The following is a 59618-nucleotide window of genomic DNA, read 5'->3' as shown; positions in this document are numbered from 1 at the left end:
ACGGGAAATTTTTGTTATAAAATGCCTAAAGTTGACTTCTTTGGCACCAACACCTGTAGAATTAATAATATCTCTACTTGTGCAGGGTGCTGCTACGAAGCAAAATTGGGGTGAAGGGGATGCAAAATAAAATAGGGAACATAAAATAAAGCATGGTATTATTATGACATTTCATATTATCCAGAGTATCAAACAGTTCAAACTGATCCTATCAAATATCTAATAATTTAGTAATGAGTGTGGTACTTTTTTAAGTGCTTACTATGTGTCAAGCACTGTTCCAAGTGCTGGGGAAGATACAAGATAATCAGGTCTTGATAATAATGAGAAGCAGCGTGGCTCAGTGGAAAGAGCACGGGCTTTGGAGTCAGGGCTCATGAGTTCGAATCCCAGCTCTGCCACTTGTCGGCTGTGTGACTGTGGGCAAGTCACTTAACTTCTCTGTGCCTCAGTTCCCTCATCTGTAAAATGGGGCTTAAGACTGTGAGCCCCACGTGGGACAACCTATGTCTACCCCAGCGCTTAGAACAGTGCTCGGCACATAGTAAGCGCTTAACAAATACCAACATTATTAGGTCACATAAAGTCCTTGTCCCACACAGCGCTCACAGTCGAGGTAGGAAGGAAAGCAGGTATTGAATCCCCATTTTACAGATGAGGTGACTCTGAGGCACAGAGAAGTGACTTGCCCAAGGTCACGCAGCAGACAAATGGCAGAGCCGGGATTGGTCCCCACTCTTCTGACTCCCAGGTCCTTTTTCTACTAGGCCACACTGCACCTCATATCTGTTCATGATACCTCTCCATGTGTGATATGACCTCCTCCTGAGCATATTATGGACAACTGTAGCAACTGTCAACATTTTTTTGGTTTCAAAGCCTCAGTAGCATATTTTGTCGATTAACCACAATAGGCTAGACTTTACTACCTTTTGGAGTTAGACTTTCCTCACTCCTCTATTACAAAATGCACTATGTAAACCATTTCCTAAAAAGGGAAAGATGCCGTCTAATCTTTAGAGTTATAAACTAACTTGGAGCTAGATAACCTGGCGGTGGCTTCTTCAACTGTTGATAAGCACACATTTGGCCCTGCGCTGCCCCCAACGGACCCTCCGTGTTAAGATCCTTTGTGCATACTTTGCAGTGTGATCTACCCCTGCCTGCCTACTTGCTCCTTGCCCTCCATGCTCCAGCAGCAATGTGACTGGCAAGGTGGAGAGTGTGCGAGTGGCACTGGGCAATCCACGAACACTATAATCACCTCCTCTGTGCAGGTTCTCTCAGTCCCGAAGTCTCATCCATCGGTCCTGATGGGAAACTCCATCAATCACCTGTTCACTTTATCCCTCCGTCATTCTTTACTACAATAAATCTATCTTCTCCTAGCCTGACGATTCTTCTCAGTTGCTTCACTTGGTTTTATTTTCCTTGTTTTCTCATTTGACTAGGCACTTTTTTGTAATGGTGTTTAAGCGCTTACTATTTACCAAAGCACTGTCCTAAGGGCTAGGATAGAGACAAGATCATCAGATTGGACATAGTCCCTGTCCCACATGGGGTTTACAGTCTAAGACGGAAGGAGGATTCAATCCCCATTTTACAGATGAGATGACTGAGGCACACAGAAGTTAAGGGACTTCACCAAGGTCACACAGCAGACAGGTGCTGGCACGGGAATATTCATTCATTCAATAGTATTTATTGAGCGCTTACTATGTGCAGAGCACTGTACTAAGCGCTTGGAATGAACAAGTCGGCAACAGATAGAGACAGTCCCTGCCGTTTGACGGGCTTACAGTCTAATCGGGGGAGGCAGACAGACAAGAACAGTGGCAATAAATAGAGTTGAGGGGAAGAACATCTCGTAAAAACAATGGCAACTAAATAGAATCGAGGCGATGTACATTTCATTAACAAAATAGGGTAATGAAAATTTATACAGTTGAGCAGACGAGTACAGTGCTGAGGGGATGGGAAGGGAGAGGGGGAGGAGCAGAGGGAAATGGGAAAAGAGAGTTAAGCTGCGGAGAGGTGAAGGGGGGGTGGTAGAGGGAGTAGAGGGAGAAGGGGAGCTCAGTCTGGGAAGGCCTCTTGGAGGAGGTGAGTTTTAAGTAGGGTTTTGAAGAGGGGAAAAGAATCAGTTTGGCGGAGGTGATGAGGGAGGGCGTTCCAGGACCGCGGGAGGACATGGCCCAGGGGTCGACGGCGGGATAGGCGAGACCGAGGGTCGGTGAGGAGGTGGGCGGCGGAGGAGCAGAGCGTGCGGCTCCGGGTGGAGAGGAAAGGGCGGATCTTGGTGATATTGTAAAGGTGAAACCGGCAGGTCTCGGTAACGGATAGGATGTGTGGGGTGAACGAGAGAGACGAGTCAAGGATGACACCGAGATTGCGGGCCCGAGAGACGTGAAGGATGGTCGTGCCATACACGGTGATAAGGAAGTCTGGGAGAGGACCGGGTTTGGGAGGGAAGATGAGGAGCTCAGTCTCGCTCATGTTGAGTTTTAAGTGGCGGGCCGACATCCAGGTGGAGACATCCTGGAGGCAGGAGGAGATGCGAGCCTGAAGGGAGGGGGAGAGGACGGGGCGGAGATGTAGATCTGCGTGTCATCTGCGTAGAGATGGTAGTCCCCAACCGCCCCCCCACTCCGCCTGAGGCGGCCATTTTGGGAAGCCCTCACTCCCTCTTCCCCCTTGAGGTGATTCATCTCCACCGCCCCCGCACCAGCGGTCGGTGGCCCAAAAGCAGCTAAAGTAGGCAAGGATCGAGTCTATTGTACTCACCTTGGCTTCACAGACTCCGTCCTCTCCTGGTTCTCCTCTTACCTCTCTGGCCGGTCATTCTCAGTCTCCTTCGCTGGCGCCTCCTCCCCTTCCCATCCTTTAACTGTTGGAGTTCCTCAAGGGTCAGTTCTTGGCCCTCTTCTGTTGAGTGCCTACGAGGAGCATTCATTACATTATTTTGTCTAGATTGTATGCTCCTTGGTGGCAGGGAAGGCGGTTATATTGTGCTCTTCCAATTGCTTAATACAGTGCTCTGCACACAGTAAGCATGCAATAAATACCACCGATTGATATTTTCTTGCCCTCTACTTGCTTTGCCTACCCTTCAGCAAAATTAGTCAGTTCCTCGCAGAACATTTATCTACTTCATTTTCTGATTTTCCAAATGAGATGGAATGGGCACTATTGTTTTTTTTTTTTTTAAAAAAGCTCATCTTTTTTCCTCGACTTACTTATTTCTACATTCTCTTCCCCTTTGTAACTTCACCTTCCCCTTTTCTCCTACCCCCTTCCCTCGGTCCCTCCCCCTTCCTTCAGTCCCTCCCTCAATCTTCTGTGAACATTTCCCTGTGTCTATGTAACAGTGCGGGCTTTGCTTCAATTGTGCCTCCAGAGCCAGACAGTGAAAAGGTTGAACAGACATGTGAGACTAGTCCTTATCAGTCTTAGCCCCCCAAGGTTAGCCACTGACTTGTCTGGCCAAGAATAATAGGTTGGGAGAAAGCTATCCAGGGCTCAGACCAAGAAGTAGACAGAGGGGGGCTATCATCTCTGGCTGAGAGATCTAGGGAAGGGATGGGCAGTTACTTTGGTCTGTGGGCCACTTACTCATTTAGGTCCAACAGAGAAGAGTTGGGATGGGGGCTGAGACCCCAGACATGTAGCTGCTTCCACCCACTGTGGATCCTTTTGGCTTGGAGCTGGCTGTGAATGCATTCATTAACCTCCCCACCATCCAACCTGCCACTGTTCTTGAAGTTACTGTATGCTGGAAAGTTCCTGAATGTATCCCGGGCTACTGATTAAGAGCCATCACAGGAGGAAATGTCTACCTTGGAGCCAAGTCAGATCTAGCCTGTAGGCTATTTTAAATTGCTGAATGTTGCCCACTTTGGCCTAGGGGCCTGAGAGATTTGAGAGCCAGTACCACAAAGTCCACCCCACCTAAGGGGAGGAGAAACCTTCATTGGAAGAAAGAAGGGATGAGACGCTTATCTGCGGTTTTCTGGAAGTTAATGATAGAGTCAAGAAATAGATTCTCCGCACACCCCCCACCCCGGGGCCTGGGAAAAGCTAAAAATAGAAGTAGTGTGGATTAGTGGAAAGAGCACAGGCCTGGGCTCTAATCTGTCTCTGCCGCTTGTCTGCTGTGTGATCTTGGGCAAGTCGCTTAACCTCTCTGTGCCTCAGTTCTCTCATCTACAAAATTCAATCCCTGTTTTCCCTCCTACTTAGACTCTGAGCTCCATGTGGATATGATTATCTTGTATCTATCTCAATGGTAGTACAGTGCTTGACACATAGTAAGTGCTTAACAAATACCACAATTATTAAAAAAAGATCAACTCATTTGAGTTCTGCGAATAGTTCTATGGGTGTATTACATGTTTGTTCTGAACTGTTGTTGCGGTCTGGAGAACTGCTCTCACTGGCTGATGCTGTTGAGGTCCATTAACCCACTCAGATCAGATTCAGCTAATCTCACAATAGGGAAGAGAAAAAGCAAGAGGTCCTGGTGATAGTAGTAATAACAATAGTATTTAATGCTTACTCTATGCAAAGCACTGTCCTGAGTGTTGGAAAAGGGTACACAGGTGGGAATTAGACACGGCCCCGGCCCTCAGGGAGCTCACAATATAAAAAGGGGGGGGGGGGAAGGTAATGGCAAAAGACACATAAGGAAAGATGAAACCACTAAAAAATAAGACAAGGAAACATACACACAAAATAAACAGAACAAACAAAAGCTGTACCTGACTGCTTTCGGTGGTACTGTGACTAGAGGAGCAAAGAATCGGGCTCTTTTTACAGCTCTAAGTCCACCAGTTACAACAGCCACCACACAATGATCACAATTTTGTGGGACTTCTTGCTGCTGCTGCTGCTGCTGCCTCAGGATTGGAGGGCAGGATGTGATTGGAGCCCTGGGATCATCTGAAGGGTCTAAGGCAGGATGGGATCTCAAGCAGGATGGGATGACAGAAAGGGCCTGGGCAGAAAGGCATCCTGACTGCCCAGTGATTTCTTCAAATGCCGTCGAATCATTTCTGATCCACAACGACTCCGTGGACACACCCTCTCCAGAACGTCCCATCTTCTGCTATAAAGTCATTCCGGTATGTGTATCGATTGAGTTTTCTTGGTAAAGATACGGAAATGGTTTACCAGCGCCTTCTTCCACACGGTAAAACACTTGAGTCTCTGCTGTTGTCTTTGATCAACGTTTTGATCACTTGATCATCCGCCTTTGACTCTTTCCCATGGCGCTGCTGACCCGCACAGGTGAATCGACTCAGATGCTTCAATTTAGACCTCCCTATGGGCTACCCTATATGGCATAGCTCTAGGCTTCATCAGCTTACGCAAACTCTCCTGCCATGATAAAGTGTCAATTCATAGGAGAGGTCCAGTGATTTACAAACTGGAAAATCAGTTTTGAATGAACTATAATGTTTAGCCATTAAAATATCTAAACCACTTTGTAAATAGATTAATGGAAAAAACATGGGTCTAGAAGTCAGTAGACCTGGCTTCTAACCCCAGCTCTGTCACTTTGCTGTGAGGCTTTGGGCAAGTCATTTGACTTCTCTGTGCCTTGTTTCCTCATCCTTAAAATGGGGATTGAAACTGTGAGCCCCATGTGGGACAGGGACTGTGCCCAACCTGATTATCTGTTGCCGAATTGTACTTTCCAAGCACTTAGTACTCAGTAAGCGCTCAATAAATACAATTGAATGAATGAATGAATGAATGACCTTGTATCTACCCCAGCGCTTAGAACAGTGCTTGGCACATAGTAAGCACTTAACAAATGCCACAGTTATTGTTATTATTGTTATTATTATCACTAAGCACATGGGAGAGTACAATACAACAGGAATGGTAGCTGCGATCCCTGTCCACTAGGAGTTTACAGACCGCGGAGGGAGACAGGCATTAAAATAAATTATGGAAATGTATGTAAGTGCTGTGGGGCTGAGGGTGGGGTAAATATGAAAGAGCACAGGCCCGGGAGTCAGAGGACCTGGCCTCTAATCCCAGCTCCACCCCTTATCTGCTGTGTGACCTTGGGAAAGTAAGTCACTTAACTTCTATGTGCCTCAGTTCCCTCATTTGCAAAATGGAGACACAATATCTCTTTTCCCTCCTTCTTTAGACTCTGTACCCCTTGTTGTATCTACCATAGTGCTTAGTACAGTGCTTGGCACAGAGCACTCAATAAATACTATTGCTTGATTTTATTACATGATTCGGATATAACACGATGGAAGTATTAGGGAGTGCTCTTTTCACAACCACTCTCTGCAGACCCTTGATTCGCTGAGTTTCACTATCGGCCTTGGAGGGATGTATATTTGGGTTTATGGTGAGGGAGAAAGGATAAGAAATCATTCCTGCTCTAGGGCTTGGGGACAAAGCCTTCAAAGTGTCTTACAAAGTATCTTAAAGCCTTCAAAGTGTCAAAGCATAGACAACCGCATGAGGTTAGAGGTTCCAGAAGACAAACAGTTGAGTGGCAGCCTAGGCATCCCTGCAAATTTCAGACTTTGGCTTGCTCTGTGTTTTTACCACCCTGCATGGATGCTAGCTTACCCTCTCCCATAATAATGATTGTGGTATTTGATAAGTGTGCCAAGCACTGTATTAAAGAGTCCTCTAGACCATAAGCTTATTGTGGGCAGGGAACATCTCTACCAACTCTACCGTCTCTACCAACTCTACTCTACTGTCATCTACCACCCTCCTGGTCCCACCTCCAACTTCTTCAACCACCTTGACCCCTTTCTCACCTTCCTTCTCTCCTTCTCTCTGCCCACTCTGATCCTTGGAGACTTCAACATCTACAAGGACGTACCCGGTGACTCCTCTGCCGCCCGCCTGCTATCCCTCCTCAACTCTGCCAACCTCCTGCTCCCCCACACCTCGCCCACTCACCAACTTGGTCACACCCTCAATCTCGTCATCTCCCACCGCTGCACTATCTCCTCCTTCACCAACTCTGAAATCCCTCTCTCGGACCATAACCTTCTCACCTGCCTCCTCTCTCAAACTCTCTCCCCCTGCATATCTGTATTACTTCCCCACAGAGACCGCCGTTCTCTTGATCCCATTCATCTCTCCAAAAGCATCTCTCCCCACCTTGCCTCCCTATCCTCTCTTCCCACTCTCGATGATCAAGTTACCGCTCTCAACTCCACCCTCTCTACTCATCTCCACTCACTTACCCGCCTTTCCCTCCACCGCTCTCACTCCACTAACCCGCAGCCCTGGGTCTCTGCTTCTGTCCGCCTCCTTCGCACTTATGCTCGAGCTGCTGAGCACTGCTGGCGAAGGTCCAGGCACCAAGCCAACCTTATCCATTTTAAATTTATCCTTTCCTGCCTTAACTCTGCCCTCTCCTCCGCCAGGCAAAACTACTTTTCTTCCCTCATTGACACCCATGCTCGTCATCCCCACCAATTGTTCCGGACTTTTAATTCTCTCCTCAGGCCCCCTGTTCCTCCCCCTCCCCCATCCCTCACCCCCAACGATCTGGCCACCTACTTCATCACAAAAATTAACACAATCAGGTCTGAGCTCCCCAAAGTCACCCCTCCCCCTTCTGCTTACCCCCCCCCCCCCCGCCAACCCTCTCCCCTACTTTCCCATCCTTCCCTGCAGTATCCTCAGAGGAGATCTCCTCCCTCCTCGCAAGTGCCACCCCCTCCACCTGTCCTTCGGACCCCATTCCCGCTCACCTTGTAAATACCATCGCCCATTCCCTCCTCCCCTCCTTAACTTCTATCTTCAACCGCTCACTCTCCAATGGCTTCTTCCCCTCTGCCTTCAAACATGCCCATATCTCCCCCATCCTAAAAAAACCCTCTCTCGACCCCACTTCCCCTTCCAGTTATCACCCCATCTCCCTCCTACCTTTCCTTTCCAAACTCCTAGAACGAGTCGTCTATACTCGCTGCCTTGAATTCCTCAACTCCAACTCTCTCCTGGACCTGCTCCAATCTGGCTTCCGTCCCCTCCACTCTACCGAGACTGCTCTCTCTAAGGTCACCCATGACCTCCTTCTTGCCAAATCCAATGGCTCCCACTCTATCCTAATCCTCCTCGACCTCTCAGCTGCCTTTGACACTTTCGACCATCCCCTTCTCCTCCACACCTTATCTCACCTTGGCTTTACAGACTCCATCCTCTCCCGGTTCTCCTCTTGTCTTTCTGGCCATTCGTGCTCGGTCTCCTTCACGGGCTCCTCCTCCCCCGCCCCCATCCTCTAACTGTAGGGGTTCCTCCAGGGTCAGTTCTCGGCCCTCTTCTGTTCTCCATCTACACTCACTCCCTTGGTGAACTCATTCGCTCCCAGGGCTTCAACTATCATCTCTATGCTGATGACACCCAAATCTACCTCTCCTTCCCTGTTTTCTCCCCATCCCTTCAGGCTCGAATCTCCTCCTGCCTCCAGGATGTCTCCACCTGGATGTCTGCCCGCCACCTAAAACTCAACATGTCCAAAACTGAGCTCCTTATCTTCCTTCCCAAACTCTGTCCTCTTCCTGACGTCCCTGTCACTGTGGATGGTACGACCATCCTTCCCGTCTCTCAAGCCCGCAACCTTGGTGTCATCCTTGACTCCGCTCTCTCATTCACCCCACACATCCAATCCGTCACCAATGCCTGCCGGTCTCACCTTTACAATATCGCCAAGATCCGCCCTTTCCTCTCCATCCTAATGGCTACCGTACTGGTACAAGCTCTCATAATATCCCGGCTGGATTATTGTGTCAGTCTTCTCTCTGACCTCCCTTCCTCCTTCTCTCCCCACTCCGGTCTATTCTTCATTCCACTGCCCGGATCATCTTCCGGATCATCTGTGTGACTTTGGGCAAGTCACTTCACTTCTCTGTGCCTCAGTTACCTCATCTGTAAAATGGGGATTTTACATTGTGAGCCCCATGTGAGACAACCTGATCACCTTGTATCCCCCACCAGCACTCAGAACAGTGCTTTGCACAAAGTAAGCACTTAACAAATACCAACCTTATTATTATTATTATCTTTCTGCAGAAATGCTCTGGGCATGTCACTCCCCTCCTTAAAAACCTCCAGTGGTTGCCCATCAACCTCCGCACGAACCAAAAACGTCTCACTCTGGGTTTCAAGGCTCTCCATCACCTTGCCCCCTCCTACCTCTCCTCCCTCCTCTCTTTCTACTGCCCACCCCGCATGCTCTGCTCCTCTGCCGCTCACCTCCTCATCGTCCCCCGTTCACGCCTATCCAGCTGTTGACCTCTGGCCCACTTCCTCCCGCTGTCCCGGAATGCCCTCCCTCCTCACCTCTGCCAAACTAACTCTCTTCCCCACTTCAAAGCCCTACTGAGAGCTCACCTCCTCCAAGAGGCCTTCCCAGACTGAGCTTCCCCTTTTTCCTCTGCTCCCTCCCCCTTCCCCCCTTCACCTCCCCTCAGCTAAGCCCCCTTTCCCTCTGCCCCTCCCCCCTCCTTTCCCCTCCCCTCAGCACTGTGCTCATTTGTATATATTTTTATTACCCTATTTATTTTAATGAGGTGTACACCCCCTTGATTCTATTTATCATCTTTATGTTGTCTTGTTTTTGTCCGTCTGTCTCCCCCGATTAGACTGTAAGCCCGTCATTGGGCAGGGATTGTCTCTATCTGTTGCCGAATTGTATATTCCAAGTGCTTAGTACAGTGCTCTGCACATAGTAAGCACTTAATAAATACTATTGAATGAATGAATGAACTCTGTTATATTGTAGTCTCCGGAGCCCTCAGTAGTGTCTGCATACAGTAAAGCAATCAATAGGTACAATTGATTGATTAAGCAATGGGGTAGTTATATCAGAAGCAGATTGGACACAGTCCCTGTCTCACATCATAATAATAGTGGAATTTTTTAAGCATATACTAGATGTCAAGCACCTCTCTAAAAGCTAGGATAGATACAGGATAATCATGTAGGACCCAATCTAAAGGAGGGAGAACAATCCATTGATTGTATTTATTGAGCGCTGTGTGCAGAGCACTGTACTAAGCATTTGGGAGAATACAACACAGCCCCCAAACACTTCTGTACATATCTGTAATTTTATTTATTTGTATTGATGTCTGTCTCCCTCACTCTAGACTGTGAGCTCGTTGTGGGCAGGGAATGTCATTGTTTATTGTTGTGTTGTACTTTCCCAAGCGTTTAGTTCAGTGCTCCGCACACAGTAAGCACTCAATAAATACATTCGAATGAATTTAAGAGACCCATTCCCTGCCCACAGTGAGCAAAGAGTCTAGGGAGTAGGTATTGAATGAATCCCCCCCCATTTTACAGCTGAGGAAACTGAGGTCCCACAGCAGGTGAGCAGCAGAGCTAAGGTTAGAACCCAGGTCTCCCAACTCCCAGCCCTGCGATCTTTCCATTAGTCCACGGTGCTTCATCGCGGACCGCGCTTTACTTTCTGCAGCAAGTCAGAGATGCCTCTAATAATGACAGTATTTATTAAGCAATTACAATAGGAGAAGCAGCATGGTGTAGTGGATAGCACCTGGGAGTCATAAGGTCATTGGTTCTAATCCCAGCTGAGTCACTTTTTTGCTAGGTGGCCTTGGGTAAGTCACTTCACTTCTCTGTGCCTCAGTTACCTCATCTGCAAAATGGGTCTTGAGATTGTGAGCCCTACTCTGCCACTTGTCTGCTCTGTGGCCTTGGGCAAATCACTTCACTTCTTTGTGCCTCAGTTACCTTATCTTTCATTCATTCATTTAATTGTATTTATTGAGCACTTGTGTGCAGAGCACTATACTAAGTGCTTGGAAAGTACAAAACCACAATCAAGAGAGGATCCCTGCCCACAACGGACTTGCAGTCTGCGGGGGTGCGGGGGGGGGGGGGGCACGGACAAACATCAAAACAAGTTAACAGGCATCGATATAAATAAATAGAATTATAGATATATACATATATATATATGTGCTGTGGGACAGGGAGAGGGTAAAATGGGTCTTGAGGCTGGGAGCCCTACTCCGCCACTTGTCTGCTGTGTGGCCTTGGGCAAGTCACTTCACTTCCCTGGGCCTCAGTTACCTCATCTGTAAAACGGTTCTTGAGCTGGTGAGCTCTACAAGGGCTGTGTCCAACCCGATTTGCCTGTAATATAAATAATAATGTTGGTATTTGTTAAGTGCTTACTATGTGCAGAGCACTGTTCTAAGAGCTGGGGTAGATACGGGGTCATCAGGTTGTCCCACGTGAGGCTCACAGTCTTCATCCCCATTTTACAGATGAGGTAACTGAGGCCCAGTGAAGTGACTTGCCCACAGTCACACAGTTGAGCAGTAACAGAGCCGAGATTGGAACCCATGACCATCGGTTGTATCGACCCCAGCGTTTAGTTCAGAGCCTGGCACCTAGCAAGCGCTCAACAAACATCATCATCATTATTAGAAGTTTCGATTTTCCCTCACCAGCATCTTTCGGTTTCCATTTCCTCAGCGGTGCCTCCGCCGCCCGTCGCTCGGCTTGGGGCGGTAGTCACGTGACTTAGGGGCGGAAGTGCGCCTGCGCAGTCTACTGTCTTCAAAGAAGGTCCCGACTGCCCCGTCCCTCCCTGCCTGCTTTGGACTTTTGCCGGGCCGAGGGTTGAACCGCCGCGGCGTCCAGCCAGGGGTAAGAATCGTAATAATCATAATCACAACACCTCGGAGCTGTAGAGGCGGAGAGAGATGACGGCCGAGGACAAGGAGAAGCTCAAGCTTTTCGGGGGTCATATACAGAAGATCCTCAACCCCAACTACGTCTTGAGCTACATGAACACCTGGTTTTCGGAAGGTTAGCGAGGGCTGCGGCTTTCGGACGGGACCACCCGTGGGAGGCGGTTGGTGCTTGTTCGAGAAGTCAGTTCCCAAAGAGCACCACGGATCGATCAGTCCGGGGGATGTGTGGAGCGCGTCCTGCGTGTGAGCACTGTACTGAGCACTTGGGAGAGTGCAGTACGACAGAATTAGTGGACACGTTCCCTGCCCTCAAGGAGCTTACGGTAAAATCAATTTTTAAAAAAAAGGTTGCCACTCTCGGGGGAAGAACCTCATCAGCAAAGGAGGGAATCCTTAATCTCCATTTTACAGATGAGGGAACTGAGGCACGGGGAAGTGAAGTGACTTACCCAAGGTCACACGGCAGACAAGTGGCGGAGCGGGATTAGAACTCAGGTCCTTCTGACTCCCAGGTCTGTGTTCCATCCACAAGGCCCTGCTGCTTCTCATCATTTGATATCTATCATTCTATATGGTAGCGTTTGATATTTTTGTCGGTGACATATAATAATAATGTTGGTATTTGTTAAGCGCATACTATGTGCCCAGCACTGTTCTAAGCACCGGGGTAGATAGAAGTTTAGCAGGTTGCCCCACGTGGGGCTCACAGTCTTAATCCCCATTTTACAGATGAGGTAACTGAGGCCCAGAGAAGTGAAGTGACTTGCCCAAAGTCCTCTGACTCCCAAGCCCGTGCTCTTCCCACTAAGCCATGCTGAGGCTATCTTCGTAGGGCAGAGTTTGTTTTCAAGCAGACAACAGAAAGTTGGAACGGGTGAAAGGCACCAGGAGGACAGATTTGGACTTCCAATTGCTTTGTTTGAGAGAGAGAAGTGAAAGGATGAAGTTCACTAGCAATAATAAATCAATCAGTGGGGGGGGGCGGGGAGGCAGACATATGAATAAATAAAATTACAGGTATGTACATAAGTGTAAGCTCATTGTGGGTGGGGAATGTGTTTGTTTATTGTTATAGTGTACTCTCCCGAGTGCTTAGTACAGTGCTTTGCACACAGTAAGCACTTAATAAATATGATCAATGAATGAATAAGTGTTTAGGGGCTGCACAGGGAGTGAATAAAGGGAGCAAGGCAGGATGGCAAAGAAGGGAGTGGGAGAAGAGGAAAGGAGAGCTTAATCAGGGAAAGCCTCTTGGCGGATGTGCCTTCAGTAAGGTTTGAAGTTGGGGAGAGTAATTGTTGGATATGAAGAGGGAGGGCATTCAATATCAGAGGCAGGATGTTGGGTGAGAGGTCGGAGGCAAGATAGAGGAACAGAGAGAAGGCTGGCGCCCTCTCGAGGTCGCACTTGGAGAGTTTCCAGTACTCTTCCATTCCTAGCTTAGGCAGTGGCTAGCCAGTGGAAGGCAATCTGCTACAAGTCAAGACTCCCCTGTACTGGGCAGCAGCGGCACGGGAGAGAGTCGAGGGCGGAGACTCAAGTTTACTGTGCGGAAGGAGGCAGTGGTCAACCACTTCTGTATTTTTACCAAGAAAACTCTGTGTATACAATATCAGAACAATTGCAGATGGAGGTGGGGCGTTGTGGCGGGATGTGTCCATGGTGTCGCTATGGGTCGGAGACGAAGCAACAGCATAAGACAAGAGGAAAGAAGGTTAGCATGAGAGGAGCGTAGTGTGCAGGCTGGGTTGTAGTGAGGTGAGGTAGAGGGCAAGGTGAATGAGTGCTGCCACTTGTCAGCTGTGTGACTGTGGGCAGGTCACTTAACTTCTCTGTGCCTCAGTTACCTCATCTGTAAAATGGGCATTTAGATTGTGAGCCCCACGTGGGACAACCTGATGACCCTGTATCTACCCCAGTACTTAGAACAGTGCTCTGCACATAGTAAGCACTTAACAAATACCAACATTATTGTTGCTTTAAAGCCGATGGTAAGGAGTTTCTGTTTGATATGGAGGTGGATGGGCAACCACTGGAGGATCTCGAGGAGTGGGGAAACGTGGCCTGAATGTTTTTGTAGAAAAATGATCCGAGTAGCAGAGTGAAATGCAAATTGGAGTGGGGTAGGGCAGGAGGCAGGGAGGTCAGCAAGGAGGCTGATAGAGTTATCAAGGCAAATAAGTCCTTGGACTATTGTGGTAGCAGTTTGGATGGAGAGATTTTAGCGGTGTTGTGAATATCAAGCCAACAGGATTTATAATGGATTGAATATGTGGGTTGAATAAGTGAGAGGAGTCAAGGATAATGCCAAGGTTATGGGCTTGTGAGACGGGAAGGATGGTGGTGTCATCTCCAGTGATAGGGACGTCAGGGGAAGGACAGGGTTTGGGTGGGAAGATAAGGAGTTCTATTTTAGACATGTTAAGTTTGAGGTGACGGTGGGACATCCAAGTAGACATGTCTTGATGGCAGGAGGAAATGTGAGACTGCAGAGAGGAAGAGAGAATAGGACTCGAGATGTAGATTTGTGCATCATCCACACGGAGGTGGCAGTTGAAGCCATGAGAGTGAATGAGTTCTCAAGGAAGTGGGTGTAGATGGAGAACAGAAGAGGACCCAGAACAGAATCTTGAAGTACACCCACAGTTATGGGTGGGAGGCAGAGGAGGAGCCCACAAAAGAGCCTGAGAATGAACAGAGAGGTAGGAGGAGAACCAGGAGAGGACAGTGTCAGTGAAGCCGAGGTTGGATCATGTTTCCAGGAGAAGGGGATGGTCGACAGTGTGGAAGGTAGCCGAGAGATCGAGGAGGATTAGGATGGAGTAGAGGCCATTGGATTTGGCAAGAAGGAGATCGTTAGTGACCTTTGAGAGGGCACTTTGTGAGTGAAGGGGATGGAAGCCAGATTGGAGGGGGTCAAAGATAGAATTAGAGAAGAGGAACTTGAGACAGTGGATGTAGACAACTTGCCCAAGGAGTTTGGAGAGGAGTGGTAGGAGGGAGATGGAACAATAACTGGAGGGAGCCATGGGTTCTAGGGAGGGTTTTTTTAGGATAGGGGAGGCACAGACATGTTTGAAAGCAATGGGGAAGAAGCCATCGGAGAGGGAACAGTTGAAGATGGCGATTAGGGAGGGGGCAAGTGTTTTGATAAGGTGCGAAGGGATGGGGTCAGATGTTCAGGAGGAGGGGGAGGATTTTGAGAGAAGGCAGGAGTCTTCTCTTGAGATGCTGTTGGGAGAGTTGAAGAAGGGGCAAGAAAGGGGAGGGCCAGGGGAGATTTTAGGGAGATCACACCTGATATTTTCATTTTCTCAGTAAAGTGGGTAGCCAGGTCATTAAGGGCAAGGGATGGGGGAGGCGGGGAGGTGGGGAGTTTGAGGAGGGAGTTAAACATCTGGAACAACTGGCAAAGGCAATGGGCATGGAGGTCCTAAGGATGGAGAACTAATTTGGCTTACTCTGCGCAGAGCACTACACTGAGTGCTTAGAAGAATATAACAGAGTTAGTAGACATGATCACTTCGTGAATTGCCTTCCAGGCCTTGGCTTTTTTTAAATGAGCCCAAGATACAGTCTTTCAAAAGCACCCACCTACACACACCCCCACATACCCCCCATTAGGGTTCTGGGTAACTTGGAGGTTTGGGACACTTTTTTGGTATCGTTCATTACTGTGACGTTTAACAATTCATGTTGTGTTTGACATCAACAGCGACGGTGGAGCATATTAAGGTCGAATTCACGAACAGGGGGGTGACCGCTTCTGCAAAATTGTTTCTCAAGTACCTACTGGAACTAACGGAGGACGGGTGGTTCCGAGGATTCCTGGATGCCCTTTATTATGCAGGTCAGTTTGTTTATTCTTCTAATTCATGGTTTCAAATGGCTTGGAATTTCCTGTGCCTCTTCTTCAGGGACAGTTCCAAATATCTGGCTGCCCAAGGCAGGGAAAACTTTTCCTGCCCCTGCTCCAGACTGCATCTTCACCCCATTAAAACTGACTTTCCCCCTCATTACTGTATTTAAAGTGCACAGATGACATTGCTTAAAAGCACTATATTCCAGGTACTTTGTGATTCTGCCATGGCATGTCTTTATGTGGAAGCTATATTGTAATAATAATGATGGTATTTCTTAAGCATTTACTGTGTGCCAGGCACTGAACTAAGCACTGGGGTGGATAGAAGCAAATCGAGTTGGACACAGTCCCTGTCCCATGTGGGACTCAGAGTTTCAATCCCCATTTTACAGATGAGGTAACTGAGGCACAGAGAAAGTCGAGGGACTTGACTGAGGTCACACAGCAGACAAGCAGTAAAGCCGGGATCAGAACCTCTGACTTTCTGACTACCAGGCCCTTTCTCTATCCACTTGGCCATGCTGCTTGTAAAAGACCAATCTGAGCTTTACTGCCTATGGCTAATGAGTAGTGAAGTTCCCAGTAGACCTCTGTCCAAGAGGAAAATGACCAGATTTTCAGGAATTCCAAGGAGGTCATTTTCTTGTAAATCACTGCAGCTGTGAACTCCTAGGAGAATCACAAAATGTGTCTGTAGAATTTTTTTTAACTCTTCCTCCCCCTTGCTTTGCTAATCTTTAGTGTTACAATGTTCAGTATCCTAGGCCCTTTGCCAGTATGTCTGACACTCGCTGTCTCCTGCTGTTTGCCTGATGAAATAGCTCCAGACAGATGTGCTTCTCACTCCTCAGTCAATCGGTCAGTGGATGAATATCATTTATTGAGCACTTAATATGTGCAGAGAACTACACTAAGCGCTTGTTAGAATGCAATAGAAATTAGTAGACATGATTTTTATCCTCACAGAGCTTCCAATCCAGCAGGGAGGCTGCCTTTTTTTTTAATGGTATTTAACTGCTCACTATGTGCCAAGCACTGTACTAAGTGCTGGGGTAGATACAAGATATCAGGATGGACACAGTCCCTGTCCCACATGGGGTTCACAGCTTGAATCCCCATTTTACAGATGAGGTAACTGAGGGACAGAGAAGTTAAACGACTTGCCCAAGGTCACCCAGCAGACAAATGGTGGAGCTGGAATTAGAACCCAGGTCCTCTAACTCCCAGGCCAGTGCTCTTTCCACTAGGCTGCACTGTTTCTCAATGTTTAATTGGGACTGCTTAGTTACTAATAATAGTATTAAGTACAAACTCTGTGCAAAGCACTGGGGAAAAAGTCTGTCCCCTCTACAGTCCACACTTCACTCTGCTGCCTGGATCATTTTTTTCTAAAAAATTGTTCAGTGCATGTCTCCTTCCCTCCTCAAAAACCTCCAATGGTTGCCCATCCATCTCCACATTAAACAGGCACTCCTTTTCATCACTTTAAAGACACTCAATCAGCTCTTTCCCCTCCTACCTTACCCTTCTGATCTCATTCAACAACCCGACCTGCACACTGCAGTCCATCAATTAATCATATTTAGCGCTTAGTGTGTGCAGAGCACCATACTAAGTGCTTGAAAGAGTACAGTATAGAGTTGGTAGACATGTTCCCTGCCCACAGTGAGCTCTTCCTTTAAGGTCACCCAAATCAGGGTACCTCAATCTTGTCCTTCTTTCCACCAATGTCCTCCATCTGGCCCAGAGCTCCCTCCCCTTCATATTCGACAGACCAGCATTCTCCCTTACCTGCAAAGCCCTTCTAAAATCACATCTCCTCCAAGAGCCCTTCTCTGATTAACCTCTCATTTCCCCTTTCCACCCTCCCCTATGCTGCACTTGACTGTGTACCCCTTGAGCACTTTAATACTCACCCCAGCCCCGCAGCGCATATCCCGATATTGTACCTTTTCCCCTATCTGTAATTTATTTTAATGTCTGTCTCCCCCTCTGCTCCTCATGGACAGGGATCATGTCCACCAACCCCACTGTATTGTACTCTTCTGAGTGCTTAGTGCAGTGGCTTGCTCACTCTAAGTGCTCAATAAATACCATTGATTGAATAGCTGGATGAAAATTAGATACTGCTCCCAAGCTCAAAGGGATATTGTGAAGGTGAGATAATATATGAAAATAATAAAAAAACCAAAATATAATTCTTGTTGTCTTCCTACCACATTTTAACAGTTGGTTGTCAAGTATTATTAGCATAATTTTACAGAACTGAAATCTAGAAAGTGCTGAACAAGAAATATTGGCCCATTAAAGAGTTACCACATTTTGGCATCCAAAATACACTGTGTACAAAACTTTCAGAATAATTTTTATTCTGGTTAAGTGATTTGCTCAAAGAATCGATGAGAGAGTCAGAAATAGACATTAACATTGAGGGATCTGTCAATACTTGAGTGTAATTATTAAGCAAATATGAATCCTTCAGATAAATGCCATTTACTAAAGTCCCTTCCAAAGTACTTCTGCAGTAGTTTGTTTTTATGGTCTTTGTTAAGCATTTACTATGTGCCAGGCACTGTACTAAGTGCTGGGGTAGATATAAACTAGTCAGGTTGGACACAGTCCATGTCCCACAAGGGGCTCACGGTCTTCAATCCCCATTTTACGGATGAGGTAACTGAGGCATGGGGAAATGAAGTGACTTGCCCAGGGTCACACAGCAGACAAGTGGCAGAGCTGGGATAAGAACCATGGTCCTTTGTCTCAGGCCTATGCTCTTTCCATTAGGCCATGTTGATTCCTAAGAGTTCCAACAAGGTTCCCATGTTTTTAATTGTTAACATGAGAAATGCAATCTCTTCTCTTTTAGAGTACAATGGACTTTATGAAGCAATTGAAAATTGGAATTTCCAAAAACTTGAGAGATTGGAGGAACACAGAGAATTGCTGAAACGCATACAGCCAGAGTTCAAAAACAGTGTCAAGCCAAATGACATCCTCCCTAATCTAAATGAGTGTTTAAAATCTCAAGAGATAGACGAGATTCGACAGGTACAATTAATTAATGCAGAGAATTGAATGTTTGTAAAATTTTGAAAACAAAGCTGTATATATGATCTGTTTCAATTAATTTAATGAAAGCATGAATAATGAAAATCCACAGATAATCCAGCTTTTTATTTAAGCCAATTTGTGCTAACTTTCCTTCTCCTCAAGCTTATTTCCAGAGCAGCTGCTCAATAACTGAACAGGCTGATAGTTTTGTCTCCTTTCTTCGTAACTTAATACTGGCTCTGTGGAGGCAATAGCGAGGAATCAAATTTTCAAAAGGTGGTCAGATCAACAGAAGAGAAGTAGAGAAGAAAAACACCTGAATAAAGTAATTGTATAATGCCGATTTGAGTTTATCACCTCTTTCTGTTCCTGCAAGCTACCTAGTGGAAGAATTAAAGAGAATAGAGGTACATAGAGAGGAATAATTGAGACTTGGCTACATGTTAGGAAAAATTAAATCATCCTAGGTGATACTTGCCCTCTATTTGTGAATTACACGATACTGGGTCGTTCAGTTGACGTAGCTCATGTCTGTATGCAGGAGTTACTTGTTCTTTGGCAATTACATGATAACTGTAGAGAGACAGTTTTCATGACCCCAGTGTTTGTTGGAAATGGGCCAAATGGTTTCAATCTCTGAGCCTATTTGGAAGCCATTGATATCAGTGACCAACAGCGTAGACCCTTATTGGACTTGGAAGGGATGTGGTTGGCACCAAGATCTCTCAGGCAGACATTAATACAAATAGATAAATGGTGGATAAGTGCTGTGGGGCGGGGCTGAGGGAGGGGTAAATAAAGATTGCAAATCCAAGTGCAAGAGTGGGAGTGGAAGAAGAGGAAAGGAGAGCTTAGTCAGGGAAAACCTCTCGGAAGAGGTGTACTTTTAATAAGGATTTGAAGGTGGGGAGAGTGATCTTCTTTTGGTTGTGAAGAGGGAGGGCATTCCAGGCTAGAGGCAGGATGTGGGCAAAAAGGGTTGGTGGCAAAATAGATGAGAGCGAGGTACAGTGAGTATGTTGGCATTAGAAGAGCAAAGTGTGTGGGCTACGTTGTAGTAGGAGAGTGGCGAGATGAGGTAAGGAGGGGACAAGGTGATGGAGTGCTTCACAGCCCATTGTAAGGAGTTTCTGTTTGATGCAGAGGTGGATGGGCAACCGCTGGAGGTTCTCGAGGAGTGGGGAAACATGGCCTGAATATTTTTGTAGAAAAATGATCCGGGCAGCCAAATGAATTAAGGATTGGAGTGGAGAGAGGCAGGAATCAGGGAAGCCAGCAAGGAGGCTGATACATTAATCAAGGCAGGATAGGACAAATACTTAGATAAGTCGTTGGAGGAGGAGAAATAAACACCACAGCAGCTGATAGCAGAAGTATGGAAGGATAAAATAAGTATAACTTATTGAACTCCTTTAGCCCCTCTTGCTCTTTGGTAATTTTTTAGACATCCCTATCACTTAGGTTCAACCTTCCTCCCCTACGGAACAGGAAAACTGTCCAGGTCCTGTCATCTTAAATTTCAATATTTTTTAAGGGTGCTTGTTAAGTGCTTACTATGTGCCAAGTACTGTTCTAAGCACTGGGGTAAGTACACGATAATCAGGTTGGATATAGTCCCTGTCCCACATGGGCCTCACATCCCTTCAAGGTCTGGTGAGCCTGATTAGGAATGAGTCTCCATTTTACGAATGAGGTAACAGAGGCACAGAGTAGTTAAGTGACTTGACCAAGGATACACAGCAGGCAAGTGGCAGAGCCAGGATTAGAACCCAGGTCCTCTGACACCTCAAATTTAACAAGTTCCAAACAAACGTCATCTTCCTCATCTTCCCACCCAAACCCTGTCCTCTCTGTGTCTTTCCCATCACTGTAGACAACACCTCTATCTTCCCTGTCTCACAAGCCCATAGCCTTCTCATTATCCTCCACTCATCTTTCTCATTCAGCCCACATAATAATAATAATAATAATGCTGGTATTTGTTAAGCGCTTACTATGTGCAAAGCACTGTTCTAAGCGCTGGGGGATTCAGGGTGATCAGGTTGTCCCGAGTGGGGCTCACAGTCTTCATCCCCATTTTACAGATGAGGGAACTGAGACACAGAGAAGTTAAGTGACTTGCCCAAAGTCACCCAGCTGACAAGTGGCAGAGCCGGGATTAAAACCCATGACCTCTGACCCTCAAGCCCGGGCTCTTTCCATTGAGTCACGCTGCTCAGTCTGTCACCAAATCTGTCGATTCTATCTTCTTAATGTTACTAAAATCTGCCCTTTCCTCTCCAAACAATTACTACACTGATCCAAGCACTTATCCTATCCTGTCTTGACTACTGATTAGCCTCCTCACTGACCTCCCTGCCCCTGTCTTTCCCCACTCCAATCCTTACTTCACTCTGTTGCCCAGATTATTTTTCTAGAAGAATGTTCAGCTCATGTCTCCCCACTCCTCGGAAACCTCCAATGGTTGTCCATCCACCTCCACGCCAAACAGACTCCTTACCACTGGTTCAGTCAACTCACCCCTTCCTCTCTTGTTGATTTCCTACTACAGCCCAGCTCTCACGCTTCACTCCTCCAACCCCAACCTACTCACTGTACCTTGAGTTTGTCGATCTCCACCCCTCGCCCACATCCTCTCTCTGACCTGGAAATACCTCCCCCACCACATATGACAGACCACCACTCTCCCCACCTTCAAAACCTTATTAAAATAACATCTCCTCTAAGAAGCCTTCTAAGCCTTCACTTTCCCTACTCCCTCTCCCGTTCCAGAAATGACATTAGTTGTAAGGAGTGTGGCAATGTAGTTTCTTGCAAATTACAACAGAGTTTTGATCGGTTAAAGAAATGCACATGTATTTTTGTCAGTGTGCCTGTGAATGCAGGGAAAGCATTTAGGAGCAGGGGAGGACAGTAGACCTGAAGCCCTTCTCTGGATCTGTCTCAGTCACGTAAGATGGAAAGAAGGATAAGCAGCGAAAGGCATTGCAATTCTAGGAAGGGGCTTGGAACTTCAGCGTAGGGAGGATTGGGGGTCGCACACCATGGGATAAAGGAAAGCTGATGTGAGGTGAAGGTTACACTTTGCTGACTTCGCTGGTGGTAGGGCAGTTCATAATTGGACCCCAAATATTTTTCATTACTTTTATCTACCAGGAATTGCACTGTGCTTTGATTCTCCATCAGTGGAAACCCATAAAGAAATGCTTTCTAATGGCCACCTAATAGTTTACTTTTGTCTCATGTAGGTTCAGCTTCACTACGGGCCAATGGTTTCTGTAGAGAAAATAACCGAATGCCTTCTCAGGTCAGATAAGGAAAATTGGCCCAAAATCTTGAAAACTGCTTTGGATATGGGAGATTGTGATGTAGTCAGTAAATTGTGGACCCTCGACCAAGGTAACTCTTTTTGCCAATTGTAATTGCTTTAACTCTTCCCCCGTGCTGCTTAAGCACAAGTGGATGAGCTGCCGTGGAATTGAATCCAGCGAGGTGGCTGTCTGGTCCTCTATCCCTGGTTTGGAGCAGGGTTGGCCTTGGGAATCTGCCCAGTCTGGGACGTTCCTGGGAGATTCAGCTTGCATTATGTCATCCCTTGTCCAAAAAACCCTAGGAAGGATGGTTCCATTTCACATCTTGTCCTGGATCAAACCAAACCTCTAGGGCTACCGAAAGTCTCATTCCTCTTCCTAGCTTTGCCATCTCTGTCAACGATCCCATCATCCTTCCTGTCCCAGAAGCAGTAGTAATAGTATTTATTCAGCACCTGCTGTGTGCAGAGCACTGTATTAAGTGCCAGGTGAGATTTAGACATGGCCCCTGGCCCTCAAGGGGGTTAGAGTTGAAGAATAAGGGGAGGAGGGTTAGTGGTGGACATGGAAGAAAAGGTGTAGCAGTCAAAACAATATTTAAAGACAGAGACAAAAATAAGTCCAACAACAGCTCCTGCCACAGTCATCAGGATGGGCTTGATGCAGTGGGATGCCTTGCCGGGCTTGCAGCCTGGAATATGGGGAGCAGACAGATCTCATGCTGCTGCTTCACCCTCATCGTGCCATGGTAGAGAAGGCAGACTGGGGCTTGTTGTTGTGGGTATCTTCTGGGTGCGGGTGTCTTGCCCACAACTTCACCAAAAAGCCCTCAATCTTGATGTCATTTCCAACTCCTGACCATTCAGCTATTAAACTCTGCTAAATTCTGCATTTCCCTGATCCACCCCCTTTCTTGCCACCCAAACGGCTACCAGCCTGGTCCAGAACTCTTGTGGTATCATGATTAGACTACCGTATGAACCTCTTCACTGATCTCCCTGCCTTCAGCCTCTCCCTCCTTCTGTCTCTATTCCATGCTGCTGCACAAATCAACTTCTTGAACCGTTGCTTGTCACCCATCTCTTCCCTCCTCAGAAACCGCGTGGGCTACCAGCTCCCTCCACATGGAGCAGAAACTCCATACCTTTGCCTTTAAGGCTCTCCACAGCTTCCTTCACCTTGCCCTTGGGCTGTCTTCACCCTCTATTCCTAGCTGTCACCCTTGACTCCTCCCAATCTCACTCTTAACAGTATCTCACTCTTGGCTCTTTTGCCACTGCTGTCTTGCTTCCTCTCTTCCCCAAGCCTTGAACCTTTCCTCCTCTTCCCTCCCAGCTCTCTCAACCCCCAGACCTCCAGATCAGTTTTCCCCATCTCCAGTGACCTTAAAATCCAACCTCCTCTGGCAAGGCTTCCTTGATTAATTCACAGCACCATGGTCACCCAGCTTGGCACTTACATATGGTGATGGTAATGGCATTTGTTAAGCCCTTACTGCATACGAAGTGCTGGGATAGATGCCAGATAATCAGGTTGGATAGTCCTTGTCCCATATGGGACTCACATTCTAAAGGAGAGGGAGAATAGGTATTGAATCCCCATTTTACAGATGAGGAAGCAGGAGCAGAGCAGTTAAATAACTTGACCTGGGATTAGAATCCAGGTTCTCTGACTTCCAGGCCTACACTCTTTCCTCATCCCTATCCTCAGTACTGTATATACCTTTGTATAATTCATTATTTATTCAACTGTTTCATCCCAACAGATTTGCATTACTTTAAGTTACATCCTTTTTCTTCCTCTTGATCCTACCATTGGTGAATAATTTTTGCCTAACAATCAGGGATATTTATTGAGCACTTACTTACTGTGGGCACTGTACTGTATTAAGTACTTCAGAGAGTACAGTAGAGTAACTAGCATTCCTGCTCTCAAGGAGCTGACAGTCTAGGTGGGGAGACAGATATGAAAATAAATGACCGGTCAAGGAGGCAATTGAGTAGAAGTGCTGGGGTAGGGGGAGTACCCAAGTTCTTAGAGGGTACAGACTTACCCCATTAAATTGTAGGTAGGGTCCCGATGGTGTGTCTTGCTTCCATTGTACTCTTGGCACTTAGTAGGTACTCAATAAATACCATCAGCGATGATACAAAAGAGTGTATCAACTCCCAAACCAGAAACAAATTGCCAACGGTTCTTCCGTTACTGTTGTTGTTTCTATCCATCCAGTTGCTGGTCTGCCTCTTCCACTTTTTCCCTGAAATTTTCCTACCACTAGTATCTTCTCCAGAGAATTAGTCCTCCTGATGATGTGTCCAGAATATGCTAATCTAAGTTGAATCATTTGGCCTTCCAAAAACTACACTGACTTAATTTGCTTCCAAACCCATTTGTTTTTCGGGCAGTTCATAGTATTCACAAAAATCTTCTCCAACACTACATTTCAAAAGAATCAATGCTCTTTCTATCCCGTTTTTTCACTGTCCAGCTTTTGGATCCATACATTGTCACTGGAAACACCAGAGAATTGACAATTTGTATTTTTGTGGCAATTATGTTGCCACATTTTGTGATTTTTTTTTCCAGGCTCGTCATAGCAATTCTTCCTAACATTAATCTTCGGTATATGTCTTTACTACTTCCTTTATTATTGATAGTCAATCCCAGGAGAGAAAATTTCAGTCTTCTCTCCATTCGCTATAAATATGTTAAAACTTCCAGTTGTCATGATCTTTGTTTTCTTGACATTCAAATGCAGACCCATCTTTTTGCTCTGCTCCTTAACTTTCAATAATAAGCCCTTCAAATCTTCTTCATTTTCTGCCAGTAGTTTAGTTATCAGCATAATGAAAGTTGTTTATATTGCTTCATCCAGTCTTTACTTCCCGTTCGTCTTCATCCAGTCTGGCTTGTCTCATTCTGTATTCAGCATAAAGGACAAACTCCTAAGGCGACAAGATACATCCTTGCCTTACACCCTTACTAATGGGAAACCAATCAATTTCCTCACATGCTGTTCTTATTGTAGCCTCCTGTCGGGCATACAGGTTCAGTATTAATGCAATTAAATGGTCTGGTATGCCCCTTTGCCTTAATATGCTCCAGAGCTTCTCATGATCCACGCAAAGGCCTTACTGTAATCAATAAAGTACTTGCTGACTTCTTTTTGATGTTCTCTTGTCCTTTCAATTATCCAGTGGACATCAGCAATAAGATCTCACGGCCCTCATCCTTTCCAGAATCCTGCTTGAACATCGGGCAATTTGTGTTCCATGTAGGCTTCCATTCGACGCTGTATAACTTTTAGCAGTACTTGCTGGCATGCGAGATCAAGGAAATTCAATACATTTAGTTGTATTTCCTTTCTTCAGTATTGGAACGTAAACTGATCTCCCAATCAGATGGCCATTGAGTAGTTAGCCATATCTGTTGACATAATTTGGTAAGGACTTTAACTGATTTCTCTCCACCTGAATGAAACACCTCAACAGGAAGCCTAACAGAACCAGGTGCCTTATTTTTGGCAAGACAGTGCAATGCTAATCTAACATTGCTTTCCATGATGAGTGGCTCTAATTTATAATTCATACTTCTTGTATATTGCTATCTTTCTGGTATAGTTCCTGTGTGTAATATTCTTATTTCTAATAAGTTATTCAGGGCTGGCAAGTGTGCAAATACTAATAGCAAGCCCTTGTGTGATTTATATGAAAATCAATTCAGGCACAGTCCTTGTCCCACAATGGGCTCACAGTCTAGGTTGGGGAGGGCAGACACCTAAAACAAAAAGAATATAGTACAAACAACAATGAAAACGAGTGTAATTTCAACAGTAGGAAATAAAAAGCACGGTGGCCAGTTAAACACTACTTTAGAGGGTTCCATGTTTAGGAACCTGACTGCCCCAGCCACACAGGTTGGTGATGCTATTGATGCCTGTCTACTTGTTTTGTTTTGTTGTCTGTCTCCCCCCTTCTAGACTGTGAGCCCATTATTTGGTAGGAATTGTCGCTCTTTGTTACCGAATTGTACTTTCCAAGCGCTTAGTACAGTGCTTTGCATACAGTAAGTGCTCAATAAATATGAATGAATGAAATTTTAGTGAAAAAATGCTACAGCCTCCTAACATGGTGGCTGGAAGGAGGGAGACCATACGAGCAACAGGTCCCTCCTTCCTATCACAGAATTCCATACCCGGAAAAATCACATTTTTTCAGCACTCTAGTTTATGGCCCACCTCCATAAGAATATGTGGTATGGAGGACTGAATTATTTTTCATGTTTTAAAACCTCCCCCATGTGTTGAAGTGAGAGAACTGCTTAAATGATCCATTTACTTATTATTCCCTTCTTCCCTGTGTTTTGAAGTAGCAGCTGACTACTACTTTTCCCCCCGTGGGCTCTTCTTATCCGTCTGTCTCCTCCACTTTCACCCCTTCCCCTCCCTCCCGTCTTCCCTATCCTTATTATCAAATCAAACAGAGTGGCTTAGTGGAAAGAGCATGTGTCTGGGAATCTGAAGACCTGGGTTCTAGTCCCAGCTCTGTCACTTGCCTGCTGTGCGACTTTGGGCAAGTCACTTAACTTTCCTATGCCTCAGTTTCCTTATTTATGAAATGCCCATTAATTACCTGTTCTCCATCCTACTTAGATTGTGAGCTCCATGTGGGGCAGGGACTTTGTCAAATCCGCTCATGTTGTATCTACTCTAGCATGCAGTGCATTAATTAATTCAGTAATATTTATTGAGTACTTATTGTGTGCAGAGCACTGTGTTAAGCACTTGGGAGAGTACAGTATAACAATAAAAAGTCACAATACCTGCCCACAATGAGCTTACAGTCTACAGGGGGAGACAGACATTAATGAGAAGCAGTGTGGCTCAGTGGAAAGAGCCCAGGCTTGGGAGTCAGAGGTCATGGGTTCTAATCCAGATCCACCGCTTGTCAGCTGTGTCACTTTGGGCAAGTCACTTAACTTCTCTGGGCCTCAGTGACCTCATCTGTAAAATGGGGATGAAGACTGTGAGCCCCATGAGGGACAACCTGATCACCTTGTATCCCCCCATCGCTTAGAACAGTGCTTTGCACATAGAAAGCACTTAACAAATACTTGCTCTCAGAATTTTCTGGCTGGATTATTGTGCCAGCCTTCTCTCTGATCTCCTTTCCTCCCGTCTCTCCCCGTTCCAGTCTATTCTTCATTCCACTGCCTGGCTCATCTTCCTGCAGAAACGCTCTGGGCATGTCACTCCCCTTCTTGAGAAGCAGCGTGGCTCAGTGGAAAGAGCATGGGCTTTGGAGTCAGAGGTCATGAGTTCGAATCCCAGCTCTGCCACTTGTCAGCTGTGTGACTGTGGGCAAGTCACTTCACTTCTCTGTGCCTCAGTTCCCTCATCTGTAAAATGGGGATTAAGACTGTGAGCCCCACGTGGGACAACCTGATTCCCCTGTGTCTACCCCAGTGCTTAGAACAGTGCTCGGCACATAGTAAGCGCTTAACAAATACCAACATTATTATTATTATTAAAAACCTCCAGTGGTTGCCTATCAAACTCCACATGAAACAAAAACTTCTCACTGTAGGCTTCAAGGCTCTCCATCACCTTGCCCCCTCCTACCTCTCCTCCCTTCTCTCTTTCTACTGCCCACCCCCCACGCTCCGCTCCTCTACTGCCCACCTCCTCACCGTCCCCCATTCTCGCCTATCCCACCGTCGACCCCTGGCCCACATCCTCCTGCTGTCCCCCCTTCACCTCTCCGCAGCTAAACCCTCTTTTCCTCCCATTTCCCTCTGCTCCTCCCCGTCTCCCTTCCCATCCCCTCAGCACTGTACTCGTCTGCTCAACTGTATATATTTACATTACCCTATTTATTTTGTTAATGAAATGTACATCGCCTTGATTCTATTTAGTTGCCATTGTTTTTATGAGATGTTCTTCCCCTTGACTCTATTTATTGCCATTGTTCTTGTCTGTCCATCTCCCCCGATTAGACTGTAAGCCCGTCAAACGGCAGGGACTGTCTCTATCTGTTGCCGACTTGTTCATCCCAAGCGCTTAGTACAGTGCTCTGCACATAGTAAGCGCTCAATAAATACTATTGAATGAATTGAATGAAAGCACACAAGGATACACTTGAAGTGGACGAAGTCGGCCTGATACCTAGATTTCTGCCAGCAGCACTCCACGAGGCTCTTGCACAAGTGTGAAGGAGGTGGACCATGGCGGTGATGCAGGGCTATGGGTTAGAGGTACGAGATCGAAAAAGGGAAGGGAAGCAAATGAATTCAGTAGAGGGGGTGGTGTTGAGAGTGTCAATTTGATCATCAAGGGAAGGAAGTTTGGGTATGGAGGCTAAATGGGTCATGAGGAGTTGAGAAAATTGAATGGAATCAAAAGGTCTCTGTGGGGGACCAGCACACATTTGCGGGGAGGAAGTGTGGGGGAGAGAAGGCAGGTGAGGAGGTTAAGGTCAGAGAGAGGGATTTCGGAGTGGGTGAGGGTAGCGATTGTGCAGTGACTAGAGATGATGAGATCAAGTGTCCGAGTTGGTGAGGTGGGGTGGAGCAGCAGGTCATGGAGTTGAGTGACAGAAGGTGGACAGTGGAAGGGTCATCAGGAACATCTATGTGGATATTGCTATCCCCAAGGATCAGTGTCGGCATGGAGAAAGAAGGAATGTGAGCAGGGGATCAAAATCTTTTAAAAAAAACTTGGAGGTGGGACCTGGCGGGCATTAGATAACCGGTACTAGAATCTGGAATGGGTGGTAGAGGCGGATGATATGGGCTGTGAAGGAAGGGAAAGAAATGGATGAGGGAGGTGGAATGATGTGTAAGCATCACAGGGACACAAAAAGGAAGCCAACACCTACTTTCCCAGGGAGTCTGAGGGAGTGGGATAACGTGAGGCCCCCTCTGGAGAGAGCATCTTGTGATATAGTAAGTGCTTAGCAAATATTAATAATAATGTTGGTATTTGTTAAGCGCTTACTATGTGCAGAACACTGTTCTGAGCGCTGGGGTAGACACAGGGGAATCAGGTTGTCCCACGTGGGGCTCACATTCTTAATCCCCATTTTACAGATGAGGTAACTGAGGCACAGAGAAGTTAAGTGACTTGCCCACAGTCACACAGCTGACTCCTGGCAGATCTGGGATTCGAACTCATGACCTCTGACTCCAAAGCCCGTGCTCTTTCCAATGAGCCGTGCTGCTTCTCTATATTATTATTATTACTGATAAATAACATATATTGGAAAAGACTGAGGCTTGAAAGCCAGTACCCCACCCTCTCATCCCCAACCCAGAGAAGAGACTGTGTTCCTAGAGCTGCTTCAGGGGTCGCTGACAGCCCTCAAGTATACCAGCCACCCATTTCTGTCTCCCCTCACTCTCCCACATAGAATTGGACAGGTGATGGACTAGATAAAACCACTCTAAAAGCCACGGGGGCAGTGGTGAGGAGCCAGGGTTTATGGCAGTTGAGAATCCTGGCATAAAGCGAGGAAAGTGGCTAACAGTTTTACCTGCTTTTGAAATGCCTTAGTAGTTACTCTGGTCATTATCTACTTATTTTGAGGAGTGTATTTTTTTTTTTAACAAGGGCAAGAACTGCAATCTTCCATGTGCTTTCTCCAGGGCTTGCACATTAGAATGTACTTAAATAATTGTGATGGTGATGAAAATGATTTTGTTGGTTTGCTTTAGATGCCAGTGGGAAACAAGATATTGAGGTGGAAGGTGAACAGGATGAGGAAAGTGGAACCTTCTACGTGAGTGGATCTTATGAGGAAGAACCTGAAAAACAGAATTTTAGTGAGACTCTGTTTTCATCGGCAGGTAATCAGGCTAATCTGAAAGCTCTTTATCCTTGTAAATACAATTTAAAAATGCAAGTTAGCTTTGTTTGCCCAATATTTATTCAGTATCTAACATCCTAATTCATCTATAATTTAAAATTCCTAAAAGCGAGGGCAGTTAGGGAAATGGTTTTCAAAAATCTCTAAACTTGCAAATATACTGAAGCTACCCCATTCCCCTTACCTATTCTTAGATCCTCCTATTGGAAAGCAGTTTAATGGAATGCAATGCAAGGTCCATTTTGGAGCCCATGAGTTTATTTGTTTGTCTTTTTAAAAATAATAATAATAATTATGGTATTTGTTAAGCGCTTCCTATGTGCCAAGCACTGTTCTAAGCACTACGTAGCTACAAGGTAATCAGGTTGTCCCACGTGGACTTCACAGTCTTAGTCCCCATTTTACAGATGAAGTAACTGAGGCACAGAGTAGCAAAGTGGCTTGCCCAAGGTCACACAGCAGACAAGTGGTGGAGCTGGGATTAGAACCCACATCCTCTGATTCCCAAGCCCATGCTCTTTTCATGAAGCCACGCTGCTGCTTTTATCTCCCACAAGCCTTGTGACTGACTTTTTAAGCTTTGATTTTAAAGATAACTGTGTTCGGTGGACAAGTTCGTACCTACCATAAATACTCAAAGTTTCTTAGACCCGCTTCAACTTTCTTCAGTCCTAGGCTCATGTATCAGTTTTCCTTCAACTGTCTGTTCTCTGGAAAATGTTTTCTGATGGGGCAGTTATGAGATATTACTTTTTAAAGGGATGCAAGGAGGGAAATGAACAAGCAAGTGATAGTTGGAAGGAAAAAAGTAAATCAAAATTTCATTACAAACAGGAAAGTTTAGGTCTTTATCATATGATTATGTTATATTGAATGAAATGGTTAATTTTCTTTCTGTTAAAAATCCTTCATTCAGTTTTATTGTGTTCGCAAAAAAAGAAATCAAGTCACAGCACAAAGGGTTTATTATTGCAATACTAATACAGATCTTTGTGGGTGAGGACAGACAGAGTCTGTTGCCCTAAAACCAAACAACTTCATCACCAAAGAGTGGGAGAGATATTTAATTATAGTGTGTGATTTTTCCCTCACACCATCAACAAGATCTAGTCAAATGTTGGTGCTCTTGATTGGATGAACCAATGGATCCAATCAAGTGTGGCTGCAGGTTTCTTAACTGAGGACAGGAGAGGGTGTGGCTGAAGCATTACTAAAGAAAACAAACTAGATTAAACACAAAGCGCTCAAATAAAAATACTATTGAATGAACAAAATGGAGTCTGAAAACAAAATGGAGCAAGGCTGCTTAAGAGTTGGTTTCCACAGTGTATGTTTCCTGCTCTTGTGATATTGGTATTCCTGGTGGTTTCATTCTTCTTTTTCTTCCTTCTGTTCTTGCTTTTTACACATTTACAATACTATGACGAATCGTGAAACACTCCAGCTCCTTATTAATTTTCAAAACCTGTTTTATAACTTGCCCTTCCCTGAAGGGTTTTGACATACATTAGATATGTCATCAATTCTTAAATAAAAAAAGAAAGTGAGGAATAAAGATTTGCCCCTAGGTGGCAGCAGACGCCAGGTAGTAGAGGATCAACTTTGTGGTTGACACAGTGTCCTTTATTAGTTTTTTTAATGGCATTTGTTAAGCACTTACTATGTGCTGGTATCATCCTGAGTGTTGGGGTAGATAAAGGTAATTGGGTTGGACACAGTCAGTGTCCCACATGTCTTAAATGTCTTAATCCACATTTTACAGATGAGGTACCTGAGACATTCCAAGTGCTTAGTACAGTGCTCTGCACATAGTATGCGCTCAATAAATACTATTGAATGAATGAATGAGAGCACAGAGAAGTTTATCAATAATAATAATAATGTTGGTATTTGTTAAGCGCTTACTATGTGCAGAGCACTGTTCTAAGTGCTGGGGTAGATACAGGGGAATCAGGTTGTCCCACGTGAGGCTCACAGTCTTCATCCCCATTTTGCAGATGAGGTAACTGAGGCACAGAGAAGTTAAGTGACTTGCCCACCGTCACACAGCTGACAAGTGGCAGAGGGGGGATTCGAACCCATGACCTCTGACTCCCAAGCCCGGGCTCTTTCCACTGAGCCACTCTGCTTCCCGTTTAGTGATTTGCCCAAGGTCACAGAGCAGACAAGTGGCAGAGCCTGGATTAGAGCCCCGGTCCTCTGACTCCCAGGCCTGTAGCCTATTCCACTAGGTTGTGCTGCTTCTCTTTAATAATAGTAATAACAATAGTCTTTTTTAAGCTCTTACTTTGTGCCAACGACTAAAGTGTAGAGAAAAATTACAGTCATATTATCAGATGCAGTCCGGTCTCAGCGGTGCTCGGAAAAGAGGAGGAAGAGCAGGTACTTAATCTTGCAGATGAGAAAAATGAAGTACAAAGTAGTTAAATGGCCTGCCCAAAGACACACAGCAGGCCAGTGGTAGAGCTGAGATTTGAGCTTAAGCCTCTTTACTCTCAGTGCTTTGCTCTTTCCACTAGGCCATGCTGCTTCTCCTCTCTGGTCTCGCCCCTTTGCCGCTTATCTTCTGTCTTTAGTAGTCAACTTGAGGCTCATCTTGAAAGAAGCCTTGCCAGTCTGTGACTGTTATCCCTGGGCCTTTACAAGTTGTTCCTTAGTGTAACTAGGGGGAAGGAGAGGATACGAAGGAGGGAGCTATCCTGGGTACAGCAGAGAAAGTGGGGGGTAGAGGGAGCCCAAAGTGATCCTTCTTTGTCCTAGCTCCTTCCCTAGAACCCCTTAGAAGTAGAAAGGAGTAAGGGGATAGCTGGGCAGCCAGAGGCTCAACATGAGGCTGTCCCCAGAACTAGAGCAGGGGATGAGACCTGGGATTGGAGTTTGGTCCCTCCTTCAATTCCTTCCCTCATCTCTAGCTACCTCTGGTGATAAGGAAGGACTGTGATGACAACTGCATCAAGCCATTGGGTGGAGCTAGCAGAGAAGAGAGTGTGCAAAACTGGCACCCTCACCCCATGCGTGAAATCTGTGATCCTCAAGGGCAGGGATTGTGTCTGGTGACTCTATCGTACTCTACTAAGGGCTTAGTATAGTACCCTGCACACAGTAAGACTCCATAGATACCATTGATTGATAAAGGTGTCGACCCCTGCTGAGGTATATAGCGGTGCTTCAAAATCAGTGGACTGGTTGGATGACAAGAATTATAAGATGTATAATGAAGACCAGAATTCAGTTCACTGCCATGTAATGAAAGCTGCCTCTCAGACCAAGCAATATTGAATTCTGCTTCATTTTATTACAGGAGTGATGAAGACAACTTACAGCCCCCAAAATGCAAGGAGTTATCAGATGGAGCTTGCCAAGCCTGCTTTGGTTGGAAAAAATACAATAATATGTGCTCCTACTGGTAAACCCATTGTTATTCCTAATGTAATTTTACTGTTTCTGCCTTTGCCATCTTTTCACATCAAAGAAGTGAAGATCTGACCACTTCTCTCAAGAACATTTGCTTGTCAATTCTATTATCCCAAAGAAGCATTGAGACTCTAATGTGCAGCAATATATCTAGAAATGTAAGATAAGTAACACTAGATTATAGCATCAAAGTTGGGTGTCCGAGCACTCACGAGGACCAGTCATAGTATATAGTCTTAAATTTAGCAGCTTTAAATATCCAAAGTTATTGTTTGGATGATGGTGAATAACTAAGTGGGCAGTAGGGAATTGCCATAGGAGAGATTGGGTTTAAACCTAGAAAGAACTTTCTGACCTTGGAAAGCAAGGCTAGGGCAAATCCAGGAGTTTGATTAGTTGACCTCTGAAAGTTGCTTCCAGCATTATGGTTCCAATGTTCTAGCCCCATTTTTCATTATACCAGTGCATTTGTACTCTATTATGGTACAATTAAAGAATTGGCTATAACACATCCTTTTTCATTGCCAGCATTATGGTTCCAATGTTCTAGCCCCATATTTCATTATACCAGTGCATTTGTACTCTATTATGGTACAATTAAAGAATTGGCTATAACACATCCTTTTTCATTGCCACATCTCCTTTTTTGACTGCTGTCACATATGATCCCATTAAATCTCTCTTTTGGAAGGAGAAAAATCCAGCAAACAATTTCACTAACTCTTTCACTTCTGGGAAATTTGTGATGCTGTCAGCAACTGTTAACACTCTGCTTTTCTTCTCTGTAACAGGGAGGAGAGTAATACCAGCCTCAGTGCATTTTCATAGACTTCTAGAAATCCCAGAGATGAGAAGGGACCCCCGAGATCTTCTGGTCCATACATTTGTATTATGCCACTCTCTATATGTGTTTCGTTTTCAACATTTCATCACACATTTATTTTTCCACAATCTCGATTTGGGGTTCTCCTCTGTCACAGAACTACAGCTGAGTTTCATTTGTCAGGTCTCCTTTTATTTTGGCTTCCTGGAACATGTCACTGAGTTCTGAGTCTCTGGAAATGTAAACTTCATCCTACCTCTATTTGTGCCTGTCCTTGTAATATAAAGTGTGAAAGGGGGAACAAGCCTGTCCTCCTTGACTTCAATTTTCAAGGTCATTGAGGTCAAATCTATAAGGAGCTGGATGCTTTCCTCAGATCACTACCCAGAATGTAGCTCATAAGTTTTGACTCCCAGCCTGTTCAGCCTTGGAGTTTTAACACGTAGTGGAGTGTCATTTTCAACCCGATTTTTGTGGTGGAAAAGGGGATTTCTAAGGACTTTACTTTGGATTTAATGGATTGCCTATTATTTTCTTTCATTGTGTTTAAGGATGTGGAAAAACATTTGTGGCAATTATGATATGTAAAAATCATCTTCAAAATATGCCAAATGGACAGAGAGGAAAAGTTGTCTTCTTGGTTACTAAAGTTCCAGTGTATGAACAGCAGAAAGCGGTGTTCATAGAACAGTTTGAAAGGGAAAGGTAGGCTTACATGCACGTGTTCTTATTTAAGTCCTGTAGAGAGATACCCTGTCATACATAGCACTTCTAATACCCAATAGTAAATGACTCCCCAAATTAATCACCTACAATGAATGTCTTGCCATTAAAAAAAAAATGTTTATTCTTAGGTGAATTAGAAAGTCCAAATCTGATGGCCTAGGATACACCAGAAAGTCTAAATCTAATAGTAATAGTGATAAAAATAATTGTAGTATTTATTAAGCACTTACTATATGTTTTAAACATATTAAGTTTGAGATGCCTGCGAGACATCCAGGTGGAGATGTCCTAGATGCCTGAGGAGATGCTGGATTGCTGAGAGATCTGGCCAAGGGGGAGATAGATTGGGAGTCGTCGATAGAGAGAGAGTAGCTGAAGCCAGATGAGCTGATGAGTTCCCCTACAGAGTGAGTGTAAAATAAGATTTTGGTGCCCACAATAGAGCCCTGTGGGATATCCCCAGTAAGAGGATGAGAGGCAGAAGAGGAGCAGAGAAGGAGCAGGCAGAGTTATGGGGAGAACCAGGTTAATACTATGTCTACAAAACCAAGGCTTGATTGTAGGAGGGAGTGGCCCACTGTGTCAAAAGCAGCTGAAAAGTCAAGGAGGATATGACTGGGAAGAGATCTTTGGATTTGGCTATAAGGAGGTCATTGGTGACTTTACAGAGCACAGTCTTGGAGTGAAGCAGTCAGAATCAAGAGTGCCAAGGATCGAGAAGAGAGTTGGTGAAGAGGAAAGGAAGGCAGCAGGTGTATCCTACCTGTTCTAAGAGTTTGGATAGGAATGGGAGCAGGGAGATGGGGAAGGAGGGCGATAGCTGCAGGGGCCATGGGGTTGGGAAAGGACTTTTTTTAGATTGGGTCACACATGAGTGTGTTTGAAGGCAAAGGGAAAGGAGCAGTCGGCGAGTGAAAGGTGGAAAATAAAAGCGAAGCCAGGTAGGAGAATAGGAGCAAGTGATTTTAGCAGGTGAGAGGGGTGCAGGTAGAGGGGGAAAATTTAGAGGGTAGTCAAGAGACTTCTTGAAGAACAGCTGGAAGCAGGAGAAAGATAAATGGCAGTAAAGTGTGGAGGGGATGATGGGGAGACTTTGGGAAATTCTGACCTGATGACTTCAATTTTACCATCAAAGTAGTTGGTGAGGTCATGGGGGGAAGGGAGGTGATGAGAAGACTGGGGGCATCAGGAGGGAGTTGAAGGTTTGGAAAAGTCGCTAGGGTTTGTGAATGTGGGAGTCAGTGAAAGAGAAATAGTACTTGTCAAGCAGAAAGAAGCTGATTATAACATGATAGAGTGAATTCAGTCCAGAACTTGGATTTTCACCATCTGCATTCTGCCACAGGGTGAGAGCAAGGGGTCGAAGGTGGGAAAGAGAAGAACGTGGGACAGTGAGTAGGTTGGCTTGAGAGGAACAAAGGGAGCGAGCTGGGTGCAGTGGGAGAAAAGAGAGGATAACTAGCGGGGAGAGAGCTGTTGATAAAAGTCACCAGTCAGGCTCCTGCTTGATGAGAAGAGGAATGGGTAATTATTAAAGGTTTGTGAGCCAAGTTTGGATTTGAGGTTAAATAAAAAATGGCATTAAATGGAGTTCAGGGGGTGCCTATATAACACTTTTAACTTCAGAAAATGCAGCAGAGAACCTTTTACTGCATCTCTCTTCTTAATGGAAAAATCTCAATTTGCTCCCAGTTACACAGTTGCGGGTATTTCTGGAGAAACAGCCGGCAATACTCCTGTGGAACATGTCATTAAGAACAGTGACATCATTGTGCTGACTCCTCAAATCCTTGTGAACAGCTTGAAAAATGGAACAGTTCCATCCCTCTCTATGTTCACGTTGATGATATTTGACGAGTGTCACAACACAGATAAAAGCCATCCATACAATAAAATAATGATCAATTACTTGGATAACAAACTTGGAACTTCTGCCTGTCAACTGCCTCAGGTACTCTTCTTATGCAGTTATTGCAAATCTCATCTTTCCAATTATTAATTCCAGTACTAGACTTTGATGCAATACTCTGACTCAGGATCTCTCTTTCAGTCATATGGGTCCATAATTTCTTTCCTCTGGCCTGTTATTTCAGCTGTTGTACGTCTCTGAGATGACTCATCCTGTTGTTGGGATTATTATTAATATTGTTGCTAATAATAATCACGGTATATATTTAGCCATTTGACTTGAAAGTACTTTTGTATCTTAACTCTTTTTAGCCTCAATTAATCAATGGTAATTATTGAGCTCTTACTATGTGCAGAGTACTAAGCACTTGGGAGAGTACAGTCAATCAGTTGTATTTATTGAGCACTTCCCATTTGCCGAGCACTGTTCTAAGCCCTTGGGAGAGTATAGTATAACGGAGTAAGTTAGACACATTCCCTGCCTACAAAGAGCTTGCAGTCTAGAGGGGAAGGCAGACATTAATATAAATTAATTACAGATATGTATGTAAGTGCTGTTGGGGTGAGGTTAGAGTGACTATCAAGTTCATAGGTGACATAGAGGGAGTAGGGGAAATGAGAGCTTAGTCAGGGAAGGCCTCTTGAAGGAGATGTGATTTTAATAAGGCTTTGAATGTGGGGAGAATGGTGGTCTGTCATATATGAAGCAAGAGGGAGTGTCAGGTCAGAGGGAGGATGTGGGAAAGGGTTGATTGGTGAGATAGTTCTAGGCAAAGCGAATAAACTTGCACTGAAGGAAGGAAGTGAGCAGGCTGGGCTGTAGTAGATCAGTGAGGTAAGGCAGGAGGAGACAAGTTGAGTGCTTTTAAAGAGAGGACGTGGGCAAGGGCTTTACTGTGGGGGTGGTGAGGAAAGCCAAATACCAATTTAATATAAATGATTTATCCCACCATCCCTGAGGAAGAGGGGCAGAACTAACTAGTCCTACTTTACACATTGGAAAATTGAGGCCCCGAGATGGTAAGGTCACCTAAGTGAGGCAGGGTTTGTTTTGGCTCTAGAACCCAAGTCTCCTCAGTCAAAGTCCTCTTTCCATTAAAGTACTTTGCTGTTTTTATAGCAATGAAAGTAGGAGCTGAGCAAATGATATTTATATATAACTACTCATTGGGCAGGAAGGAAATTGAGAAATGAAAACAATCCTGGATTCTTAAAATAGATGTAAGTTAGGGCATCAACCACAGTCTATGGAAGCTCCAAACAGAGATTAATCACTGAACCTTATCTTACAAGTTACGGGGCGAAAGTCTATTTAGCAGGATCTCCCAGAATTCCCATCCACCCACTTCTTTCTGGGTTTTTAGTAATACTACTTCTTCAGAACAGGACAAGGAAACACATCCTTAGTCTGCAAGTTGGGGGGGAATGAATGAGAGATCTTCCTCTTTTTTCCTATTAGAATCTGAACATGTTCAGCATCCTATTTCTGCTTTTTTCCACTACTGTTTAGAAAGAGAATTCCTGTACCTCCCAAAAAGGTCGCCATGGTTAAGTCTGAGTGCCAGCTTGAAATCAGAGCTCACCTTAACGCATCGGCCACTAGCACTGGCCCTGGCCTCTGTCTTCCCTTCCTAGCTCGCTCCCGCTTTTTTGGCAGGCACACCACGTTTTGTTTGGAACCTTTGGACTAGATCGGCATCAGGGAAAGGAGACCCAGAGAAATGATTTCAGTGGCATCTTTTCACTTCCCCCCCCCCCCTTTAAAATGCAAGCCAGATAGGGGGAATGAGAGCAATGACTTCTACTGTCCAGAAGTGAAACAGTCCACGATGTGTTTGTGTTCACAGATTGTTGGATTGACGGCTTCAGTAGGAGTTGGTGATGCCAAAAACAAGAATGAGGCCATACAGCACATCTGCAAACTTTGTGCCTGCCTGGATGCACCCATCATATCGACAGTCAGAGAAAACCTAGATGATTTAGAGAAAATAGTTTTCAAACCACAGAAACGTAAATGTCTATTATTATTCTTTTAAGTGGGGTGCTGTAACGGATCCCAGGGACCTTTTCCCTTATACTGTGTAGTTCCCCCTCTTTCTGCCCTGACACTGGGGCTTTCCTTTGGTGAAAGAGCATTTGGGGATGTCATTTCCCCATTGAAGAGTAGCAAGGCTTTCTTACTCTCTCTGGGTCTCTGATCCTGTTCCCTGGTATGATTTGGTGCAACCGAAGGATGTGATCTGTTAAAAAAAAATCAGAAGTCAGTATTTTCAGCTAATAGCCTGGGCTGGTTTCTCTAAATTGTGACCTGAAGAGAAATGACATTTTTGCTCTGGCTATAAAAGTTGCCACATTTACTTTGTAAAATCGGCCTGAATTTCTTACTCCTTTACACTGGAAAAAGACCCATCAGTTAAAAGGCCCTCCCATGCTCTTTCTCAGCAAATGTGCAGAGAGCCCCTAGTAATGCTAAGTCATGCTCTCTGCTTTCAGTCCCTGTTGGGGTAGGTGACTGGGGGACATGGGTGAGTTTTAGGCATGTAACTGTATCGGAAAGAGGCGCAGTAGTTCTGCTTCTCAAAAAAACACTCCCCTCAGACTAAACCTATGAAACAGTAGTTCAGCTCAATGAATACAATTGATTGATTGATTGATTGATTGATTGATAAAGGATCTTGCATTGGTCAGTTTGTCTGGGATCAAGTGACTCTATTACTCTCCTGGGGCAGCCCTGCCTAAAGCATAGGATCTGGGACACCTTGCCTCATTTTCCCCTATTTTAGGGACGGCCCTGGGGCTAGGCTTAGGGTGGGGTTTAGCCCTATCAATATCGTGTGATTGTGTTGCATAGAGTACTGAACTGTTTATTCACCTGTCTGAAAATTCTTAATGATAATAATAATAATAAACCCTATTCTCCTGGTGCCTAAAATTACTTGCTGTCAGTAAATTAGGTATTTTGGGAGGTGCATTTGCTCTTTCAACTACTAGGAGGGAGTTTAATGTTTAATAGTTTAATTACTGTTGGAATTGGGGACTGTAGTCACAACCTTTAGATTCAAAGTGTCTTTTTGCTGAAGAGCTCAAAACAGTTTCACATACAGTGAGGTTCAGAATACTTACTACTCTGTTGCTGTACTGGTAGAATGATGTAGAAGAAATTTTGATAAATGATTATTACTGTTATTATTATTATAGTTGTCATATTTGTTAAGCACTTACTATATGTCTCGCACTGGGATAGTTACAAGTTAATTATGTCAGGTACAGTCCCTGTCCCACACGGGGCTCACAATCTAAGTAGGAGGGGGAATAAGTATCAAATCCCCATTTTACAGATGAGGAAACCGAGGCCCAATGAAATGCCTGAACTCACACAACCAGTGTGGCAATAGTAATTCCATCTCTTCCCCTTTGCCTGCCTTGTGACTTGGGTCAGGTTGCTTAACTTCCCTGTACCTCAGTTTCCTCATCCGCAAAATGGGGATTCACTACCTGTTCTCTTCTCCCTTAGGCTGTAGGCCCCTTGTGGGACAGGGTCTCGGTCCAATCTGATCATCATGTATCTGCTGTGGTGCTTAGCCCAGTGCCTGGCACGTAGTAAGCACATAGCAAATACCATGATGATGATTATTTATGAAGTGCTTACTGGGTAAAGCACTGTACTAAGTGCAGAGAGAGACTACCCAGATGAGAATTAGTCATGAGCTAATTGAAATGCAAAGTGTTGCTTCTAATGTTCACTTTCTCATGGTTCTAGTTTTCCGGAAGGTTGAAACTCGCCGTGTCAACCTATTTAAAGACATTGTTTCACAGCTGATGGCAGAGACTGAAAAGCTGGCAAAAAATGTTCATAGCAAAACCAGTAAGATCAATCCCTCTATCAGTGGTATTTACTGAGCACCTACTGAGTGCAAAGCACTGTACTAAGCAGTTAGAGCACAACAGAAGCAAGATGTGTGTTTTCTGCCCTCAAGGATTTAGAATCTAATGGAAGGAGACAGACACAGAAAAATGATTTCTAAATAGTGCGAAATGCAGGAGGAAGAAACAGCTAGTAATACGACAAGTATATATAGCCAGTAGTAGTACAGGTGTGTCAGAATGAAATACCAAAATGACTAATATAGACAGATATACAAATGTAAATAAATGTCGACAGCAGGATTCAGATACCTAAATGTTAAGAGTGGCTGTTTGGTTGAGGTGCCTTTGGTGTGAATTAATCAGGATAAGCTTCCTGGAGGAGATGGGATTCTAGGAGGGCATTGAAAATGGGAAGAATGGTGGTCTGGAAGCTTTGGGGCTGGGAGTCAGTTCTCGGTCAGGGGAGAAGTGTGAGCTAGGAGTTGGAGGCGGAAGACTAGAGAATGAGATGATGGGCAGAGAGGATGAAATAGAATCTCTTATCGCTAATCGAAGAGAATTCTAGGGGTAAGGTTTAGAGGGCTGCAAATTAATAGGATTAGATTACATTCTCATGACTGTGACAGGCAGAACTAATAGTCTGAAAAAGCAAAATCCAGGTGCATCCCGAGGATTAATGGTTGTAGTGTTTCTAGTCTTGGTTTCAAAATAGTGAAAGGGAGATTGGTAAATAGATCTCATCCCCTCCTGCTGTCTCTCTGTCAATCAGTGGTAATTATTAAGCACCTACTTTGTTCAGAGCACTGTACTAAGCGCTTGGGAGAGTACAACACAACAGAGTTGGTAGGCATGTTCCCTGCCCTCAACGAGCTTACAGTCTATAGGGGGAGACAGACATTAATCTAAAAAAATTATAAATGTATGCATAATTGCGGTGGGGTTGAGGGTGGGGCACTTATCAAATCCTCAGAGGCACAGATCCAGGTACAGAGATGATGCAGAAGAGAGAGGGAGCCAGAGAAAAGAGGGCTTCATCAGGGAAGGCCCTTTGGAGGAGATGTAACCCTAATAAGGTTTTGAAAGTGGGTGTATGGTGGTCTGGTGTATATGGATGGGGAGGAAGTTTCAGCCCAGAGGCTGGATTTGGGAAAGGGGTTGGCGGCAAGATAGATGAGATCAGGGCCAACAGTGAGCAGGCTGGCACTAGAGGAGTGAAGTGTGCAGGCTAGGCTATAGTAGGAGATCTTTGAGGTAGGATAGGAGGGAGCAAGCTGATTGAGTGCTTTAAAGCCAATGGTGAGGGGTTTCGGTTGGATGCAGAGGTGAATGGGCAACCACTGGAGGTTCTTGAGGAGTGGGGAGGTGTGGACTGAATGTGTTTTTAGACAAATGATCCAAGCAGCAGAGTGAAGTATGAACTGGAGTGGAAAGAGGTAGGGAGGTCAGCGAGGAGGCAGATGCAGTTTGGAGATGAATTTTAAATTACTGAACTTCAGGCCTCTCACATTGCTAGAGTGAGGTTTGTTTTTGGTTTTTTTGTGTGTTTTTTTTCCCCCAGGATGTCTGTTTGAAGTTCAAAATAGAAGCTTTGGAACCCAAAAATATGAACAGTGGATTGTTAACATCCAGAAAATTTGCAAAGTGTTCCAAATACCCGATAAAGAGGAAGAAAGAAGGATTTGTAAAACCCTTTTTATTTATACTTCACACTTAAGGGTAAGCAAATGCCTTTTCCTTGTGAAGGTATCGTGGTGTACCAGCAAATGTGTCTGGAGAGTGACCCATCTCAGCACTAACGGGCCATAGGAAACAGTTCCAGGGGAGATGCCAGTCACAACCCAAAGTAGTCCTGACCCAGGGCCAGAAACCACATCCTAGGCCAATAAGACATTAGCTGTACATTTATCCCAAGGCAGGCTCTTTGCACTATCACTGTCTGTCTGTCTGTGAAATGTCTATTAACGTGATCCCTTTGAGATGTTTGGAAATGCCCCTTTGAGGAAGCTCCCCTTTTCATTGGTTAGTATCTGTTGAATGTTCATTGTTTGTTAGCATTCAAAGAACTTACTGAATGCTACAATTCTACAATGCTACAAACTACAACAATGCCAGTTGTGCCTGATACGAGCAGAGTGACCCAAGTAGAAAGAAGACTGTTTACCCCATCTCCACTCCCTCAACAGCACCATTTTCTTACATTCCATACATTACTCAATTCTGAATCGGCCTGTCTGAATTAATTCACCCTTCAAAACTCAGTCATCTCTTCGCTCTGTTCTTTCTATTTTCTCAATTCCCAGCCTCTTCGCTGCCTATTACTTGGTCAGCTCTGGTGTCCTTATCGTTTATAATCATGTCTGACTTTCACCCCCTTCACTTTGGATTGACTGTCTAATTCATGGCTTTATTGATTTTTTCCTTAACTGTACTTCATTCAGTATTCCTTTAGCTCTTTTTTTCCCTTAGTGCTTTGGGGGTATCTCTTGCATAATCAATGTCAGTGGTATTTATTGATGGGAAGCAACATGGCCTAATGAAAAGAGCCCAGGTCTGGGAGTCCGAGGACCTGGGTGCTAATCCTGGCTCAACCACATACCTGCTGTGTGATCTTGGGCAAGTCACTGCACTTCTGTCTGCCTCAGGTCCCTCATCTGCAGAATGGGGATTCAATACCTAGTCTCCCTGTTACTAAGACTGTGAGCCCTATGTGGGACCTGATTATCGTGTATCTACTCCAGCGCTTAGTACAGTGCTTGGCACTAAGTAAGCACTTACCAAAAGCCATTATTATTATTGTTGTTATTGCCATCGAGTGCTTACTGAGTGCAGAGCACTGTACTAAGCGCTTGGGAGAGTACAGTATAATGGAGTTGGTAGACCTGTTCCCCATCCACAAGGAGCATAAAAAAATTGCTCCTTCCAAAAGACCCATATTTTCCCTGGCTCCCACGTCTCCTTTCACATAACTAAAATCAGTGGTTGGAGTCCTGTCTCTTACAGGAAAGTTAGCCTGTAACTGAACTGGTTTAAGCAATTTGATTGAAGATAGATAAAATCACGTGGCTTAGTGGAAAGAGCCCGGACTTGGGAGTCAGAGCTCATGGGTTCTAATTCCAGTTCCACCACTTATCAGCTGTGTGACTTTGGGCAAGTCAGTTAACTTCTCTGTGCCTCAGTTACCTCATCTGTAAAATGGGGATTAAGACTGTCAGCCCCACGTGGGACAACCTGATTACCATGTATCTTCTCCAGCACTTAGAATAGTGCTTGGCACATAGTAAGTGCTTAACAAATACCATTATTATTATTATTTGCAGTAATCGTATTTTGCAAAAGAGAAGCTGTTAGGTGTCATTAAAAACATACAGCAACTGGGCTCAGTGGCAGTATTTAAGAAACATCAGCTATCCTTTTCTGAAAACAAAAGCTTAATTTTTTTTCAAGATACTCAGTCCAAATACTCAGTGACATTACCCAGGAGCTGGTGTTTTGGAAAAGATTTCCTTTCATATCAGTTATAGACTCCTATTTATTTAGGGATAATGTAGCTAATGGAAATGAAGATTTGTGGGTTTTTTTTGGCGTGGCTTGTCATTTGAACAGAAGTTTGGGTCTCAAATGTTTTTCTCAATAGAAATATAATGATGCCCTCATCATTCATGAAGATGCCCGGACTACAGATGCCTTGGACTACTTGGAAGACTTTTTCAACCATGTCAAGAGTGGAGAAGTTGATAAAATTGAGCAGTACCTTATTCAGAGGTTTGAAGGTAAGTGGTTTTAATAATAATAATAATGATAGTGGTATTTGTTAACCGCTTACTGTGTGCCAGGCACTGTACTAAGCGCTGGGGCGGCTACAAGCAAATCAGGTTGGACACAGTCGCTGTCCCACATGAAGCCCATCAGTCTTAATTCCCATTTTACAGATGAGGAAACTGAGGCCCAGAGAAATGAAGTGACTTGCCTAAGATCTCACAGCAGACAAGTGGTGGAGCCGGAATTAGAACCCAGGTCCTTCTGACTCCCAGCCCCATGCTCTATCTGCTAGGTCACGCTGCTGGGAGATAAATGCATAATATAAATGACTAGATGAACACTGTTCACTGGTGTCCAGGAAGCCTTGAACATGAAATATGAAGATGTTATTGGTCCAAACAAGAGTTAGGAAATTCTTTTTATTATTTCAAAGTGAAGTCTAGTAGTCTAAGGAATTTCCATGACAGAAAAGGAATAAAAGGCTCCATTGTTGGAATCAATTAGTTCATCCATGGTGTTTATTGAGCAGTTTCTGAGTGCAGAGCAAATATACTAAATGCTTGGGGGAGGCCATTGAGGTTGGTAGACACAATCCCTGCCCGCAAGGACCTTACAGTCTAATTTTGTAATCTGGTAAATCCAAGAAAAAGGCAAAGTCAAATCTTAAAGTTGTGGTAAAGACTGAGATATTGACTCTGACACCAAGGTGTAAATTACAATAAATGACTCTTGCACTATTGCAGACTTTGAAGAAATTGGATCCCCATCCTCACCACCTTAACCCTCATCTTTCTTTTCATTTTCTTTTTTCAGAAAAGCAACAGGAGCTGAAAAATATTTCCAGGAATGAACAAAATGACAATCCCAAACTGAAAGAGCTCTGCTTCCTACTGGAAGAAGAGTACCACCTAAATCCAGAGTCACGGACCATTCTCTTTGTCAAAACTAGAGCTCTAGCAAATGTAAGATATCCTTCTCCAACCCATTAGAGGGTTCAGCCAAATTTATAATTCCCGTAACACATAATCCACCCACCTTCATTTGGACACGTTTACTTTGCTTCAGTGTACACAGTGTGAACTTTTTCCAAGAATTTTTAGGCAGTGCTTATTAAGGGACCACAGGAAATGATTTTTCTCTGTGAGGCCAGAAGGATACCTTTTGTATGTGTCATGGAAAACTCTATTTTTAAAGAATTTCAACAGAAGCACTCTCCAGTAGCACACTCTGTTCTAGCCTTAGAACAGGTTCAGCCTTTTTTTTAGCTATTTAGATGCCGAAGTTTTTAAGAGCCATGAATGCTCAGATCTATTTTTTTAAAACTTAGATGGGATGAAACAGAAAAGGAACTGAACATGTTTTTAATTCATGAAAAAACATTGTACTCAATTTCTTCCTAAATATAAGTCCATGTCACACTAAGGCTTAGACAGTGTCAACATCATTCTGCCAAAGGAAAGGTTCACTCTCTTTGGGAGAGATAAAAGTATATTTTTGTTGTGTGAGTGGGTGTTTAAATATACTTTTGTTCTGTATCAAGAAATCGTGGGCACAAGTTTTCATTATGGTTGTAGGGGTGGGTGTCTCAAGGGGCACAGGTGCTCCTGGCAGTTGGGGGTATGCATTCTCCTTTTCCTCTTCCTCCCACTGCTTGGTGCTGGGCTGCATTCCAAAGGAGCCCCAGCAGCTGAGAGAGGGGAAGAAGGAAAAGGGAAGAGACTAGGTGAAAGGGGCTGGGGGGCTGTGCTTTCTTGAAGAGTAAAAGATAAAGACTTCCACTTTATCATCTTTTTTTGCTCTTCACTCTCCAGTTCTGCCTTTCTTCTTCCTTCACCCAATCCCCCCATTAACTGCATCCTCTTCCAGGTGCCCCTGGGGCCGCAGCCTTTTGGCAGTCAGGGGCTCTACTGTATTATCTTTTGTCCTTGTATGGAGTTTGAGGCATCTGCTACCAAGTGGATGGATGTCCAGTAAAGCAACCATCCCCCTGTTCCTTAAAGCCAGGACCACAGCGAATCAGGGCAGTTGGCTCACACTCTATGGCCCCACCCCTCTGAGCAAGCAGCTGTTAGAATCAAAACCCAAATGAGCCTTGGATATAGGGCATTTGCAGCGATACATGTTTTGCTCCTCAAACCCCATCCCCATCCTAGGGTTGGTTGGAGACAGAATACTGGGCCAGAAGGGCTGTTTATCTAACTCATTGTGGCATTGTTTGTTCTTAATACTTTTCATCTTCAGCTCTGTAGAGGAAAGGGGTTCATTACATAAATGGGAAGCAGCATGGCCTAGGAAAGAGCCCAGGCCTGGGAGTAAGAGAACCTGGGTTCTAATCCCAGCTCTGCCACTTTCCTGATATGTGACTTTGGACAAGTCCCTTAACTTCTCTGTGCCTCAGTTTCATCTGTAAAATGGGGATTCATTGCCTGTTCTCCTTCTGTCTTAGACTGTGATCCCCATGTGGGACACAGACTGTCCTACCTGATTAACTTATTTGTACCCAAGCACTTAGCACTTGAAACATAGTAAGCACTAACAAATGCAACAAAATAATAAATAATGAAGTAGGGCGACATGGAGTGAATGGTTTTCGAGGAAAATGATCTGGCCAGCTGAGTGAATTGTGGAATAGAGAAGGGAGAGACAGGAGGCAGGGAGGTCAGTGAGGAGGCTGATTGAGTAGTCAAGGTGGATTATAAGAGCTTGGGTCAGCATGGTAGCAGTTGGGGTGGAGAGGAAGAGCAGATTTTAGAAATGTTATGAAGGTAGAACTGACAGGATTTGATGACAGATTGAATATGTGGGTTTAGTGAGAGAGATGAGTCGAGGATAATGCCAAGGTTGTGGATATGTGGTTTAGGAGGTGCCGAAAATGCATCCCAAGAAATTCACCAAGATCAGTACACATGAGCATCCTGCTCATCAGTTTAATCTTCCAAATGACTGTAGCAATAAAGAGGTGCTTGTGCAGAGCAGAATTTAAGTTGGAACCATTTCAGGCATCTGGTCACTGTGAGGTTGGGGAAAATATGCTGTTCTGCATTGATGCCATTTTGTTACACTACATGTGTCATGGTCTGGCTACCCAGTGTTTGGATGAGAAGGGAAATGGTCAAGATGGTGACCTTTTGTATTCAAGTCCCATCACTCTGCCATTTAGCCTTCCACCCCCTAACATCCCCACCTGGCACCCCTACATTGTCAGCAGGCATTTGGAGGGTCATTTTGCAGGTGCCAGTTTATTTCACAACTGATAGACTAACATATTTGCTCGGAAAAAAAACCCAAGATTGGGTACCTCCAGCCATATGTATTTATAGATTTACCCCTGCCTCCCGTCTCACACTCGCAGTTCTCCTCCCCAAACATTACCAGATGGGTCTATAAGAGCAACAATCTTGATGGGTTCAAAGTTAGCTTTCAATGTTTTGACAAGGCAGGTCCATTCTAAGGGTTTATCCTCAATGCATGTGCTTTGAAAGCAGGTTCTTTCCAGATTTTCAGTCAGTTTCTGAAGAAGGGTGTGTGATTTGTCTAATTGTTTCCATGTTAGGGTTTGTTTTCCTTTTGTATAGGACTGCATATTTGTGTTCTCTTTTGGATCACCTGACTTCTCTCAGCATTAAGTAGTCCTATCTTTCTAGGGGGTAGCATTCCAGTAATTCGGAATTAATCACTAAAGGGTCATTGTTTGATCTCCAGGCCTTGAAGAGATGGATAGAAGAAAATCCTAAACTCGACTATCTGAAATCAGATGTATTGATGGGGCGAGGCAAGAGAAATCAAGCAACAGGTATTATTGTGTTAAAATGAAGAATATCGGAAAACCAAACACGTGTGTCTTTATTGTTAAATGCATGTTCTTACAGTATTTTTTGGTTTATAAAATTGGGATAAGACCCACCAAAGAGTTTAGTGAAGATTTTTTCCTAATTTTTCACTGCACCCTCTCGTAAGTTTTCCATAGTAATAATAATTGCTTATTATGTGTTTAAGTAATAATAATGTTGGTATTTGTTAAGCGCTTACTATGTGCAGAGCACTGTTCTAAGCGCTGGGGTAAACACAGGGGAATCGGGTTGTCCCACGTGGGGCTCACAGTCTTAATCCCCATTTTACAGATGAGGGAACTGAGGCACAGAGAAGTTAAGTGACTTGCCCACAGTCACACAGCTGACAAGTGGCAGAGCTGGGATTCGAACTCATGAGCCCTGACTCCAAAGCCCATGCTCTTTCCACTGCGCCACGCTGCTTCTCTAAGTGCTGGGGCAGATACAAGGTAGTCACGTCAGACACAGTCTGTCTCACACAGGGCTCAGAGGTAGGGAGAGCAAGTGTCTACAAATGATGAGGCTGAGGGAGAGAGAATAACTGCCCTTCAAATTCCTGCCCTAGACATGATGTCCTGAAAGTTTGCTTGACCTACTCCAATCAGGAAATCCAGTTCTGTGATATGTGATATGTGATATGAGAGAGAGATGAGAGAGAGAGAGAGAGAGAGATATGAGAGAGAGAGAGAGATATGAGAGAGAGAGAGAGAGAGAGTGTGTGTGTGTGTGTGTGTGTGTGTGTGTGTGTGTGTTCTGGGCTAAGATTCTTTCGAAAGGTTAATTTTGAGTGCTATAGGAATTGTTGGAAAGCAACTCATTTAATTTTTTTTTGTTTAGCTATCGCCTTGAATTCCCTCAGCATTCCTATTTGAAAAGATTGCATTGGTGATGTCCTTCAAACAGACAATCCAAAAAGTGTGGTTTTCCCCAGCAGTGACAAACTGTTCCTCAGACCCTAGATCCCTGCCTCTCTGGGGAGATGGAGAAGGGAAATAAATATTTTGGCCAATACAAAAGCAGATGTGCATCTTAAAAGCTTGGTGGCTTAACTTCTCTTACTGGATTTTTAAAATTCAGAACAGAGTTATGGGTAATCCATTCGTGAAAAGCAGTGTGCCCTAATGGAAAAAGCATGGGCCTGGGAATCAGGGGACTTGTGCCTGCTGTGTGACTTTGGCCAAGTCGCTCAACTTCTTTAGACTGTAAACTCATTACGGGCAGGGAACGTGCCCACTAATTCCCTTGTATTGTACTCTCCCAAGTGCTTAGTACAGTGCTCTGCATATAGTAAGTGCTCAACCAATACCATTGATTGATTCTCGGTAACTGTTTCCTCATCTGCAAAATGGGGATTCAATACCTCTTCTCCCTACTTCTTAAACTGTGAGCCCCATATGAGACAGGGACTGTGTCCGGCCTGATGATCTCATATCTATCCCAGTGCTTAGTACAGTACTTGGCACAATGTAAGATTATTAATATTTTATTCTAAAACAGAGATCATCTTGATTTGGGGAAAATTCAATTTGTGTTATTCTAGTGAACATCAGCAGAAAAAATGTCATCCTCAGGGATGCCATTTCTGTAGATTAGCAGAGCTCAGTGCTAGTCAACCCCTCCAAACCCCGAAGCTTTCAAAATGAAGCAGTGTGGCCATGGAAAGAGCATGGGCCTGGGAGTCAGAGGACCTGGGTTCTAATCCTGGCTCTGCCACTTGTCTGCTGGGTGACTTTGGGCAAGTCACTTCACTTCTCTGTTATATTATACTCTTCCAAGCGCTAGTACAGTGTTCTGCACACAGTAAGAGCTCAGTAAATGCCAATGATGAATAGATTGATTCTCTATCCCTCAGTTACCTCATCTGTAAATGGGGATTAAGACTTTTAGCCCTATGCGTGACGGGGACTGTGTCCTTGTATCTACCCCAGCCCTTAGAACGGTGCCTGACACATAGAAAGCACTTAATACTATTTAAAAGAAAAACCCACTGTGAAGTGAAAAATGATTTTGGAGAGGGAATTCCATAGGGAATTCTAGCAACAGTGCCAGAACTGGGAGGGGAGAGGGGAACCTATTGCCATGCACGTAGGTGTGTTTGCTGAGCTGGGCAGCCAGTATGCCTTTCACTATGATCCCCCTCAGCGGATGGAGGTTCACATCTAATGTAACAGACCTAGAATCCCTTCTCTCCCTGCTTTTCTGCCTGGCCATTGCAGACTCACTTACTACTCAGTCCCAGGGATTTCCAGGTTTGTAATAATACAAAATTGGAGCTGGGATGGAGGATAACTAACACTTTGGAAGGGATAAACAGTGATCTGGATCAACTAGAAAAAAATATTGTAATAATAGTAATTATGGTATTTGTTAAGCACTTACTATGTGCCAAGCACTGTTCTTAGCACTGGGATAGAAACAAGTTAATCAGGTTGGACACGGTCCCTGTCCCACTTGGGGCTCACACTCTTAATCAGATGAGGTAACTGAGGCCCAGAGAAGTTAAGTGACTTGCCCGAGGTCACACAGCAGACATGAGGCGGAGCTGGGATCCAGGTCCTTCTGAGTCCCAGGCCCTTGCTCTATCCACTAAGCCACGCTGCTTCTCAGAGAATCTGTGGCCCATATGGGGATAGAACAGGATAGAACCCAACAGGATAGAACCTGCAACCGTGGCTTCATTAGCACCAAGCTTTAACCAACTGAGCTAACCAGTCAGCTCAAGAGAGTATACTAAAGAGCAAAAACCAACTGGATGGGAAAGCCAGTTACGCAGAAGTAGAGCAGAAAAGGATCTGGTGATCAAAATTGGACCAGAAACTGAATATCAGTCTGTAATACATTGCAGCTACTCCAAAAACCAAAAATAGTCTTACTATTAGTGGGAGTGGGATATGAAGGAGTTGGACAGTAGCCATTCCCCTGGATATTCCCTGGTCTTACCATAACTAGAGGAGCACCACAGTTAAGTGAGTTGTAGAGCAGCTCCAGGAAAGGGATTTAAAATGCTCTAAAAAGATGGAAAATGGGCCCATGGAGGAAAGGTTAAAGAAACTGGAAATATTTAACTCAGAGGAAAAGATTTAGGGGCAGTTTAATAATTGTCTTTAAATGTGTGTATATATATGTATGTAATGCTATGAAGAAGATTTTGGCATGTAATAAAGAAAATTCTGATTGTTAGAAGATTTTTGACCTGTACTATGTTTCAATTGTTTAGATTCCCAACACTTATGAGCTTAGATCACAACTATTAGATATTGTTTCCCACAGTGAAAATGATATTTCTATTAACTTATTAACTGCCTACAGAGGTAAAGTTGATTGTTTAATAGTCCTTTTAATGAAATTAATGAAAGGGCTATTATACTTGTACTAATAATGTTTCATCGTTCTCAAATGTCATAATTTAGGTATGACCCTCCCATTACAAAAAGATGTGTTGGAAACTTTTAAAGCCAGCGGAGAGACCAAGGTTCTGATTGCCACCTCGGTTGCTGATGAAGGCATCGACATTGCCCAGTGCAATGTGGTCATCCTGTATGAATATATCGGCAACGTCATCAAAATGATCCAAACGAGAGGTCAGAAAACTGAGCTGTACTCTGTGATTTAACTTTGGTAGTCTTTTCCTGGGGAATTACTGATGACTGCATCTCCAAGTTAGGCTGGAGGGTAACCCATGTGGCTCATCAGCATAGAAGCAGGATTATTAAACCCCCCTCTACTCGGTCCAGAGTAGTCCACGCCTAAGATTCATGTACCTTTGAGTGCTTGTGTATGTGAATTTTCACAGAGGAGACTTCAGTTTGGTCAGAAAAGTGACTCTCGGTTGATCCAAACTGGTTGAGTTTTTGTGTGCATGTGCAAAAAATGTGGAAGGCATGTGCTTTTTGCATATTTGATAAATGAACCCATTTCAGTTGAAAAATGGATTCATTTTAGTGTGTCTTATCCCTTAGAATCACTATTGGAAATAAAAGATTATCTCAGATCCATTCATTAAACTAAAATGTCAGGGATGAAGGTGAAAATCCATACCACTAGCCTTCGTTACATTTAAGAAGCCCTTCACTCCCCGCTTATCAATGTGATGATTATCCACAGGTGAGGCAGGGAAGGATTCTAGCTTATTGGTACGTTCCCAAAGCCTAGGACACAAATGATGATAAGAATTACTATCTTTAAATAAATTTGTAAACTGGAGAGCAGAGGAACAAGTGAACCTGATGGTGAGAAACAAATGGCTGTTTGCAAGCACTTGAACTCTTCAGTTCAGAGGTGGTGAATGCGTCGGATTGTTGGCTTACGGGCAAAATCACTCAATCAGTGGTATTCAGTGCTTACTGGGGTGCAGAGCACTGTACTAAGCACTTGGGAGAATACAGTACGGTAGAGATGGTAGAAACATCCCCTGCCCAAAAGGAGATTACGGTCTAGTGGGGGAGATGGACATTAAAATATATAACAGTTATGTAGATAAAGGAGAAAGAGGGTGAAACTAATGGAATCTGTAGTCTCCCGTCGAGAATGACAGAAGATCTTTGGCCCTGTGGGATGAGATCCTGGGTCTCCAATTCCACTGGACCAACAGCAGGGCTAGGTTGAAATGAATGGCTATAAAGAAATATTTGGATCGACTGGGGATTTCAGTTATCTAGGTGATTACTTGTTTTCCAACATTATGGATATTGAAGAGCCACAGGCAGTCAAGAGGTAACTGTCATGCACTTTGTTCATACAGGAAGTTGTGGCCTCAAATGGTGTTATTTTGATAATTGAAACCCATCTGAAAAGTGTTGTGCTATGTGCTGGTTTTCTCATGTCTGTGGTAGTGCTACCTTTCATGACACTGAATACTTCCCAGTCTCTTCTTCTGTGTTTTATCTATTACTCGTCTCCCAGGCTCTCCAGTCAGTGGTATTTATTGGGTGCTTACTGTGTGTAGACTACTGCACTAAGCACTTAGGAGAGCACAATACAGTAGAGTTGGTTGATATGAACCCTGACCTCAAGAAGCTTTAGTCTACAGGGCAAGACAGAAAATAAATGAGAGAGACAGGAAATGGCAGACTATAAGGATATGTACATTAAATGCTGTGAAGCTGAGAGGAGGTGAACATCAAGTACTTAAGGGATACAAATCCAAGTGCATAGGCAAGTAGGGGAAATGAAGGCTAAGTCAGGGAAAGCCTGTTGGTGGAGATGTGATTTTAGGAGGGCTTTGAAGGTGGGAAGAATGGTGATCTGTCGGAAACAAATGGGGAGGGAGTTCCAGGCTAGAGGGAGGATGTGGGCAAGGGGTGGCGGCAAGATAGGTGAGATTGAGGTAAACTGAGTGGGTCGGTGTTGGAGGAGCTAAGTGTGTTGGTGGGGTTTTGGTTTTCTTTCATCACAAAATGGCGCTATGTGTAAGCTTTCATTTCTTTTTTCCCTGGGGTAGAGCTTCGTACTTTTTAATTGCTTCAAAATCAGATTTTCCCTGCACTTTTTCCCACTGTAGGGAATGGAGGCCAAAACATTGCAAGAGGGTAGTAGCGATATTAGTTTTATTGCCCACTTTGCGCAGAGCACTATTTTAGGAATAAGGAGGAAAGTGCTGGGGTTATTTGGGAGACAGTGAAAAGTAGCGAGGACTCCAGTGACAGCTTTGAGACCTGCCCAAAGTCTTCTGTCTTAAGTCTCACAACATCACTGAGCTTCAGCTTCCCTGCTGTCAAATGAGAATCATAAGAAATTTACTTTCTAGGCCTTTCTTACAGGTGTATTGTGCCGCTAACAGAGAATGAGTGTTACGTGTAAAATTCTAAAGGATAGAGGTGATAAATGTTTTTTTGAATTATTTTTAATGCACCATTTGCTCACTGTACGTGTTGTTAAAAGTACAGGCATTCTCACTACAGCACTCTAGTTCTTGAGAACCCTGTTATAAAAATTGTCATTGCATAAAAATGGGGTTTTGGGGAAGGTGATTAGTATTCAACTGTATTAGTTCTTATGGTGTGCAGAATGCTGTATTAAGCACTTGGGAGAGTATAGTATAACAGAGTTGGTAAACACGTTCCCGGCCCACAAGGAGCTTGTAGTCTAGAAGGGGAGACAGACAATAATATAAATAAATTACAGATATTTAAATAAGTGCTGTGAGGCTGAGGGTAGGATCACTGAGGGATACAAATCTAAGTACAAGGGAGTGGGAGAAGAGGAAATGGGGGCTTAGTTAAGTCTTCATTTTAGAGATGCAGACGTGGGATGAGGGGAAACTTGTAAGAAGGGTGAGTATCTCCTCCTCTTGGAGGAGATGTGCTTTTTAATAAGGCTTTGAAGGAGGGGAGAGTGATCGGCTTTTAGATGTGAAGAGGGAAGGAGTTCCAGGTCAGAGGTAGGATGTTGGTGGCAAAATAGATGAGATCGAGGTGTAGTGAGTAGGTTGGCATTAGAGAAATCATGTGTTTATGGGCTGGACTGTAGTAGGAAATCAGAGAGATAAGGTATGATGGGGCAAGGTGATGGAATACTTTAAAGCCAATGGTGAAGGGTTTCTGTTTGCAGAGGTGGATGGGCAACCACTGGAGGTTCTTGAGGAGTAGGGAGACATGGACAGAATGGTTTTGTAGAAAAATGGTCCGGGCAGCAGAGTGAAGTATAGACTGGAGTGGGGAGAGACAGGAGGAAGGGAGGTCAGCAAGGAGATTGATGTGTTAATCAAGGCATGATAGGATAAGTGGTTGGAATAAAGTGGTACTGTACTTGGCAAGCGCTTAACAAATGCCACAAGTGTTATCATTATTTGCAAACAAATGAAATAGTAGGCACAAAGGGTGAAATTCAAGAAGTTTGTGGAAGACCAGAAAAAAGTTTCTAAAGCTTCTTTCAAGCAATCTGAAGTTTTACCTGCCACAAGGAACTAATATGCAACTGTTAAAAGTCAGTTTCCAGTAAGCAGTGGATTTTAAATAGCTATAATTGATTTCTTTGAAATGATAATGACCTACTGATGTGTTGCCTTGGGATCCTGTCATGCTGCTCCTGTCATGCTGCTTGAAATAGGTTTTAGAGGTCTTTAGAAGTTTTGGCAGAACCTCATCAAGTTTTAACCAATTCACAGCCACATTGTGGCAACTATGTTTGATCCTTCTGATTTCAGTTGGTATCGGACTCTCAAAAGTCTTGCTCTAGCAGAGAAATCCCTGTAATCGCTACACCCATATCTTACTTTGGAAATATTATATAGTGATATATTTGGCTTGATTTACTATATTCTATTTCTGGCTACTAGGGTTTCATTTGCCATACAAAGTCGAACTCTAGCGGCCTTGAACATCTTTCAATTTGCAGCTTGAAAATAATTTTGGAAAATGAAAGCATGGTGGAGACAAAGACATTGGCTTCCCGTGGTTGTTGTTTTAGAACTCTGAAAAAAAAACAATAAACAATTTCCTGTTTCAGGTCGCGGAAGAGCAAAAGACAGCAAATGCTTCCTTGTGTCTAGTAAGGAAGAATTAATTGAAAGAGAGAAGACAAATATGATCCAAGAAGTGATGATGAATGAATCCATTTTAGAGATGCAGAAGTGGGATGAGGGGGAACTTGTAAAAAGGGTGAGCAGCATGTTACCATTTCTGATTCTGATCATCACTGTTCCTCATTGATTTTATGGATATCAATGGTTGGTTTTTAACAGGTAGAAGCTTATTAGATATCAGTGTGACCTTGTTAATCAACCAATCTGTCATTTACTGAGCACTTATTCAATATTCATTCGATAGTATTTATTAAGCACTTACTATGTGCAGAGCACTGTACTAAGCGCTTGGAATGTGCAATTCGGCAACAGATAGAGACAATCCCTGCCCATTGACGGGCTTACAGTCAGTTAAGAACTTAATTGTAGCATGAATTCCACTGTGGTGACTCTCTTACGTTTCACATCCAAGGGAGCAACTTGTTTCCTTGATCGATTGAGAACTGTAATTCTATGGGAAAGTATTCAGATGTCTTAGGCAATAATCAAGTGGATAGTCCATTTAAAAAAGTTCCCTCTCCCACAAATCTAGCTTGAAGTGAGGCCTGCTTTGACGTGTAATAATAATAATAATGTTGGTATTTGTTAAGTGCTTACTATGTGCCGAGCACTGTTCTAAGCGCTGGGGTAGACATAGGGGAATCAGGTTGTCCCACATGGGGCTCACAGTCTTAATCCCCATTTTACAGATGAGGGAACTGAGGCACAGAGAAGTGAAGTGACTTGCCCACAGTCACACAGCCGACAAGTGGCAGAGCTGGATTTGAACACATGAGCCCTGACTCCAAAGCCCATGCTCTTTCCACTGAGCCACGCTGTGTACCAATCCAAAACAACTGTTGGGTTGCTCCCAAACCCAACCTCAAACTCTCAAATTTCCAGGAATTGCCATTTGAGCATATTCTTGGTTGATCACTGTATTTTTCATTCCAGGCTTTGTGTAATAGTTGGTGTGTTTTTTCAAAGTGTTTGTGGTTTATTTTAGATTCACAGCCTGCAAATTCAAGAAAAGACCATCCGAGATAATAAGACAGAAATCATACCTGAGCCAGAGGTGAACAAATGGAAATTACTTTGTGGAAAATGCAAAGTCTTGGCATGCTATGCCAATGATATCCGGATCGTCGAGGTAAGCCACCCCTTCCAGATTTGGCTATGTGACAGCTTCCCACAGTCAAATACAGCTTTCTAGCACTACTGGTTGGCAGAATGTCTTCAAAATTCTGGAATAGCCTGCTGTTTATCATCACCTACTCATTTTAGCAGCTAGTGACTTCTGCCAAGGCTTTATCAAAAATACTTGAAATCTTATATTCACTCACCTAAGGCTTCTCTGTTCAGGGAAAGCCACAGACTTATTGCAGAAGCATCTGTGAGCCTGTTGTTGGGCAGGGATTGTCTCTATCTGTTGCTGAATTGTACATTCCAAGCACTTATCTGTTGCCGACTTGTTCATTCCAAGTGCTTAGTACAGTGCTCTGCACATAGTAAGCGCTCAATAAATACTATTGAATTAGTACAGTGCTCTGCACATAGGAAGCGCTCAAAAACGATTAAATGAATGAATGATCAATCAGTCATTCAGTAGTATTTATTGAGTGTTTACTGTGTGTTAAACATTGTACTAGGCACTTGAGAACAATACAGTAGAGTCATTAGATATGTTCCCGGCCCACAAGGAGTTACTGTCTCGAGGTGGGGACAGACATAGAAGTAAATGATGGTTAGCCAAATTCTATCTTTTTTTTTTTGGATGTCTTTTGAACATTTCTGCCTTTGGTCCCTAAACCATTAATAATGATTAAAAAATAATTTTCTAATAAGCATCCCTCCTATTGCTTGACTGCTCTTTAATGTTCTTTAAATTCAGTATAATCCGTCCTTAAAATCAGGTTGATTTCTGGACCTGAGTGATGTAGCCACTTGCTCAGCTTTCCCAGTCCCCTCCCCTTTATTCCCTCCTCACTTTCTCTTCTGTAAGTTTGCCACTTTCCAGGAGAGAGGAGATGCCACAAGGTCATAAGAATACTGTCGGGCATGCCGCCCATCCCACAAGTGGATCCTCTATTATAGCCACTGAATAGCCAATAGTCATGCGTGGCAAGCCAACAGCAGCAAGTGAACAGAGCATTATGAAAAATACTCAGGTTGCCTTTGGTGGTACAGAAAGTTAAGATTCATGAGCGCAGAGTTTAAATCCTGATTGTGTGTCAGTCAGTCGATCGTATATGAGCACTTATGGTGTGCAGAGCACTGAACTAAGCACTTGGGACAGACAAAATAACAGACAGACACATTCCCTGCCCACCTTGGGGACAAATCAGTACTCCCACATGTATAGGGAAGGTGTCCCATCACGTTGCCTAGTGGATAGAGCACAGGATTGGGAGTCAGGAGACCTGGGCTCTAATCCCAGCTCTGTCACGTGTCTGCTGTGTGACCTTGGGCAAGTCACTTAACTTCTCTGGGCCTCAGTTCCTTCACCTGTAAAAAAAAAAAAAAGAAACAAGGATTAAGACTGTGAACCCCTTGAGTGGTAGGGACTGTGTCCAACCTGATTATTCAGTATCTGCCCCAGCCCTTGGCACAGAATAAATGCTGAACAAATATGACAATTATGATTATACATGTGGAACATAGTATTTCTAAAGCTCTAGTGTGCAGGGTGCAATAGCAATTAATTTATGGTGTCGTAGAGTTCCTGATTCCAAAGCTTCCTTACAACTTTCTTTATTTCATCCCTTCGGTTGCAGGAGTCTCATCACACGGTCATAGGTGAGACCTTTAAGAATCGCTTTGTTGCCGAGCCTCACCCAAAGCAAAAACGGTATGGGAACTTTGAGAAAATAATGAAAATATATTGCAAGGAGCGGGAGTGTCATCATGACTGGGGAATCTTTGTGCGATATAAGATCTTTGAAATGCCAATCATAAAAATTGAAAGTTTTGTAGTGGAAGATATTTTTACTGGAGCTCAGCATGTTTGTTCAAAATGGAAAACCTTTAACTTTGTGAGGATTCCATTTGATGCAGCAGAAATATCCACATGATCGCACTTCCTTTATCTCTCTTGTTCATTTCAATATTGATACTGCTAGATCCCATTCAGTACTATTTTCTTAGAACCAATTAAGCATGCTAACCAAAATGTAGTTTCCCACAGGAAAGTGCAATCCAACATCCAGATAAACCCAGGAATGAAAAAGACTCAGCATATATAGTTACGTGATCAAATAGCAATATATATAAAACCGATTAAGTATTTTTAATTAGCTTTTGTGTACATCTCTGTATCTTGAAATGCTTGTGCCAAATAAAGTGATACCTACTGATTATCTATGGATATCAAATTTTGGATACCCACTCTTGCCACCTAAAATAGCTGAATACACGATTTATCACCCAAATATACTGGGTGGAAGACTTGTGTAAATATAGGGGCTTGCTGGGAACAGCTTTGTGCACCATCTCGCTGCAGCTCTCCACTGGACTACTGAATGATTTCCTGGAGTAATTGTGGATCAATGGTACTTACTGAGTACTTACGGTGTTGGACTAAGCTCTTGGGAGAGTACAGTTCAACAAAGTTGGTAGACATGTTCCCTGCCCAAAATGAGTTTGAGCACGAGTCTGGGAGTCAGAAGGTCATGGGTTCTAATCCCAGCTCCGTCACCTGACTGCTGTGTAACCTTGGGAAAGTAACTTCACTTCGCTGTGCCTCAGTTCCCTCATCTGTAAAGTGGGAATTAAGACTCCTTTGTGGGACAAGGATTGTGTCCAACTCGATTTGCTTGTATCTACCCCAGCGCTTAGTACAGTGCCTGGCACTTAATAAGTGCTTAAATACCCACAATTATCATTATTATTTGCAGCCTAGAGGATGCTTTCTTAGGTCCTGGGGCTGAACAGGGAGAGCAAGGGAGGAAAAGGGAGGGTGCTCAGAGAACATCAGGGCAAAGGGGAACA

General features: G+C 44.2%; 1 protein-coding gene across 2 annotated transcripts; it reads left to right on the top strand.

The window, feature by feature from the left end:
* The first annotated feature begins 11562 nt into the window (after positions 1-11562).
* On the top strand, positions 11563-58987 carry DDX58 (DExD/H-box helicase 58). Of its 2 annotated transcripts, XM_029054874.2 has the most exons (18): positions 11563-11832; positions 15433-15567; positions 18446-18627; positions 21879-22029; positions 29652-29783; positions 33105-33209; positions 34592-34745; positions 36459-36717; positions 38522-38684; positions 40435-40539; positions 42100-42257; positions 44176-44311; positions 45114-45262; positions 48003-48093; positions 51541-51711; positions 55577-55728; positions 56638-56781; positions 58406-58987. In XM_029054874.2, the coding sequence occupies exons 1-18, from the start codon at positions 11727-11729 to the stop codon at positions 58700-58702; spliced, it is 2790 nt and encodes a 929-aa protein (XP_028910707.1). In that variant the 5' UTR covers positions 11563-11726; the 3' UTR covers positions 58703-58987. The 2 variants fall into 2 exon arrangements, with proteins under 2 accessions (XP_028910707.1, XP_028910708.1); XM_029054875.2 differs by lacking the exons at positions 18446-18627; positions 21879-22029.
* Positions 58988-59618: the final 631 nt, after the last annotated feature.

This window comes from Ornithorhynchus anatinus, chromosome X5, assembly GCF_004115215.2.
Source record: "Ornithorhynchus anatinus isolate Pmale09 chromosome X5, mOrnAna1.pri.v4, whole genome shotgun sequence".
Classification (NCBI taxonomy): domain Eukaryota; kingdom Metazoa; phylum Chordata; class Mammalia; order Monotremata; family Ornithorhynchidae; genus Ornithorhynchus; species Ornithorhynchus anatinus.
This window is presented reverse-complemented; position numbering and strand designations above follow the sequence as displayed.

What these genes read in the sequence shown, in the direction of transcription:
- DDX58 (XM_029054874.2), top strand. Translation starts at nt 11,727, where the DNA reads ATGACGGCCGAGGACAAGGAGAAGCTCAAGCTTTTCGGGGGTCATATA. An exon ending in AGATAGACGAGATTCGACAG is followed by an intron (nt 18,628 to 21,878) that starts GTACAATTAATT and finishes TGTCTCATGTAG; the next exon opens with GTTCAGCTTCACTACGGGCC. An exon ending in ATTGTGGACCCTCGACCAAG is followed by an intron (nt 22,030 to 29,651) that starts GTAACTCTTTTT and finishes GGTTTGCTTTAG; the next exon opens with ATGCCAGTGGGAAACAAGAT.